The following is a 70,937-nucleotide window of genomic DNA, read 5'->3' as shown; positions in this document are numbered from 1 at the left end:
AACCTGGACCTTGCAGGAGAGATTGAGCTGGAGCCCTTAGGACCTGGGTGGGACTGCAAAGCTACATTGGTTTGCTGGTCTGTGAAACCCCCAGCAACACCAAACCCACTGCACAGAGGAGGACCCAGGTTCACGAGCACAGGAGGAAGCACAGTCATCTTTTGGAAGCTTTGGAGGATTTAACATTTAGCTGTGTGTGCGGGCTACAGTAAGCGCTCAAATCAGCGAAAGACGATATTAGTAAAGGTCACTAATAGAGGTTGTTTTCATTTTGTTCGATCTCAGAGGTGATGTCTAGATTTTCTTGATTTTTCCAAAGTGCCATTTTTCTTTTCCTTGCTCTTTTCATTGGCCCGTGTGTGTGTGTGTGTGTGTGTGTGTGTGTGTGTGCTTGCACGCCCCTCCCTGTGGGCGTGTGTGCAGTGCTGTTACATGGCTCTTTGAGAGGTCTTCTACTCCTTCTGCTCTCCAAATTCTCCTTTCAGTTCTTCTTAACTAAAATGTAACATAAGAACCTTCAAGGGACAAAAAAAATAATTCAAGACAGAAATATACTCTTGGGAAAATGATCCCTGCTTTTCTCTGCCATGGCTTCCATGTAATAAAATAGCCAGTTCCAGATGCGGCCGTGTAATTACAGAAGGTCTGCTCCAGAAGGGGTATCCTGAAGCAAAGCACTTCATGGCTATCCGTTTCAGTCGGATGCTTATTTCCTTGGAGTTTAACCTGCATTTTTTTCATCATAAGTTTGAGAACCTCTTTTATTTGTTCTTTTTAGTTATACATGACAGTAGAATGTATTTTCACATATTATACATACATGAAGTGTAACTTCCCGTTCTTGGGGCTGCACATGATGTGGAGTTACTCTGGTCATGTATTCCTATATGAACATAGGAAAGTGATGTCCGATTCACTCTACTGTCTTTTCTATTCCCAACCCTCCTTCCCTTCGTTCCTCCTTGTCTAATCCAATGGACTTTTATTCTTCCCCACCCCATCCTCCTTATTGTGTGTTACAGTCCCCACATCAGGAAGCACATCCAGCCTTTGGTTTGAGGGGACTGGCTTATTTCACTTAGCATGATAATCTCCATTTCCATCCATTTACTGGCAAATGCCACAATTTCATTTTTCTTTATGGCGGACTAATATTCCACTGTGTATATATACCACATTTTCTTTATCTATTCATCTGTTGAAGGGCACCGAGTTTAGCTCCATTGCTTAGCTATTGTGAATTGAGCTGCTATAGACATTAATGTGGCTGCATCACTGTAGTATGCTGATTTTAAGTCCTTTGGATATATATTGAGGAGTGGGAGAACTGGGTCAAATGGTGATTTAATTCCTAGTCTTTTGAGGACTTTCTATACTGCTTTCCAGAAAGGTTACACTAATTTGCAGTTGCAACAGCAATGTATTGAGTGTACCCTTTTCCCTACACCCTCACCAACATTTATTGTTACTTGTCCTCTTGATAATTGCCAATCTGACTGGAGTGGGATGAAATCTCCATGTAGTTTTAATTTGCATTTCTATGATTGCTGGAGATGTTGAACCTTTTTTCATATATCTTCCTACCTTTGTATTTCTTCTTTTGAGAAGGGTCTGTTCAGTTCCTTTGCCCATTTATTTATTCAATTATTTAGGGTTTTTTTTTTTTTTTTGCTTTTTGTTGTTGTTTGTTTGTTTGTTTGTTTGTTTTGGTGTTAAGTTTTTTGAGTTCTTTGTATACCCTGGAAATTAAAGCCTGATGACAAAGGTATTTTCTATGATACTCAGTAATAAGAGTATGTAATAGTAGAACCTGATAAACTAATTCTCTAAGAGACCTGGGCTTGCACAAAGCTCCACAATTTGCTGATTGTCTTTAAATTTCTCTCTTGAGTCTCAGGTTTTTATTTGTAAAATGTCTCAATAATAGCTAACACTGATTGTTCAACCTGAATGACTAAGTGCCTTATAGAAGCCAAAGCTCCGAGTATCAGTTTTCTTTCATCCTGGCTGGAGGGGTGAATTCAAATCTGGATCAAATGTGTGCTTCTGACCTAAGGAATCTCTGCGTGCCCAAGTACCCTCCGTAACTCTCCCTGGTGTCAAAGTCAGCAGTGGGGAGTTCCTGGCACAGGCTTGAGGGCCCCCTCGGCCTCTGACCCTTGATCAGCGAAGTGCCGCCACTCCAGGCACACAGAGATCCAACTGTGCCGGAAGGTACAGTTGTGGGTGAGCACAATCTGCAGGCCCTGAATGGGCAGATCACAGAGATGCCCTTGCTTTCTTTTCTATTTTCAGATGAAAAATATGATGGATGTCCCAGCTATCTCAGATTTTAATATCACCCTGGCTCACAGCATTTGATAGTCCACAAATAACCAGGGAACTCTGGGGCTTTTAAGCAGTCTTGGGTTTACACTATGGAGACCAGGAGTGGTCCAAATTTTACTAGAAAAATGAAGGTTGCCGTGAACACTTTCAGTCCCAGTAACAAGCGATAGTGATGAAATTAAAATACAATAATCAAATTATTAAACTCCCATTTGAGTCTCCGTCTCTGTGAGTATAGCACGCTTGGACTGGTGGTGTTAGACCCTGCACAGGACGAATGGATAGGAGCCACAGATTCTGTCTTCCAGAAGCTTGCACATATTTCCAAAGATAAAATCAAAGTTTTCCTAATAATTCCTAATTTTACTAATCACTTGCAAATGCTTTGGAACTGTCATAGGCAGAGGCAATGTGACTTTGCAGATATGACTTTAAGATCTAAGCCAACAATTAAACTTAACACCCAGACCTGACTAGGACTAGTCCACACCAAGAAGAAAAGAGAAGAGGGGACCCTCCCTCCAAGCTGCTCACCACACACTGGCTACCGACTGCTGGGCACAGGCGGGCACAGTGTTAGCAGTCGGGGAAGAGTGACAGATGTCATGAAGTCCATGGGGCCAGACCATGGAGCTCTGCGTTCTAGGGAGGGACTGACCATATCGTCAAGCTGAAGGAGAAGGGCATGGAGCGAGACTACCCCAAAGCCACCACGGAATAACTGAGGGCTTTCGGAGTTCCGCTCAGTCAGCTTTGAAAATGTTGCTTCAGCTGAAACCGTAGGCAGATGAAAGGCGAGTCGTGTGGGAGAACGCCACCCAGTGTGACGATCAAGGGGTCAAGGGCGCCAAGAACTGGGCTGATCACCAAAAGGTCATTTGACTAATGGTGAGGTTCCCTACTCCCTTTCCGCGGGTGGCTATAGAATAGTTTGCAGATCGCAACTGGACATGTCTTAAGTTGGTCTCAACGTGCTAGCAGCTAGGAAATCCTCCCCAGGAAGTCAGAGGAGTCTAGAGTCTCAGAAACTCGTTTATGAGACTTGGGTTCTCGAAAATAAAATATAGACTAAAAGGACAATATGGTTCCATGAATAACTTTCACTACAAGTAGCTACTGAGAGTCTACCACGTGTGAGGGATGGTTCTGGGCATTGGAGATGTTGACTTGATAATAGACAAAAATCTCTGCATAGCATTCCAATACCTGTAGACGGGTCATCCCTCCTCAATGGGGAACCCGAGGAAGGCATCCTGGGTGTCTTGGTCAGGGATCAAACATCATAGGGTGACCTTCCACAAACCCGAGGTGGGTGAGGTTGCTGCTGGCGTGACTCAGGGTACTGGGTCACAGAAGACTCTTGGTATCATTATTTTAGCACGCTCTAAAATAATGATACAAATATATGCCTTGCCAAGTTCAAGGAACCCAGAAATAGTGCCTTCATTACAGAGTAAAGTTGAGAGTGAAATAGCCACCTATTATCATCATCGAGCATTATTACTGTACATTAATTATACGGCTATACTTTGATGTGAGTGGCAGTGCAGTAGGCTTTTACACACCAGCATCTCCATGAATACATGAGCCATGTGCTGTCACCCTGATGGTGACGGGCTTAGAGAAACGATGAGAAGGACAGGGTGGTGGTCCGGGTCAACTCTTGGAGAACATTTTGAAAACCACTGAGGTTGCTGGAGCGGGATTCAAACTTCAGAGGGTTAATACGACATGATTGTCGATGAAGGAAGTTAGACCTTGATTCTTCGCCTGTGGACATTGTGGACATTCTCCAGGACGGAGGGGAAGGGAAGAGGAAGGGGGGACCCTGCCTGCTGCTGTGAGGGCCTGGAAGAGGGGAGAGGCTGGGGCCTCGTGTTGTGGTGGAGATGTTGCTGCTCGCTGAGAGCCTGGCCCGTCAGCCACGGTCACTAAAGCAGTCAGAGGATCTGGCACAGGAAGGTGGCAGACACAGTCGGGAGCTTGCTCGTCTGAAGGTATGTTTTTTCAGTGGATCAGAACGAGGAGTTCATCACTGATACTAGATACCCGGAGGGGAGTGGGAGGGCGGAGGGGTGAGGGGAAGATGTGACTCTGTTCTGCAGGAAGGTGGGGCTCAGGGAAACGTGGATGCTTTCTCCTGGAGCCTTCTCATCCACGTCGGGGGGCGGGTATCTGATCAGACTGCATCTCACACGCTGTCACCGTGAGGACTTCAGTCTCCACTGTGTAAGCCACTTGGCTCTCTCTGAAGCCAATGGACTCCTTCCTCCAAGCTGTAGGGAAACCGAATTAACCTGAAAGTGAGAAATAGCGTCCACTCTCTGACGAAATTGAGAGTTAGACATATGCTATGAATTTTCTTTTGTTGTTCATTATCATACTTAATTTACATACTGATCCTGTGTAGAAATCACTATTGTTCCCACTTTACAATGAGGCCACCAAAACTCTAGGAATACTAATTCGTTTAATGTCCTTAGCTAAGGAATGCAATTACTGGACTTAAAGGGTGAAAATTTACACTCTGCTAATGCTGGGTCTGCCGCTCCCCAGGAATAAGATCATCCCTTCACGTAACAGCCTGACTCAGTTTTTTAAAAAAACTTCTTGTTGCATTTATTACATGAGATTTACTATGCATGCTAATTAATAGATTCATGATATTCCATTTGCAAAATGGAGACTATGATAGTGATAAAATGCCCTTGATTTTTCATAATCATTTTATCTTTCATTTTTTTCAAGTGAAAGTTTTTGTTTATAATAGAGGAACTCTAAGAAAAGGAGTGGGGGGGGGGGTGAGTAAAAACATGGAACCGAACACCTTAATATTAAAAAAGACTGTAGACATCCAACATGACAACAATCCCAACTTATAAATAAGGCATCAGGGCCCAAAGAAATCAGTAACTTGCCAAAGGAAGCTGAATTACTTACAGGAGAACACAGAGCTCCTGGTTTTGAATGTGGTGTTCTTTTCAGTGCACTTAAAATGTAATTAGTAGGCTGAGATTGACTTCTGAGCCTACCAAGAGAATTACAGGTTGACCCCAACTAATGTGGCTTTGAACTACTGCAGAATATTTCTTTAAAGTCAGACAGAAATATCTAATTTTTAACCCCATGTTAGATGTGCACTTGGCAAATATTTCCTCTATCCTGTAGCTTCTCTCTCCAGTCTGGTGATTACTTCCTTCGCTGTGCAGAGTTTTTGGATTGACATCATCCCATTAGTCTTTATTTGCTTCTGTTTTAAGGTCTTATCTAAAAAGACCTAAACATTTTGGAATATCCCCCATTTTCTTCTAGTAGTTTCAGGTCTTACAAGTTATGTCTTTTTTTTTAGTTAATTTTTTTTTAGTTGAGAGGGTCTAGTTTCATTCTCTACATACAGATGTGCATCTGCACAGAGGTACAGGCATTCACTTCCCGGCTTTCTGTTCTGTTGCCTTGGTCCACCTACATAAAATGGTCCACCTATTTTATGCCAATGCTAGGCTGTTACCATTGTTGTAGCTTTCTGGTATATTTTGAAGTCAGGTAGTGCAATGCCTCCTGCTTTATTTATTTTTTTTATTTTTATGATTGCTTTGGCTATTCTTTTTTTGTTTCCATATGAATTTTTGAATTATTTATTCTAGTCTGGGAACACTGTCTTGGGTGTTTTGATAGGGAACACACTGAATCTGTAGGTCAATTTGGGCAATGTGGGACTTTTCTCGTGATTGATTCTTCCTAACATAAATACGGGAGGTCTTTCTACTTCTAAAAAATTTCTCTTTAATTTCTTTCAACAATGCTTATAGTTTTCACTATAGAACTGAGAGACCTAAGCAATCTCATTCTACTTGGGACTTCATTTTGCTCTGAAACTTAACCTCTGACCTACTGTAGTCCTAAAGTCAGGAAAATACTACAGAAAACCTCTGTGGAAACAGTTCTTGGAAAAGCCCAGATGGTGATCACCTAAGATAGGCCAAGATATCTACATATCTGAAATTCCAGATGGCCCCCACCTAGGTGTGGTGACCAGTATCTAAACTAGAAGCCCTGCAGATTGGCACCTACCCGCCTTGCGACACCCTCAGGATTTAAACCAATCAATTTTAAGGGCGTCAACCCCTTGAACTAACCAATAATTCTTTCCAGATTCTTTCCTGCCACTTGATACACTAATCATGTTTTAGAGTGGTATTTGATTTTCCCGCAGTGTGTGATGATTTGCTAAGAGATGCTATGATGTATGTGGGCGGGGGGGGTCCCTGCCTTCTCCAAAGAATGTATAAAACTGCTGCAAACCCTGGGCTCGGGCCTCTCAGCATCACCAGTTGCTGTGTGTGCTCGGAGGACGAGCTAGCTCGCAATAAACACCTCTTTGCTGTTCACATCTATCTTGGTCTCTGGTGGTCTTTTGGGGGTCCCGAATTCGAGCATAACAGAACTCTTTCACGTCTTTGGTTAAATTTATTCCCAGGTACTTTTTTGAGAGCTATTATAAATAAAATTGCCTTCTTGATTTTTATTCTAGTATTTCTGTGGGAAGACTTCACCATTACTGTTAGAATTTGCAGAAGGTATTTTTTCCTTCATTTGTTTCCCTCTCTTCATTCACTTAAACACATTGCAGCTCTTCTTCATGTTTCTCTACAAAGGTGGTTGGTAGGAAGATAGCTTTTTGGGTCTATGAAGTGGGCTGCTTTGCATTAGAACACATTCTTTGTCTCTTGTTCTTCCTGAACCTCCACCACTGTGAACCCATCCATTGACCCATCCAATAAGCCTGCAAGAAATATGTGCAAACACTTTGGAAAGCAGTATGGAGATTCTTCTAAAAACTAGGAATGGAACCATGATATGACCCAGCTACTCGACTCCTCAGTGCATACCCAAAGGGCTTAAAATGTGATGCAGTCACATCAATGTTTACAGCAGCACAATTCACAATAGCTAAGCTATGGAGTCAACATAGGTGCCCTCAACAGGTGAATGGATGAAGAAAATGTGGCACATATAGACACAATGGAGTGTTACTCAGCCATAAAGAAGAATGCTTCATGGCATTTGCTGGTAAATGGATGGATCTGGAGACTATCATGCTAAGTGAAATAAGTCAATTCTCAAAAGTCAAAGGTTGAATGTTTTCTCTGATTTGCAGAAGCTAATCCAAAATAAGGGTGCTGATTTAAAAAAAAAAAAAAAGAAGAAGAAGAAAGGTAAGATTAGATGAGTGGACAAAGAGGAAGGAAAGGAAGGGAGGAGGAATGGGATAGGGAAAGACAGTGGAATGACTCTGACCTGTGTACATATATGAATATACCACAGTGAATCTCAACATCATGTACAGCCCCAAGACACTAATTTGTAAAAAGTAACCATAAGTAAATGACAGAAAGATCAGTAGAGAGAAGGGGAACAGGGGGTGGGAGGAAGGGAGGGGAAGGGGAAATACTGGGAACTGAGTTAGAACAAATTCTATTCCATACTTTTATAATTATGCCATACTCTATTCTATTGTCATGCAGAACTAAGAAGAATGAATAAACAAGGGAAAGAAAAGAAGGTTTCAAGAGCTTGCTCTTCAAGTTGCCAGCTAGGAGAGTGGAGTGGGGTGAGGAACAGAGAGGAGAAAGCTGAGGAGGGCAGGCCTGAAGAGGTATCTGGGTGGTGAGAGAGCGAGGAAGAAAGAGGGCAGAATCTGGGCAAAGCAGGAAGCCTCCTGGACACGTGCTGTTGACGATTCTGTAAAGGGTGGTTCACACCAATGGCAATGAGGATCCGCACAAGTCAAAGTCTCCCTCCTGGTGGACACCAGGATAGGAGTCCACTGAGCACCTTCTGGGAGAGGTAGCTTTGCTAATTCACAGCAGGGGGGTGGAGTGGGGCTGAGCGGATGGGAAGGGAACAAAACACTCTCAGAGTTGCTTAATCTTCTCTGATATCTGCTTTTGTCTGACATTTAGACTCCAGGGAGTTCCTTTGATATGGAAATCTGTTTCAGGGTTCATTGTTTTATTTAAAAAGCTTTGTATGCTTTAGGGAGCCCATTAATTTAAATACAGAAAGCAGGGACCTGAGAATGAGAATAAATTAAAGACTTTTATAAAATGTTTTTCACCATCCCAGGCCAATGACCCAGTGGAGTTCAGAATTGAGGGATAATGTTTTTTCAAAAGATTGATCATGCAGCGATTGCGAGAAGGAAGAGTTCTCTGCCTTGTTCAATGAAGAGATGTTCTGATATGTAACTTAAAAGAATATGGAGCTAGGCAGAACTTTTCTGATTCTCACTTATTATGTGGCTCAAATAAGTTACAGAACTTTTTTGTGAATTCTGTTAAAGTTATGATTCGCTAAAGAGTTGACCATAACTTGCTCAATGATGTCATGAGCCAGTATTAAGATGCCATGGCCAGTATTCTAAAAATTGATTAATTCTGTTTTCCACGGTTTGAGTGTAATAAGGGAGAACTCAAATGTATTTCCCATCACACAAATTAAAATGTTCAGCTGTCACTGTGCATGAAGTTGCTAATTTCTAAGGAGGTTTGTTTAGTGAAGGGACAGATACCTGGGTAGGCCCATTGGCCATCAGCTGTCTCTTCAACTGAGCTGAAAGATGGTCAAAAATTCTGCTGGCAGAAATGATCATTGGGTTAAAGTGGTTTCATTGGTATATTCTAAACTTCTGGGAAGAGGGGATATAATCAGATAATAATCATGATGAAAATTAGTTTAGTAATCCTTTTCCTTAATTCATAGCAAGTGTCTAGATGCAAGACCCTGGGAGCTTCCTGGTGGTGCAATACCCAAACACAGGGGTTTCCTGGAGCTTGGGTTTTCTAGAGTAGACAAATGCTCAAATAATTGGACAAATCAGTGGTTTACAACCAACTCAAGCTGTCAGAAGGAAAAGTATCTTGTTTCACAAAGAAATATGGCTGTAGACTTGGGGGTTAGGGAGGACTTTCTTGAGATAGTGACCCTAGAACTGAGAACTGAAGGATGGGGAGTTAATTTGGCCACAAGAAGGAGAGGGAAAGGCTACAGGTAGAGACAAATGTGTCCGGTGTCCCTTTAATGGAAGAAAGGGTTGAATTTTAGAGTAAATATGGACATCCAGGGAGGCTGGAGCTCAGACAGAGAAAGAAAGAATAATAACAGTTGAAGACAGAGGAAAGTACCCACACTGAAGATTCATATTTAAATACTCCTTAAAATATTCAATATTCATCAACTTTTAATATGCAGGAGGCATTGCTTTTAAGGATGCACATAAATTACTTCATTTATTCTTTACAACCGCTACAAATTAGATACTATTGTTTTCCTCATTTGGAGAAGAAAAAAATCTTAGGTGCAGAAAAATAGGATATTGTCTAAAATCTAGAGGTAGGAAGGTTAAGTGCTAGGAATTGAACCCAGGTGAAGGGGCTCTGAGTGGGTACTTTTATCTACTTTATAATTTCCTCATAATTAAAATAATAAGATTTTATTTTGATTAAGTGCTTTCTCCATACCAGATATCTTTCCAAGTTCGAAAATGTATTAATGTCTTTACTGAATAAAAATCTATTGGTAACCTCTTGTTCCAGGCACTGATGATTTGGTGGTAAACAAAACACAAAACAGACACCATATTGTCCGCGCAAAGTTTATATTTTAAGGAGTGGGGGGGTTTGGGGAGGAAGGGGGAAAGTGCTGAGGAGTGATATTGTGTGCATATCTGAGTATCTAACAATAAGTTCCATCAGTATGTGCAACTATAGGGCACCAATAAAAATGTGGGAAGAAAAACAATAAAATAATGCAAAAAAAGCAAAAATAAATAAAAAAATAAATAAGTAAATGTACATTTCTGATGGTGACTAACGCCAAGCAACAAAGGGCCCGGCAGTGCCAGCATGGCCGACATGGAAAGGTCTATTTGGCACAATGTGCTTGGAGTAGACCTCAGTTATGAGATGATGTTTGCACGGAGACCTGAAAGGAGAGAGGAAGCAAAACACGTGACTATCTTCAAGGAGAGCGTCCCTGGCAGAAGGTACAGCAAGCCAAGACCCTTGAAGCGGAATGTGCCTGGCATGCTCCATAAATACGCATGGGCACACAGTAACTGGCTCCGAGTGGAGAGGGAGGGGGATGGTAAGATGTGAAGCCAGAGAACATCAAGATAAACCATGTAGGTCCTGGAGGCGATCACAGGACCGTGGCTAGCATTCTGAGAGGGGAAGCCATTGAAAGGGTCAGGACAGAAGAATCACATACGTGGTGCATCTGGAAGAGGCACAGAGAACACATGGCGAGGGACCAAGAGTAAAACTGTGAGATAAGTGAAGAGGTGATTTCAATCAACTAGGGTAGAGATGAAGGTGTCTTGGATCAGCACAGCAGAAGTTCAGTGTGGGAGGTGGTGAGAACCTTGATGTCATTTCAGGATGGAAGCAACTAGATTTGCTGACGAGGGTGCTGCCAACTGTCAGGAAAAGGAGGGATCAAGGATGATTCCTGAATAACCAAGTATGGAGTTGCAATATCCCAGATAGGAAAGTCTGTGAAAAGACCAGGTTTGGAGGATGAGAGCAGGGTTCAGACTTTGTGCTTCTGTTTGAGATCTCGACTAGACCTTCAAGTGAAGAGGTTCTGAGTCTGAAATTCAGAGACCAGGTTAGATGCAGAATTTGGAGGTCATCCTTTTATACCTGAATGTCTAAAGCCAAAAGATGGGAAGAGAACCACCTCCTTTGGTGAGAGAGAAAAGTTTCAAGACTTGAGCCCTGGGAATCTGGAGCATTTAGACACTGCCATGAGGAGGCAGGAAATAAGCATGGAAGAGAGGCACTGCCTACAAGGAGCTAAGCTCTTTCCAAAAGATAGAAATGGGGTAGGAGACGTGGTGCTCACCTGTAATCTCAGCTAATTAGGAGGCTGAGATAGGAGAATCACAAATTCCAGGCCAGCCAAGGAGAATAAGTGAGACATAAAATAAAATAAAATGAAGTAAAATAAAATAAAGGGCTGGGTACACAGCTCAGTGGCAGAGCACTTGCCTCAGATGTGCACAGCCCTGGGCTCAAACCCCAGCTCCTCAAACACAAAGAAAAAAAAGATACAAATATCAATTCTGTCAAATCCTGCTAAAAGGTAAAGTGAGTGAGTATTGAGAATGGACCACCAAATTTTGCATGGCTCAGATCACTGGTAACATCCACAAGATATGCTTTGTTGAGTAAGATAAACTGTTTGACAGGGACTGGAGACCAACTGTGGGCTCATTCATTGAGAAGTTTAATAACTGTTAAAAGAAGCCAAGAATGGGTAATAGCTGGGTAAAAGGGAGAGTGACATTAAAAAAATAAATAATTTTATTAAAGGATAGAAAAATGATCACAGTGATGTATGCATATATTAATTGAAATACGGATGAGTCAGGGAATAACCATTGATTTGGGGGTGGAGGAAGCAATAGAACTGAATACTTTAGTGGTGCATAAACCATCAAATAAGGGATGGCACATCCATAGAAAACAGGAGGCACACAGACCATCAGGGCACAGGTATTGATTGACAGCAAGGTGTAGATGGTAATGGAGAAAGTGAGAGCTCTTCTGATGGCTTGTTTCTCAGTGAACGAGCAAGGCAACTAGATAAGAGCAAAGAAGAGAAGATTTAGAGATTTGAGGACAGAAGAAAGAGTGTTAAATAGCCAACTGAAAGAGGGGAAAGTGAATGAACCAGGAAATAGAAGATTGCTTGTCGCACAGATTAATTTACTTCTCATATCAGCCCCATGAGATAAATATTATTATGCCCATTTTATAAAGGAGAGAACAGAAGTATAGAAATATTTCACATCTTGCCTGAAACCACAAACTTAGTGACAGACAATACAACTTTGGGAACTTTAAAGTCTACTGGGTCTATTGACAAATTCTAGTCTAAAACTATTGAAGCATTTTTTTAAAATACATTTTTTTTGTTATAGATGACACAATATCTTTATTTTATTTATTTTTATGTGGTGCTGAGAATCTAACCAGTGCCTCACGCATGTGACACAAGCACTCTATCACTGAGCCACAACCCCAGCCCTACTGAAACATTTTTACCAGGGACTTGACATAATCAAGCTGGAATTTTGAGAAGATCTCACTTGCTAGACTTTGGCCCAAGAGAGTCCATGGTAACAGACTAGGACAAAGGCAGAAAAGGTAGAGAGAAGCAGATGGGATCTTTTTTATAGGCCAAATAAACATTCTTAGTTAAGGAAGGATTGTGAGAGGTTCAAAGATGGTAATGACTTTGAGAATTGTCATGCTAAATGGATGGGGGATCAGTAGCTGAGACAGAGACCCAGTGGTGGTGGGGGGGGTAGAACTTTAAGTCCTGCTCATGTGGAGCTTGTGTCTCCCTAATGAAAAAGTTGAGTAGAAAGTTGGCTGTGAAGGTTTGTTGCTTAGATGGCTGGAAACATAAAATCTGAGGAATAGAGCAGAAAGATAACCAAACCACATCTGAACATGAGATGGTTTTGGAATGAGCATAATTAGAGGAAAAGAAGGTATAGGATAATCCTGGAGGAACTCCAAAACTTAAAGGCTAGATAGAATGGGTATGTTTACCAGTTGCCAGAAAACTAGGAAAAAGGTAAGAAGTCTGTTATGTCAAAGGAGCAAAATATAATATTTTAAGGGGTAGTATAAGGACAAGTATCATGAGAAATTAAAATGCCCATTGGATATAGACATGATATATCCACTAGAGACATTAAGCCACTCATTCAGATAATAATAAAGGTAGATGCCATCCTGAAATGTATCAGTATGAGTTGGATATAAGAAAAGTGCCTCAAGTGGGGCATGGTGGTGCAAACTATAATCCCAGCAGTTTGGGAGGCTGAGGCAGGAGGATCATGAGTTAAAGCCAGCCTCCGCAAAAATGAGGGGCTAAGCAACTCAGTGAGACCCTGTCTGTAAATAAAATACAAAATAGGGCTGGGGATGTGGCTCAGTGGTCAAGTGCCCTTGAGTTCAATCCCCAGTACTGCCTCTACCAAAAAAAAAAAAGTGCCTCAAACAGTCCTGGTAAGACATAATATCAGGATTGAGAATTAAGGGTAAGATTTTTCCAAAAGGGGAGTCTCAAGCTTGTTTAAATCTCAAAAGGACACTTGCAGTTGGCATGGATTGCTTCAGTTGGTGGGAATACTGGGGAGACATTGCGAGTTGCAGGAGGGACAGAATCCTAAATGCAGACCAAGGGCTGGTTCTGGCAGGGAAAGATCTCCTCTAACACCTCAGAGAAGCCAGACCTTATAAAGAGCTTCACCCCAGTCCTTTGTACACTTGGCTATCTGTATATTCTTTTTTGTATTAATTTGAAACCACGCTATATTGAAAGGCAATTCACACCTTTTGTTATATATTTTGCATTCACGTCTAGAGTTTCTGTCTTCTATGTGATTTATGACATATATAATTTTCAATGTTTTTATCTTATTTAGTAAATGTCCCCTTATGGCTTTTACCTGTGGTCATCAACATGGCCGGGACTTCACCTTCTTCAACCAAACTAGATATCATCCTTCAATATTTTCTTTTTCCCAAAACATTTCTGATCTTTTCACTTTTGAAGTTTTAGTAGATCTAGAATCATATTCTGTTAGGCATGAAGTAGGAATCTATGCCAAGCCACCTCCACCACCACCTCAGGGGTTCTTTAATTAGCACACGCCGTCCAGCCCTCAGGTTTTGGCCTCAAGCATTCTAGCAAGTTGTGCAACTTGGTCAGGAACACTTCCTTGTGCCAGATCAAAACTGCCCATCTAGCTGTTAGGCTCTGCATCCTTGCGGTAGACCAAGGACGAGGAGCAGGGCACGGCTCTTCTCCGGTGCCGGTGCCCCTCTTCCACCAGGACCGTTCAGAATGCTCCCCAGGTCTATATTTTTGATGATTTTACTCATTTCTCAGGTCAAAGGTATGTCTCACTCTTTTTGTCAGGGTTTTCTGGTTGTGCTACGAGGCAATATCTCTTTAGCCACAAAGTTTAAACTGTAAATAATAAGAACATTAGCTATGCACAGGTGATTTTGCTGAGAACCCTCAGTGTAGGGCTTGGACTAGGTTATGGCTAATCCTGAGATTTGATGATTCTATGAAATTCCACATCACTCTTAAGCACTCTGACCCTTAGTGGACATTCACCAAATGCCTACAATAGCACGGGACTGTGCTAGCCATTAGTCACATTGTACATTAGAATGTTTAAATTCAATAATATCATTTCCACTTTACAGACAAGGGACATGCGAGTAGTGTTTACGAATCAGAGAGCTACTCATGATCACACAGCTGTTAAACTGGTAAAAACTTGATTTGAATCAGAGCATGTTCCAAAACGTGCATGCCCTCTCCTCTTTATAGCTTTTTAAGGTCCCAGATCACCTCACAGGTGAATATCAATGTGATAGGACCTGAGCAGAGAAGATTGTGTTTATTCTGACGTGGGGCTACCTACAGTTCACTAGCAAGTGGAAGCCTTACCCTTCACTATGGGAGTTAAGACCTCAAGTGTAAATGTTCCTCAGACAAAATTTGGTAATTTACATAGCAACAGGACCTTCCAGTTCAGACTTTGATAAGAGGCAGAACCAGAGACAGGTCTGAGGAGACTATCGTGACAAAGATGGGCAGTACAGAACAGGGTGAAACTATGGAAGAAGACGAGGGCCATTTGTGTCTTAGACCCCTTTCCAATTTTACTTATATTTTCCTAGTTTGTAAATATCCGTCTCAATGTTGTTGTGTATAAAATGAGAAAAATGCACTTTCAGTCTCTGTGTGGATGAATGTTAATATCAGCTGGATTTCCCCTCTCATGTTTTTTTTTTTTTCCCTGAAAAAGTGATCCTTGGAGCAGATCTGTACCAACTAGTCCATGTGAAACGGCTTTCTCTGATGCAGAAGCGAGACCTTGACTATGCCCATGATCATCATGACGTGCCGGTATGAGTGTCATTCAGTAAACACAGTTTGTTGCTTTCACAGGAATATGGAAAGCTTCTTCTGGGTCCAGCCAGAAGCACATAGAAAGAGAGGAGTCTCAGTTCCTGGGAGGACTCCCATTCAGCTCACAGCCTGTGCTCAGGGGGGCACAACCCCTCAATGGGTTAGGAAACAAACATCAGGTTTTAGGGGGCGCCATTAAGCGAGGTGTTCCAGCCACACTTCTCCAAGTTGGTCTAGAGCCACCTCACTTGTTCTGAGCTGGTGCCCATGGAATGTCATCCTGAGAATTTATTTTGTTTTCCCTGAGACCTAGCATGCAGGTTTATTTGCCTTACAGCCAATATATTCTGAAAGAGAATTGGACAATTTTCTTAGGAACAAAAAGTCCTTCTTGCCCTGTACTTAGAAGGATGTTTGTGCAAGTCTTGAACTTTAAAAATATTTAAAATATTATTGTCAAAAGAAATGAATATTTATCATGGAAAATGGATAATAATAGGGAGCAAGATTCACAATTAGTTTCTTTTCGATCCCATTGTTATGAAAAGTCTTAGATGAATGTTCTTGACGTGTATCATTAAACACTTGCAGTTTGCATTTTAGGTTTTAAATTTGGTGCAGGGAAAATACGGACAGGCATTTCAGTCCCACAACTATCCCAAGGCATTGAATTGTTTCTCTCCACCACTGCAGCAGCCTGTTTCCCAGGCTCTCACTTATTAGATTTCTCAGTCAAAGGAAGATACTTTTCAACTTTCCAAACTGTCCCATTGATACCTCTGTCTCAGGGCTTGAGACAAAAAGTAACTCTCCCTCCAATCTCATTTGGTAATGATGTCTATTTTTCTCCAATAATTATCTTTTATAAGTATTTTTTCTCTTGATTTCCAACTCCCTTTTCACCTTCCCATCATTCGTACTGGTCAAAGGCTGGTATCCAATCAAGGATGCACAACCAGTATTGTACCACAGTGGGCTCTCCTGGAAACTATTGTCTTAAGCCTTTAATATTGATATTAAAATTTCCATTAGGAATATATAGCCTGAATACAGGTGGAAAAGATATAAGATGAGCCTGGAGCATTTTGAGGTATAGAAAGTGCCCAAACAAATGAACAACCCCCTTTCCCCCCCCCAAAAAAAAACCCCACACACAAAGCTCCAAACTCACATGGATGAACTCAGGAAATCACTTAAAAAACTCTCAAGGGCCAAAGCTAGAATAATTTGAACAAATAAATAATATGGCCTTGTACTATAACCTGAAGAATAGACTAAGATCCATGAGCCCATACAGACATAAATAAATCAAGGTGGAAGAATAGGCAAATCTCTCATCTACAAGAATTAAATAATTTATGTAGACATTTCTGTTTCCAGGCGGTGGAGCAGGAGTCCCCAGCCCTCAAGCGTGGGCTGGGCTGTGCATTATGATTTCCTTACAAAGAGTACAGTGTGGAGGGAAAGAAAAGAGTCACTTCACAGAGGGGAGAGGTAGCAAACGCCACCTCAGGCGGGTGATGAAGGCCAGCCTCATGAATGCAAAGTCCTCCTCAGAGCAAAGGACTCTGGATGTGACAAAATGGCACTTTCTCTTGTGGCTTTCACCCTCATATCCATGACTACAGTCTAACCATAAGGGAAAAAAAACATCAAAAAAAAAAATTGAGAGGCATTCTACAAAGTACCTGTTGAGTATACCTCAAAACTGTCAGTCATTGAAAATTAGGAAAATCTGAGGGTTGGGGAGGCTGAGGAGACATGACAAATAAACAGTGTGGTGCCTGGAAAGGGATTCTGGAAGAGCAAAATGCCATTATGTAAAAACTAAGAGAATCCGAATAAGTGTGGATTTTAAAATAATAAAAACATATCAATCCTGGTTCATCAGTTGTGACAGAAATACCACAGTAATGTAGGATGTTAGAGTAGGGAAACCTTAGTGCAGAATATATCTGAGTATGAGGTAATGTCTTCCCAAGTATTTATAAGTCTCAAAAAAAAAACACCTAAAATGAAAATCCCATTAATTTCTTAATTAATAAAATTTCACATTCAAATATTCAAATAATACAAAAAGCCCCACTGTCCCATCATATGCTCACACACATGCATATATGTTGAAATATGTAACTGGACCATTCTGGATGGAGCACATTGCTTCTTGCCTGCCCGCCTGTGAATTCCATGTCTTTATTATAAGTCCTTTTTTTTTTTTTTTTTTTTGGTTAAACTTGCAATCTAAAAAGCCTGAACTGTGCACACCTCACTTCCAACAAATACAAAACTAAGGCCCCCCACACCTCAAACCGTCCCTCATCAGATCCTCACCTGGTCAAGACAGAGTTAAACAGAATACCCCAAACCCTGGGCTCCTTCCTGACCCCTCTAGTTTGCCTACCCTGACAATCAATGACTGGTGCATCTGGAGTCTAGCAGGTGCATACCTTTGGGGTTACTTACTCCTCTTTACTCCCCTGCCAAGGCACCTGCTCTGCACCAGCCGCCTTCCAGGAGCTTCCCCTCCTCAGTGCTGATTTCTCAGACCCATGGAATTCCATGCTGGCCTTTGCTTGTCTGCTCTTAGGAGAAGTCTCAGGGCTTCACCTCTGTGGGCTGTTCTTGCTCATCTTCTTCCTGTACCTCTCCCTCCCACTTGTGCTAAACGTGTCCTTGATTTTTCTAGCAACCTTGAACTTCTCCCTCCATGTTCCTCCAACTCGCCGGGTTCCTTCCTACCTCAGGACCTTCACAGATGCTGTTTCTTGCCTGTGATGCTGGAATACTGCTTGTGGTTCTCCTGTTACGATGTTAATCACACCTGATTCTGTGGCTATCTGGTCACCTTCTTTGCCAATCTAGAGCTTCTGTGAGGCCAGCGGCCTCCACCTTGTACACCACTCTGTCTTCATTATTATCACTGTAGTTGAAGCTGCAACTGTCAGATAAATGGACATTGAGCTCAAAGAAATTTGTACAGTGAAGACCAACAACTTAAATTATGAGAAATTATTATCAATCATAATAAAATAAAATATTACCAAAGAAAATGGTAAATGGACATGAAGCAGAAATTCATATTTAAAAAAACTACAAATAATGAAAGACACAAAAGAAAATCACCAATGCCAATGGCTATCAAATAGAACATCACAACAAGTTATACTGTTTAAAAAAATTTATTAGTAGTAATATCCATGACTGGAAAGTTGCCTACTATCTGTTACTGGTAAGCAGTAACATACCAGTAATAGATATGACTGCTGCAAATAATCACATGAAACCAGTATTAATTTTGGGTGAAGTTCTACATTTAGATTTCCTTTCTTTAGGATATTTATCAGTATTTATCAAAAGCCCTACATTTTTTCCAAGTTGTCAACAATGCAACTCTAAGTACAGTGAACATTCCCAAACAAAGTTCTGATAATTGATACAGATTAAATAAATGATGTATGATGTTTCACTCACATTGGCGGGGGGGGCAGCTTAAAAGACACTCCTGCAAGAGAACATCTGTAAGGGAATGGTCATGATTTCTTAATTGAAAATGGAAACTATAAAACAGCATGTACAAAACTGCTAAAAACAAAACCAGAGAACAGAAGATCTGTGTGTTTTGGAGGCACGCTGTATGAACATACAGGAATTTGTGTATGGCTGGATGAGGGGAGAGTATTTATTGTATTTTATTATTATTTCATTTCTAGAGAAAAATGTCCTTTGAGAATTTTAATTAAGAATAACTTGGGTGAAATCTTCCTTCTAATACTAGCTCTCTTTAAGTCAAGCATGCCCAGTGTTTGCTCCCTGTAAGGACAGCTAGGAACTGGGGATAGGTGACTATTCCTACCCCACACCACCCACTAGCAGCAGGCTCCTGACCAGCTTGTGTGGAAGTCACATGACAGATCTTTTTTTTTTTTTTTTCAGGAAGCCTATGAAGAAGAATTGTTGTATGAAATAAAACTCAATAGAAAAACCTTAATCCTTCACCTTCTAAGATCGAGGTAAGTTCTAGTGTGATTCCATCACTTACAGATTTAGTCATCTCTGATATCCCAGTTTTTCTAAAACTGCCAGTAAAGTTAATTCTTCAAGTCACTGATATCTCTGTATTATGTGAATTCTTCCTCTTCAGATATGAATTCATTGCCTGTCAACAACTTAGAGACAGCTATCGACACTCTTCTGTGGTTTCTAAATAACTTTTTGTTTGGGGCACTTGGAGTTCCTGAGCTTCATATAGACACTTTAGGAAAAGAGTTGACACACTAGTGCTTTTTGAATCAGTAAAACAAAAGAATTTTGAAACCCATGGTTTTGAAATTGACTTCTAAGTTGTTTAAAATAGATATAGAACCAAGTGTTTTGGAGAGTAAGCTAAGAACTGGGAAGAATTTGAAATCTCTTCTTGAGTCCTTCCCTTTGCTGTTAATTTTCACAGTTTTTCTCTGAACCCTTCCTACATGGGATAGCTGTATCTCAGAGACCTAAACCATAAAAGCCCAGGTTGTTGTCAATTGTTCAGTCACTTGGAATGGTGCCACTATTAGAGAATGGAGACTCAGGTCTGTTAGCTAAACAAACAAACAAAAAATACAGAAAAACGTCCTTCCCATCCTAAATCTCCCACTAGACAAACATGCAGAAAATGCAAGCCTAATAGCATGATCATATTGATAATATTTTCAGATTGCATATTCTCCACATGAAGGAGTGATTAAGTGATTTCTGTGTATTTTTTATTAAAGTTATTTCTTGAGTCTTACAATATCTATATGAAGTAAGTACATTAAAACAATAGCTTATCATATATACAGCATTGAATCCCACTATTAGGTATTATTATAACACACCAATAAAAATATGGAAAAATAATAGCTTACCCAGGGTCATAATGAAGGGGGCTTTATGTTTCTGATTAAAATTTAGAGTCACATTATCAATTGACTGAAGGTCATTCAGATTCTCTATTTCCCTTTGTGTCAGTTTTAAACTAAAACTTTCATGGAATATGGGTTTTGCCTAAGTTGCCACACTTGATGCATAATGTTTCATAAGATTCTCTTGCTCTTTTTTTAATGTCTATAGTATCTTCAGTGATAATCTCCTTTTTTTCTGATTTCAGTAATTTGAGTGTTTTTTCCTCCAAGAGAGTTTATCAATTATTGAAAGTGTTAAATATTAAGTAATTAATATGACATTACTTTATAGATATGCCATTGATGTGAACTATTAAGAAGTTTGTTCCAAGTGTTTTGTTTGCATTCATCTAAACATCAATACTGGGATTTACACTGATTGATTGTACCTGTTAAACTATGCTTGCATTCCTGAGATAAAATTTTATTTGCCTATTATTCATTATTTTAAATTATATTGTGGTATTCAACTTACAACTTGTTCATGGTGTTTGAAATGTGTTGAAGTTGACATTAGATGACATTGGTCAAAATTAGTAGGATCCCAGCACTGTGGAGCTTGCCTGTAATTCCAGTAGCTGGGTGGGCTGAATCAGAAGAATCTCAGATTTGATGTCAACCTGGGAAAATTAGGATACCCTCTCTCAAAAAAAAAAAAAAAAATTTAAAAAGAGAGCTGGGGATGTGGCTTTGACCAGTAAAGCACCCCAGGGTTTAATCCACAGTTTAATCTATTCATTTTAATAAATAAAATGAGTTGGATAGTGTTCTCTTATCTTACATTTTCTAAAGATAATATTCTTTTAAAATATTTGATAGTACTCACAAGTTTTTCACATAATATTTGTTACCTGATATTATGTGTAGATTTCCTGTTTACTATTTACATAATACACTATTTTTCATTCACTTTTCACTATGCTTTTGTCTTTACATTTAAAATGTGCATTTTGTAAGATGGCAGTTAGTCAGCTCTTGATATTTAATGAATTCTGTCAAAAACCTCTGATTTTTAATTGGGATGTTTAGTCCATTCATGCTGCATGTTGTCATCGGTAGGGTCAGATTTTAAGTTTTGTTTGTTTTGCTAATATTTGATCATGGTCTGGAGGCCGCTCATCACATGGTTGCCTTTATCATTTAGGGTTTTAGAGTGAATCATCCTCATTTCCTCTCTGTTCTCTTTTTTAGGGAGTTCCTGTCCTCAAATTACAGTGAGACCTTCTACACCTTGAAAAAAAAATTGCTGGTCCATCATCCTCTAATCACGGTACCTTACAGAACCTTTCCCCGTCACTTTTCTGAAACTAATATTTCCTGATGTGATTTCGAAACTCAATTCAAGCCTTACCAATTGCTCCAAAAAGCGCCATGTCAGCACCAAACCCTGAATTGATTCATCTCACCGAATGAGGCCCGAATAGAAAACAGGCACCTTTCTCTAACAAATGATCCCCATAATGTGTCTCTCTTTAATAAACGGACTTTTCTAGAGTCAATATTGTGCTAAGCCTGGAGGAAGGGCAAAGCAGGACCCCAAAGAAGACTAGAGCATCCTAGTGGGATCTACTTAAGCTAGTGATGGTGGTCTCTTCTGATTTTCCATATGAGACTTTGTTTTAACCCCTATTATTCTCATGGATATAGATTATAGTTTTTTACTTCACTTTCCTTCCAGAACATACTGTCTGCCACCCTCTAGCCAAGAACGATAGAAGTCCTTCTTACTAAAATTATGTTTTAAAAAACTTATTTCCTCTAATTGAAGCAAATGCCAACCTCTGGGAGATCTCAGTCATCATATCGTCCTAAGACACAGAACCAGAGGAAAACTGGGTGACGTTCTTTTATGCAGGGGCTGGTGGTCATCCTGTGAGGGTGTGAGGTCCCCAGAAGGCCTCTGCCATCCACAGGCAGGAGCTGAACAAGTGGAAATGGTGGGAAGAGTGGCACCGGACAGGCTCACCATGAGCAAACCACCATGAGGAGCTGGGGGCTGCCAGCAGGATTGAAGCAGAGAGGCCGGGAAGAAGGGCATGAGGGGTACTGGGAGGAAGGCAGGGTCTTATCATAGGAAGCATCAAGAGCTTGGCTTGATTTCATAGGCAGCTGGGGAAATTGTGATATTAACACAGAGGGTCAGCATGGCAAAGATTTTAGGATGAATTGAGGGAATGATATTTATATGGAAAAGGGTTACTTATCTGAAACTGGTGTCATCACCTCGCAGAATATTGAATGTGTGAGGAAAGAATCCGTAGCTGGTTTTACACAAAGTCATGATGTAATTAAGGTACAAGATCTCTAAAGCAGACTCAAATGTTTCCAAGTGAAAGAGTGTAATTCAGAATGCACAGGAAAATGTGGAACCTAGGAATGAAATACTAACGTGTCTGAAAAGAAAATAATGAGAGAGTAATATTTACACAATATTGATGTTCATACTTACATTAATACACTCTTCTTCTACGTTAGGAGCACTGCTTTTATCAAGGATCCATTATACATGAATTTGATTCTGCAGCCAGCATCAGCACGTGTAAAGGCCTAAGGTAAGCAGAGTATCTTCCTCTTTCTCCCCCCGACCTTTTTTTTTTTTTTTTTTTTTTTGGTTTCTTTTGGTTCTAGGGATTGAACCTAGCAGTGCTCTATCCCTGAGCTACACCCCAACCCTTTTTATTTTTTATTTTGAGACTGGGTCTCATTAAGTTGCTACAGGGCTCACTAAGTTGCTCAGGCTGGACTCAAACTTGTGATCCTCCTGCCTCAGCTTCCCAAGTCACTACAGGCATGCACCACCCCTCACAGCTTCCTATTTCTTTTATAACTTTTCCTATAAATGTTTAAAGACACCTGTTTTGCTTATTTCTTTTTACTAACTCTCTAAATAGAAAATATAATGGATAAAGGGCTATAGTATAATTTTAGCAGTGAATGTGAGCTCCTGTGATTTATGTTCATTTTGACAAAAAGATGTCTAACACACACCCTTAGCAAGAAGAGATTTGCAACATATGACCAGAGGATTCAGAGCTGGGGGTGGAGGGTCCTGGAAATCTTTTAGTTTGTGCTCTTATGTTAGAGAACAGGACACTACATCAGAGACTTGCTCCTGAACATTCGCTAGAGTAGAACTGAATCCAAAGTCCAATTCTCTTGAATGCTAATTCTGAGTCCCCACTATACCATGGCACTTTAGTGAATTAGCATTTTATTCAATCAGGCTGTGTTTATGATCTCTTTTTGTGTGTGGGGGGGGGAGTGGGTATTGGGAATTGAACTCAGGGGCACTTGAACACTGAGCCACATCCCCAGCCCTATTTTGTATTTTATTTAGAGACAGGGTCTCACTGAGCTGCTTAGCATCTCACTTTTGCTGAGGCTGATTTTGAATTCTTGATCCTTTTGCCTCAGCCTTCCAAGCCTCTGGGATTACGGGTGGGCACCACCACGCCCAGCTGTCTATGATCTCTAAAGAGTAAAATGTCAGAGGTAATTCTCTATAGATCTTGGACTCAAGGACAAAGAAAAATTCAAGGAAAAGAAGGAAGATGAGGGGTCATAGAGGGTAGAACAAGGAGCTTTTCTTTGAGTCGTCCCCCATGTTCCAGCCTTTGTAAGAAGGAGAACCCCTTTAATGACAAAATTTCCCCAAAGCAGTTTTGTATCTTCATATATTTATTCTGCACCTAGTGCACAGACAAGAGAATGAACAAAATTTCTGCAAAACCTGAAGCCACCAGGGTGGGAATTATTAGTGTACCTAGAAATTGGATTGTCAAACTTCTGAAAATCCATGTCAACTGACTTTTAGAAAATGTTCTTAATTCTACCAAAGCCCACATGCTATCTTGCTTCTTTACCACCAGAAAACCTGGCTCCCTGTTCATGAGGTCTTGACTGTGTAGTTTCCCATTCTTCAAAAGAAAAAGTCAATAAAATAGAATAGGATAGTTATGGATCTTGAATGTATATGGTGTTCCAATTCCCACAGGGGATTCTTCAGAGTTCGTGATCAAAGGTATCTCATTGAACCAGTGAAATACTCAGACGAGGGGGAGCATTTGGTGTTCAAATACAATGCCAAGGGGCCGTATGCTACCAATTTTACTTGTGCGGAGCTCAATTTTACCAAGAATGCTGCTCCAACAGACACTTCACACAAGGGAAACTACAAGATGGAAGTGAGTGCTGTGTTTAAGTCCTCTTACCCCAGGGGAAACACACCCATTCCCCACGATTCCTGTAGGCTCTGGAGATTGTGAGTCAAGCTAGTGAGCACATCACAATCTTTTCATCAGTATCAAGAAAGGGAATGTCTACAGCCCTCTATATGGAAGACAGAAATTTTCAGTGTCTTGAAACTTGTCTTAGTTAATGTCTTTCTCCTTGCCTCCCCTGCCACCTGGGGGACTGTCGGTGACAAGCCCTATTCTCCCTTCCCTCAGGCCAGATGTTCTGATGGTGAAGGATAACTAAGAACAATAACAGGTCTGTTTCTGATGGGATGGTGGCAGAGTCCTTGGGTTTCAGACTTATATATAACTAGTTGTGCAGAAAACGAGTTCTTATCCCCCAAAGAACCAGTTGATATGAACTTGAAAGCTCCATGTTTGTTTATCATCTTCTCATGTCCAAGGTCCAGTGTCTGAAACTTACTGGACGACGAACAAGTGTCTCCTGATAGAATCACTCAGGGAAGAGACAATTCCTTAGCTCATGGAAGAATGACTGACTTAAATCTCTGAACAAGTCCCTTTCATTTGTCCTCAGAGAACATGCCCACTCCTCCTTTACGCTGAAATCATAGAAGAACTTCCTGGTATTGGTGTTTTCTAGAAATAAGAGACCTAGATTTAGCAATATTCATCTGTTTCCTTGGAATTGAGACCACTGCCAATTAGGAGTTTGGGAGGCAGGAAAAATTTAGGAGGGACATGGTCAGTTCTGTCATTCAGTCTGGTTGGAGCTCTCACTATATATATATTCATGGGTGCTTCCTACATGAACTTGCTTATGAACCATTTAATCTGTACATGGAAGAAAAAGAAAAGGAACCTTAAGTATTAAACATGGGATTCATGATTATATTATAACTCTTGTCTAACCTTAAAGACTAAACAAAGGGTAGTCAAATATGGAATGTTGCTTCAGGATTATTAGATATACTCATTTAATTCATCTTCCAGTGTCAGCAAGATTAATTTTCTTATCTTAAAAATGTTAGCTTTTCAGAAATTCACTGTTAAGGGTAAAAATGTTAACATGCTTCATTGAATTGTTCATCAATTTCCAGAGCGTCCATGAACAAAAGTATATGGAGCTGTTCGTTGTTGCTGATGATTTCGTGGTAAGTTTCCAGAGGAACGTTGTCGCTTTTCATTCATCCTCATGAAACCGCGGATGTGATGGAGCCCAGAGTAGTGGTGTTCTAATCAGAGTGCTATTCTGGTCTCAAACTTCTGTTTTTAACTTCTTCAAAATACATGCATATAAGAGATGATTTAGGTCTTTTGATATTGCAGGGGACTAATCCAAACTAGAACCTTCCTCCCCACTGTGAACATATGGAGATGCTGAGCAGCATATGAAAAGTTGCAGACTTGGCAACACTCTGTTGTTGATCTCAAAAGAAAACACTGAACATTTCCAGATACTAAAAATTAAGAGGAAAATCCCCATCAGAAAAGGAAGTAAAACCCAAAGCCTTGATGACCCGTGACATAGAGAAGACAGTTGTAATGAGTGAGGAATTAACCTCCTTACAAGCAAAAGTCTGGCCTTTGGAAAAGAATCCTCCACATAAGTCTCGGAGCTAGAAAGGGCTGCCCCATCCCTGAAAAATAAACTAGAAAAGCTCCACTGAAACCGTAAAAGATAAAGGAAGTTTGGTTTGCCCGTAGGCATGGGAAGGGAAAATATCACCCAAGAGAAACCAGAAATTCTAAGCCTGCACCATGCACAGAGAGGGCTCATGGTGGTTGGTGATTTTGTTTTGTTTTGTTTTTCTTCAGCTGCAGACATACCACACAAAGCTTTCAGCATAAAAACTAACTAGATATCTATCTGGTAAATAACTTGAGCTGAAGTAAAAAATGTCCTATAAAGACACTTTAATAATCCAAGATGAAATGAATCCCAGGAGGCAGGGTCAGCCAGCATAGTGAAGAGGAGACTAAGACTACCAAGAACTATCAGTTATCCAGTGATACCTTCATATCATTCTTCATCACGAAAGTATAGGTTTACAGTTATCAGAGAATAAAGAAAGTGAATGGAATAGAAATTACAAAAAAAGAATTAGATGAGATGGTAAAAAATGGCCAGCTTCCTTGCAAAACTATTCCACATTGATAAAAGGAAAATGCATATATCCTTGAATGAATGAAACAGCAGATTAGACACAGGTGAAGAGAGAATCAGTACACTGGAGGATGGAGGTGACAGGGAAACAACCACTTATGGAGCACAGACAAGTACAGTTGAAAACTATGAGAAAATAGGAGATATTAATGCAGAATAAAAGATTGCAGAGACTGAGTGTGGATTTCTGGATGACAGACACTCTTTGAGAGGCAATTCTTGAAAATGTTCCAGAAATAAATAGGGCTAAATAAACCAGATAACAATGTAGAAAAATTACAGAATAGTGAATATGAGGGGGAAACTGTAACAAAATAAACACCTTAAATATTAAATAGAACAAAGAGAGGGAGTTGCACACTATTTAAGCAAAAGAAGAAGACTAAAGTTTTTTTTTCTTTATAACAGCTCATGATGGATGAAGCATTTTATTGAGCTTTTATGAAGCTCCTACTATGAAAGCATGTTGATATGATGTTTTTATTTCCAGTACCGCAGGAATGGTCAACCTCACTATAAACTAAGGAACCGAATTTGGGGGATGGTCAATTTTGTCAACATGGTAAGTTTTGCTGTAGTTTAAGTCAAGCTGAACATACAAAGAACATTCTGGGGTCTGTCTCCATTGGATCTAAACCATAACATTGGGTCTAGCATAGTTAATGTTCAAGAGTAGTCCCTTGATACAGTGGGAGTCCACATCACAAAAATTCATCAAGTAAAATGACTGACAAAAATCTGTTGAAAAAATTGTAGCAAAAAATGACACTCTGAGTTTTTGGTTTTCTACATCAATAACATTTAATATTCAAATAAGTTTTAATATTTATCTCTAACAAAATTGATAAAGCAATGTACAAAAAGTTTGAAAGCCAATCACATGTAAACTGAATCTCACGTGTTATATGACCTTGTATGAAAAAAGTCTCTTCAAGCTAAAACGTATTGCCCATGGTTTGGCGTAGAAAGTATGGAAACTATTTCAGCAAAATCTATTAAGATGACTGCTTTTTGTAGATTTTAATGAATTATAACTCAAACAAATTGTGAATTGTACACATCTCTCTTTACTGCCTCTTCAGACACCTCAGCCCTATTACCAGGATAGTAAAGAACTATGGGAAGATGCTGGAAGGAATAGCTAGTGGCTGTTCATTCATCAGTTGAGGAAACCTTAACTTAGTTATAGTTTTTGACTGCTATGAAAACAACTACTGCAAACATTTGAATGTATTAGTGCGGGTGAACATAGAATTTTATGCAGATAGCTAAGAGGTGGGAATGCTGGGTTATATGTCATGTGTATGCTTCCTTAATTGTTTCCCATGGATTTATATTTTATTTTTAATTTTCATTCAGTTGAAAATGTTTGATGTTCCTTATGGATTCTTTTTGTTTCAGTGCTTATAGCCAGGATGTTGCTTCATTTGTTAATATTAAATATTAATAAATAATAATAAATAATATTCATTTATCAATATTAAGTCAGGTACACCCACAGAAACCTTCTTTGGTTTAATTGCCCTGATTTGGGAATTCAGATTACATCTGCAAAATCCTTTTACCTTTGTCATATTGTAGCCTGATCATAGTAGTGAAACATTCACAGTCCCACCGACATTTAAGGCAATGGGGTGTTTATGTCAGAAGACAGGAGTCCTTGGGGCCCCATTAATATTCTGAAACCACTTCCATCTTTTCCACTAGAGCCTTTACATATTCCTGGTGATAAAGTTAAATTCCCATCCATTTCAACACGCAGGTCATCTGTGTGTCCAGTTCTGTCAACTCTTTGCTCTTGAACAGTGGGTGGGATTTCCTCACCTTCTAGTGTATTCTTCAGTGTTCCATTGGATAGTGGGCACGATGTGAAGACAGGTAAAAATAAGGAAATAGTCTTTACACCTATTCATGATGCACTTCTTCTTCACTAGGTCCTTCACTATTCAGTGGAATCCATCTTGTTAGAAATCCTTTTGTTGCTACTCTTAATTGCAGTGCACCAACATTTCAAATCCCACTGGCTCACCTTGTGCTTAGCCTGGGGCCGGGGTTGTTGGAAGGTGTTGGTCCATGTTCTTGCTCCCTGTTCACTTTGCACAATGGTGGCCAGTACCCAGATCTCTCCTCAGGCTCCCTGCTGTTCTTCAGTGGTGATCTGTTGATGGATACTTGATGCTGCAAGCCAGGGTGTGGCCTCAGAGCATTCTCTTATCCTGTTCTGTCTTCACCCTTAGAAAAGCACCGTGCAAGGGTCACTGGGTGGGCAGTTCTAATGACCACTCTCCTCCTCACAGACGGGAGACCTCAGCTGGGCTCAGGACATTTCCTGCTCTCCTCCAAGGGCAGAAGGTTTTTCTATTCACCCTTTCTTCAGTTACATCAGCCTTCGTCCTTTGTTCTAGGCATTAAAAAAAAAAAAATGCTGTGGTTCCCTCGAAGCTTAAGGCTTTTGCTCCTTGGGAGAAAGAGTCTGATAGATTTGGTTAAATTTTGCAAAGTAGCAGCTGCTGGTACCCTTCAGGCCTCTTCCTCTGAGGGTGTCTCCATTCTCCCTCCTGGCCCTTTCTCTTTTTAAAAAAAATTTTAAATTAATTAATTAATCAATTTTAATTAGGTACATATGACAGCAGAGTGTATTTTGACTCATTGTACACGACTGCAGCACAACTTTTCATTTCTCTGGTTGTACATGATGTAGCATGGCATCATATGTGCAGTCGCACATGTACCTAGGCTAATGATGTCCATCTCATTGCACCATCTTTCCTGCCCCCATGGCCCCTCCCCAACTCCTCCTCCCCTTTGCCCCATCAAAGTTCCTCAATTTTTTCGCATGATATTCTCCAACCCCATTCATTTACCTGTAAATGCCATAATTTTATCCTCTTTTAATGTCGAGTAATATTCCATTGTGTATCTATACCACAATTTCTTGATCCATTCATCTATCGAAGGGCATCTAGATTGGTTCTATAGTTTAGCTATTGTGAATTGAGCTGCTATAAACATTGATGTGGCTGTGTCCCTGTAGTATGCTGATTTTAAGTTCTTTGGGTATAGACCAAGGAGTGGGATAGCTGGGTCAAATGGTGACTCCATTCCAAGTTTTCTAAGGAATCTCCACACTGCTTTGCAGATTGGTTGCACCAATTCACAGTCGCATCAGCAGTGTGTGAGTGTGACTCCTGTGAACACCCAGAGGAGGCCTGTGGAGAGTCTGTTCATGGTTGTGGAGTCCCTTGTGTCTCTGTCCATATTCTGTCCCCTGCTGGTACCTTAGCAGTTCCATAAAAACGCTTGTGAATTACTCTTACCTGCTCATAAGGTACTCGGCCTCTTTTCCCCTCACATTCTGCCATCGGTCCTTGAAGGAGACTGTCTTGCCCTGGGTTCCAGCCTCGATGTAGGCCCTGTTACCTCAGCTCTGTGATGATTTCAAGAAAAATGTATTACTTTTAAGTCCTCAGGGTAGAAGCAACATTCTTTCCGGCATTGTACTTCTCAGGCAGGAGAACTCCTTCCACATCTTAACTGTGGCTATAAATTGAGAATCCTCCCCATGACTCTTTATAATTGGTAGGAATTATCATGGATCTGGCATTGACCCCAATTCAAGACTTTAATTCTCTCCTTGGTATTTGACCTTACAATTAAGCATACACACAAAATTATTGCTGAATTCTTATTAAAGTTTTACATTTTATATATGAGGCAGGGGTAGGGGTCACATATTATGTTACGAATAAATCCAGGAGTCTTAAAAGCCCTTGAGCTTTCCTATCATATCACTTCTTTTTTTTTGTAGGGGGGAGTGTGTACCAGGGATTGAACCCAGGGGCAATTAACCACTGAGCCACATCCCCATCCCTTTTTATTTTTTACTTGTGACAGGATCTTGCTAAGTTGCTTAGGGACTCTCTAAATTACTGAGGCTGGCTTTGAACTTGGGATCCTCTTGCTTCAGCCTCCTGAGCCACTGGGGTTACAGGAGGTTACCGGGGTGACATCACCCCACCCAACTTCCACCATTTCACTTCTGACCATTATTATCTCATAGGATCTCTCTCATTTTGTCTTTCTTCATGCCTTCACCTCTTTTATCTCAGAAGTTCCAAGGTTCTTTCTAGATCATGAAGAGTAATTCAACTTTCTAGAACTTCCAAATATTATTTTAAACCCACCCAGACATCTAAGAGAGAAAACAGGCTTTTCTGTCCTCACCCAACAGGATGCACCTTGGAGGACGAGTGTTTCCCACCTGCCCCTGCGTGCAGTTTTATGACACTAAGCACCCCTGGGAAGGGAGACCCTCCACAAAGCTCAGATTAGAAGATTCCCCCTCTGCAGGACCCAGGTCAAAACATTCATCCCACAGCAAAGAGGAAAATTGGGGAATCACAGGCACGAGTGTCAAATTTGAGGTCATGACTAGATGTCTAAGCTCATGTGAGTTTAAAAGAAGCCTCGTTCTCATGGTTATCGTCATGGAGACATGAAATTCAGCGTATTCATATCCTACAGGTTAAGAAAAGCAGAAAATCATGCAGGGTCATTGTCATCGTCATGATATGACTGAAGTGTTTTAATGACTAGTTCCAGTAACACTGCATGAGTGACCTTTCTATTTAGGTTTTTTATTTACTGTTCCTCGTTCATCTTTCAATCTCTCCTTCAACTGGTGCTGTGAACCCGTGGTCCTGGAAGATCAGGCTGATAGAACACATGTTCCTTTTTCTGAAAAATCTCCATAATAATTGCCTCTCTGCGTCATCTTTTGTCCTGCCATGAGACATCTGTCAGCTCGGTGTTTACAAAGCAGTTTGGAAGAGGGGCGTCAGGGCTCAGGGTCTGTGACTATTTCTGCATGCTTTGAGAAATCCCCAATATGGTTTCTCAGACAAAAAAGAGGTAGTTATAAAAATCAAGCATGAAGATCAAGCATGTCCCAGCTAAGTTTCTGAATACCAATACCGACATTCAGACCTGCTGCAGAGCCAATCCTGGGCCTAAAGTACAGAAAGAAACAGGAGTGCTCATACCACCCTGTGCCATTTGTACTGACCATACGTTTTCAGGGGATGTATACCTTAGAACTTACTAACCTCTTTCTTCTAGATTCATTTTGAGAACAGCGCCTGTGAGGCTTATGATAGTTCAAGGAAAATCAGACCTTGTTGGTCAAGATTCTTTGTTGAGAATGGAAATTTCCCCAGTATCTTGAACAATCAAATATTCATTCTGTTTCAATGTATCAATTTGTAAAATGAGAGTTGACTTATTTTCTTAGGTATCTAACAAGTTTACAATGCTTTTTTTTTAAAGTATAAAGGAATACAGTTGATGAAGGATTCTTGTAGCAATTTGAATATGTGAAAAATGATTTCTTCTTTGAACAGATTTATAAAACCTTGAATATTCATGTAACGTTGGCTGGCATTGAAATGTGGACAGCTGGAGACAAAATAGAAATAGATTCAAACATTGAAACTACCTTAATGCGTTTTTCAGTTTGGCAAGAAACAATCCTTAGAAAAAGGGAGAATTTTGATCATGTTCTGTTACTAAGGTATGTGACCCTTCTTTTCCTACCTACTATAGGTAAATCATTTAAGAAAAAATAATCAACAAAGAAATCTTTTAGATTAATTGACTTTGGGTAAGATGAAGGGAAAAATACCATTTCTTGCTATATAGAAAATTTCTAAGCAGATTCTTTAATAATCCTTATTTTTGATATTGATTAATACTACAGAAGAAAAATCTGGTATATTTCCTGGACAGAGTTGAAAATATCATAGCATATTAGGTGAGTAAATTGCTTTGAGAATCTGTGTATATTAGTTACAAAAATCCAGCACCAACTCCTTCACCCTCTCATGCTTTGCAAACCCAGTATTACATCAAAACATACCCTTCTGGAAAACTCCTTGGTCTCTGGACACTTCTCATCAAAGGGCGGGCATCCAGCCAGTGGCCATTCTGCAAAACCATCTTCTGAACTATATAAATTGACAGACAAATAATCTGATACGTTAAACCAGCCACAGCTTCAATATTTCTAAGTAGAAGTTTGCATTCCTCTAGACTACTCAGTCATAAATTCCCTTTATGACGGAGCCACATTTTGTCATTACTGTTATTCAAAATACCTAGTGTGATACTTATCCCAGAGGGAAATGATAAGGAGTTATGAAATGGAACTTAATGCAACCTTATGTTTAGCTTAGTACTGATATACTAAGAAATGTTAAATTGTGAGAAAAATGATTTGAAGTGATGTCATCTTTCAGCACATCTTCGGATGGCCCTACAGTTACAATATTCGAACAGTACCCATTTTACCTTACTTTATCTAACTGTAAAGTCAGTATTTCTCTAAAGTTCTGCAAACAGCCTGCTGATCTTCTTTCTGGTGTTATTCAGATATTAGCTTGCAGGCTGAATTCAGAAACACAAAGCTTCTAGAGCCTGCAAGGAGGAGCCAGGTCTAGTTCTTTGGTAGATTGATGGGCATGAGTCAGACCTCCAAGGTAATATCATGCTCGGTGTTCATACTTGGATGGTCCATAGCATATAGATCCAGGGGTATGGCTGTGCCTGGCTTGGGCTTGCATATTCATGCACTATTGTGCCCCAAATTGTGAAAGTTGAAAAATAGTAAAATATCACCATAAACTTCATAGTGGGCAAGAGAAGTCCCTTAGCTCCCTGTTTGTACATGTATTTAAAAATAATTAATAAATAAGTCCAGAAATACTTAAATGGCGATAAGCAAGTAAACTTTTACTTTCACAGAATTTCTTGTTTCTCCAGTAGCCTCTCATATCAACAGGAAGTGTGTAGAAGGGGGACTTAGCATGTTGGGTTTCTCGTGTTTCTTCCTTTCTACCTTCTCATAGATTTAGAGGTGGCCGGTCTATGTGGCATTGTCACAGTGTCACTTTTCTCTCAGGGACCATGAGAGAGGTCAGTCTCTATAGGGTTCTTCTGTGGCGCTTCATCTCCATTCATGGAATTCTCCCAAGATCTCCAGAGTTCAGGAAGGCCAGAATTCTAAGGTCCTCCAAGATGCCCAAGTACTGATATTTGGAATGGAGGTGCAGAAGCATTTCATTAGTACAGAAAGAAACGGTGCATCTACTTGACCAAAAAAATTAAAGTCCCCAGGGGTCACCTCACGTAGCCACATTCCTTGGATTTGATCCTGTGATAGTCTAAGTGTTGTCTTCCAACCCATGGTAGCTCTCTTTAATTTTCCCACTTTAAAAACTGTTCCTAAATAAAATTGAGGCAGAATTCATATAATATACACATCTGACATTATTTCTTAAGCAATTCAGGAATAGAATGCTTTTTTGGAGGGTGGGGACCGGGGTAACCAGGGATTGAACTCAGGGACACTCAGCCACTCAGTGTCCCTGAGTTCAATCCCTGGTTACCCCTTTGTATTTTGTATTTTATTTAGAGGCAGGGTCTCCATGAGTTGCTTAGCACCTTGCTGTGGCTGAGGCTGGCTTTGAACTCTTGATCCTCCTGCCTCAGCCTCCCAAACTGCTGGGATTACAGGCATGCGCCACTGTGCCCAGCTAGGAATAGATCTCTTTTTACATGACTGCTCTTCTAAATGTTTGATTATATCTACCAAATCCTTTCTGAGTTTCATGGTTGATTGAAAGTTTTAAGATTTTTCAATCACAGCTAATTGTCCAAGGTGCTACGTGAGTTCGCCACATTATATTTCTCTCCATGAACTGTTTTAAATTTAACTCATTAATTTATTTTTATTTTTTGTAATTTAAGTGGTTTTGTCCATAACTGAATGCACAGTAGAGTCAAGAAAGACTCTGACCTTATTGTCTTTTTTATTGAAAATAACCTATTTTTTAAAATAACAATTTCAACCTAAAATTGGCTTTTTCAATGCCTCTCATATACCGCATGCTTCAAATGAGCTCAGTATCAACTAAGGTCAAACTCAATGCCAGAACTACAGAAATAAGAGGGCTCATTCATGTGTAAAGGCCTGAACATTGTGCTGGTTCAGTGCAATTTGCTCTTTGTTTTAATTACAAATTTAGATTGAAGAATGTCTTTGTCTCTTGTTTGCAGTGGGAAGTGGCTCTATACACACGAGCAAGGAATTTCTTATCCAGGGGGCATGTGCCAGCCCTACCATTCCTGCAGTGTCGTGAAGGTGGGCTGTGTTTTATCTATGTTATGTTACCTAATCAAAATGTTCAGCTTACATTTCTGTAATGTTCCGTGTCCCCTTGAAAGAGACACGTGTACATTTGTCATATATTCCCACCAAGACATGACATGATGAGACTCATACTTCCTTTATTAAATGAGAAAAGAAATGTTTTATTAAAAGAAAAAAAAACCTATTAATGAATGATAAGGGTGATAATGAAGTGGAGTTCAGAGTTCGAAGGACCATCATGTGCAGGTTAACATACAGTGATTAGTAAAGCTCGTCGGCATGTTAAATGCCATTCTTTACAAAGACAGGAAACGTTCACAAAACTGGATGGCTGATTCAGCAAGTGAGGATAGTTGATCCTGCGTGACAAGGAAGCGCATGGAGCACTTAATGTCATACGATGACAGTCTTGCCTTGCATGTTCAGGAGGCACAAGACCTCTGAACCATGTCTCCCTCATTTATCTGATCTTTTCCCAAGTCTCAAAGAGTCTAGTCAGTGATGTTCACGTGACTTCCCCCCCTCCCAGAGATTATCACAAACTTGAGGTTTTGTTTCATTTCCTGCATTCCTCTACCTCCTTATTGCTGTGCCCATGATGGTCTTTAGACCTCAAACTTCGAAGCTAATACTCATTAAAAAGGCTATATGATGGATTTATATGTATAATGAAGTAATTCATAACTACATGGTTAGGTGTGATGCCTGTAGATTTGCCTTTGGTATTTCAGTCCTGTGAATATTACATGAGGCGCTGATGGAGAATGTTACTCTTTCAACTACATTTTTACAAATCCAGGAACATTTAAAATTCCATATGAATAAAATGAGCAAATTTAAGTTGCTCTATTAGCTTTATCATAAAATGATAGCCTAGCTCTCTTGGGAAGTTATTTTTTTCACTAATACAGGGATTAAAACATGAACTAGAACTATGAGCCTAGGTGACGGACAGTTCTGCCACGTGGAGTCTATACTTCTGACTTTCAGGTTTTCCTTATAACACAATCTCCATCTGCAATGTTGCATAGCAATTATTGAACAATGAAAGACTATCAATGAAAAACAAGAACATCACATTTGTTTTTATTTGTATCCTTTTAAAAAATCTGGTATAGAGCAGATGAGCATAACATTTAGTTTATTGTATAGGACACTTGTCGTAGTCCATGCAGGCCGCTGGAGATGGCAAACCCCACAAACAGGCTGGCTAATAAACACGGAAATGTATTTCTCACGTTTCTGGAAGACGAGACACCCAAGATCAAGGCACCAGCAGATATGGTATCCAGTGAGGGTCCACTTTCTGCCTCAGAATTGGCACTTTCTCTCTGTGTTGTCACACGGTGGAAAGGACAAGAGGACCCTCCTGAGCCTCATTCCCGAGGACTCTGCTGCATGACCTAGTCGCCTCCAACCTCTGGGGTGCCATCTTTTTAAAGTATGGGTTTTGGAGGGACACACACATTAGGCCATAATGATATCAGTCAATAGTTCCTAGTTCTTTGTCAAAACGGTGTGTAAATCCATTAGTGAATATTACTGTGCCTTCCCCCACACACACATATAAAAAAAAGAATGCCAAAATTTAGAGCTAGAGATACTTAAAAACTCACTTTCCCAGATTTTTTATATATATATATAATTAAAGAAACTGGGGCAGAGGGGAGGGAAGTAATTAAGTCCAAGTTCTCTCAAAGACGTGCTCATTGACTAGTAGCTAGAAATCAGGTTTTCCAACAACCATTTCAAATTGCTATGTTCTATTCAGGGTGCTTTCTGTTGGAAATGTCTAATGAACATTTTTTTCCCCATCAGGATCTCTTACCTGACATAAACACAATTGCCAGCAGAATAGCCCATCAGTTGGGGCATAACCTTGGCTTGCAACATGACGAGTTCCCGTGCACCTGTTCCTTGGGAAAATGTGTGATGGATACTAGTGGAAGGTGAGGCTCAAATAATGTAGAGAACACATTTAAATATTTTGAGAGTAGTTTGGGGTTAATTCCATCACTTTAGGAATACACACACACACACACACACACACACACACACACACATATATATATTACACTGAAAAAATATATATATATGGCTTTTCGGTGTAATTTTCTTGGAAATCTTTCAAAACCATGCACAGGGAAGAATTTCCCTTTTGGAGTTAAATCTAATCAACTGAGATTCTTTCTAGTGGTACATTAGAAAATAAATGTGACATTTTATGGCACATTGCAAACATATGTGATGGTCAACTGGTACCAATCTCTACCAAGGTCTTAGTGGAGAAATAGTTCCACACACCTTGGTTTGCTTTCCCTGCTAAAAACTAGAGATTCCTCCTTTACATCTTTCCTCAGGTGTCATTCTCAGCAAAGCCCTTCCTGGCCAACTGCTTCGACTTTTAGTCCTTCTTCATCACATTCATGGCTGGCATTTACACCCTCTTCCTTATGGTTTTATTTAGTTTTCCCTTTTGTACTTACCACTGTCTAAGGCATTCTACCCTTTGCATATTTAGCTCATTTTCTAGGTTACTCCTGAACTAAATTCAAACTCTGTGAAGTCAGGGGTTTTGACTGGTTTGGTCACTGTTTCATTACTGTTGTCTAGAGAAGTCCCACACACATGTTAAGATCACCTTAAATAGTCACAGAAAGAATGTCCAGCATCCCTTCATTATTCTTGGATCACTTTGTGGTTCTTTGTGGTTAGGTGTTCTAGAGCCCCTTCATAGTAATGCATGGTGTACAATAAAAAAGCATTAAAATGATCAGCCACTCCATGCATTGGTTAAATGATGTGAAATGGCTAAAGCACCCAAGCACAGTGGCGGGCATGGTGCAAGAATTCAGTAACTGATCATCTAATTTTACATCATTATCTGGACATTTAGCAACATTTGCAGGGTCCTGACATCCCCATCTCATGTAATCAAGATTCTAGAAATCCTTCTGTGTTCTATCATTGTGTCAATATTACTGTCACAGGAATCAGACAAAAGGAAGATAGAATGGAGGTGAATTTCAGCTTTAAAGAGAATGTGTTAGACTCCAAAGGATGCATATGATATTTTTAAACAGTTTGTTTCAATAAACATTTAGAGGAAACTACTCTGCACCAGGCTCTGTATTAACTAGTGGTTATTTTATTTTTAATGAATGTGATGTAGCCTTGAGAAGTTTCTAATCTTTCAGGGATGTTAACATGAATATACAGTTATTATAAAATTGTTTCAAGGACAAATTAGAGGGACTATGGGAGCATCACATACAACCAGTCCAAACGGTGGCTTCAGGTAGGATTTGCTTTGGAGGAAATATATAGCCAAGTACTTTCTAGCAATGTTTCAAGAAGGCATTTTTTGGTAATAATGATCCCAATTCCTGCTCTGCTCTCAAACTTAACATTTATATGGATTTGTTCTAAATTCTTTGTAAAACTTTCACAGGTGCTGTACCACAATGATATGACAAATCTTTATTTTTACCCTACCGTATTTCTAGCATTCCTGCACTAAAATTCAGTAAATGCAACCAGAACGCGTATCAGCAATTCCTGAAGGATCATAACCCAACATGCATGCTCAATATCCCATTTCCTGTCTCGTCAAATGATTTTCCATCTTGTGGAAACAAGAAGGTGGATGAGGGAGAAGAGTGTGATTGTGGCCCTTTTGAGGTAATTTGCAATTGATGATGACCTGAAATTACCAAGTTTATGCTCAGCTAGAATCTAGATAGGGGTGTAGCCCAATCACATCAACCATCATCTTCCTTGTCCAGCTCTGGACTCTGCCTTTTCCGTTTTTCATTTGGATACAAGATGTTGGGGCGCCTCATTTCAAGGGTACTTGGCAGATCATGCATCGTGCATAGTGGTCTTGCTAGAGTACACAGCATTACCATTGTCTGCTTTATGTGTTAATTGGCTTGTCTGTAAGAAGGACCTGAAGGTATCATCAGGTATGACCTCGCATGCACAGTAGGACATTACGTCCTACAAGATCTCACAGAGTCAATCGGGTTTTATTCAGGGCCTTAGGAGGTTCATCTGTATCACAGCTGGACAGCTCCCCTTATTAGGACACTTTCTTAATAGAGCAGAAAACTTCAAACCTTTCATGTTTTATTTAAGTCTGGAGCATTTAGAAAAAAAAGCCTTTGAGCAAATTTTAAAGTAATTCTTAATCTGCTTTTCCCAAGATAGAAACTATTTTCTTCAGAAGCACATCCAATAAGTGTATGTCCTAGACTCAAATTATCAAGTGCCTATAAACCACTGCAGGGTGTTGTTAAGGTGTGGAGTCTGGTTTAGCAGGTCTGCAGAGGGGCTGAGCTCTGCAAACTTACTGAGCTGCAAGCTTCTGCCCTTGAGCTGGGCTGAGGACTACTTTTACACTGTCTATCCTCAAGGACCGCAGCCAACAGACCCCTTAATCAGAGTGGAGATAGTGACCTGTCTAGAGACATGAACTAAATCTTATAGTGGCTCATATTAAAGGTGAAGAGGCTCTTAATTTTGGAAACGGATCCTCTTGCCCATGCACATTCTTTGGATGAGTCTTCAGCTTCACCCTACACAAGAGGCACTTCACCTGATCAGATGCAGTCAATTTCCTTTGCATTTGGTCTGATCAGTCAGGGTCCAGGTGATTGTCCTGCTGCTGTTTCATAGTGATCTGTTTTTTTTAAAAAAAAGAAAAAAATAAATAAAAGAAAAGAAAGGAAGGAAGGAAGGTCAGCCTGAACTGAAATACTTGGCATCTTGAGAAAAAGGTAAGATCAGAGCTTTAGAAATTATACTACTCACATCAAACTCTAGCATGAGGCAATGGTAGGACCCTTTGAGGAAGAGGGTCCCTGGGAGAATGGCAGGTCACAGACTTGACACTCTGAGAGTCCACAACCTGTGCAGTGTGAACAGCTAGGAGGAAAGGAAATGTGATGAAGTCCAAGCAGCAGCTCTAAACCTTTCTTCACTGCCACAAGTGACTAAGGATTACGCGTCTGTGCGGTGCACACAGAGTCACACAGAAGCACAACCAATGCTCTCTTTCACCCAGGAACCAGATCACAACCAGCCTCTGACATTTCACTTTGGTTTTTGCCAGGAGTGCACTAACCCTTGCTGTGATGCACACAAGTGTATACTGAAGCCAGGATTCACTTGTTCAGAAGGACCCTGCTGCGAATCCTGTCAGGTAAAATCCTGTGCTGGGGGAGACAGTGTTTGTTTCTGTTTCCACTTTAAGTCTATGTAGGACCAAAGAGCTCTCCAGCCAGGGATGACTGTCCTCATCACCATTTGTAGGCTGGGCCTTGCTAATTCCCCCCAGGGCTTGTTCAGGAAGGCTCAGATGGGGAGCATCGCAGAGTGCTAGGGTCTGGGGAGGGACAAGCGAGTAAGCAGACACGGGTGTTTTAGGAGTGAAATCACTTGCCCAACACTATTGTTACTCCTCTGTAAATCATTTTCAAGCTCTTTAACCTCAGCTGGGAGGAAAACTGGTATTCCAACAGCAGGGAACTATAAAAGGAAGGGATTATCCTGGGATTGCAAAAGAGTAGTGGCTAGTGGTTAGAAAAAGTCTTAGGGAAGAGGACCAGAAATCCACATGGTTCTGCCTAAGGATTTATTGACACTTTTTCAGCTCCATTGAAAAGAAATTTGTCACAATAAAAAGAAAATTGCCTTTCTCGCACCTGCAAGGGGCTTCAGAATCAGCACAAATGAATGCAGATTGAACAGCTGATGAGAGAATCGGGATGTGCTGTCCTCCAGCTGCGAGAGCCAGACTATTCCAATTCATATGCAGGGGTCTGAGTTGATCTACTGGAGCAAGAGAGGAAGAAATGACAAGAGAACTCCTGCCAGTTTCTCCATTTTATGTCCATTCCAACTGTACCCAGGGGGAGTCTAACATCAGATTTCAAAATCACTATTTCGTGATGCTTAAAATTACATAAAAATCGAGGCCTCTTTAAATTACAATAATGCTCTGTGGGATGAAGAAGGAAGTTAGGTTCCACGCTTAAAGGCATTTTTGCACATGAGAGTCTCTGTTTTTCTTCAACAGATAAAAAAGGCGGGGTCCACATGCAGACCGGCAAAAGATGAATGTGATTACCCAGAAGTATGTACTGGCCACTCACCTGAGTGTCCAAAGGACCAATTCCAAGTCAATGGTTTTCCTTGCAAGAATTCCGAAGGCTACTGCTTCATGGGGGAATGTCCCACTCGCAACAATCAGTGCTTGGAATTGTTCAGTGACGGTAAGAGACAATCACAGTGAAGGCTGACAAGGAGAATAGTCTTGTCAGCTCCCTGTCACTGTCCTGTAGGTCTTGGGGGCAAGATTGGAGATAATGTCGCCTAGCATCTCTTTAGCTATTACCTCCATTATTAGCTGACCTTACCTCCAGTATTATGGACCTGCTCAGTATTGAGCTGGTGCGCATTCACTACTGTTTGTATCTCTGTCCTCTTCCTAGAATATTCTCCTGACTCAGTACAACAGTTTTTGAATGACTTATTTATTTCATTCTCCTGCACCATGACACTATAGGACATGATACTGAAAGTGCAGTTGCATTAGAAAATAAAGTTTTATGATTCACTAACATTCATGCCTTCATAATTTTACTTTCATCGTATCATTTTGTATCCCAGGAGCAAAAGAGAGCCACAGTATCTGCTACAAGATGAATAAGAAAGGAAATAAATTTGGTTATTGCAAAAGCAAGGACAACACATTTGTTCCCTGTAAGGAGAAGTAAGTGTCCTGTGGTGGTGGTGGTGGTGGTGGGAGCAGAAGTGCTTCATAACAGTGTTTTGAAAACTCAGGAAGACTGCTGTTCTGACAGCTGTTAATCTCCTGTGCTCAGAGATCAGGAAGAGAGCGGGCGGAAGAGAGAGTGTGCACCGTTGCTGGTGTGGGCTGGTATTCATATACCCCATCTACTGCCTGACAGTCATGGATTACACGGAGGAAAGACAAACGGGGCTGGAGGGAGATTAAGATTATCAGGAAGGAAAGGGAACCAAAGCATGCTGCCCCAGAAAGGGAATGGGGCAAACCGGACGGAGAGGAGGAAGGAAGTGAAGGCAAGGAGGAGGAAGTTGAAATTAGGAGGGTGGGAGAATTTGAATAATTTATTTATTTCATCCTCCTGCACCACGACACTATAGGGCATGATACTGAAAGTGCAGTTGCATTAGAACATAAGGTTTTTCGATTCACCAATAGTCATGCCTTTCTAATTTTACTTTTATGTGGATAGGGACCTGCCCCTTTCCCTTCCCCTCCCTTGCTGTCTCATGGCTGATGTGTTCAATGCAAGAAAGAATAAGAAGGCAACTTCTTCCTGCTCCTTAAAGTCATGCTAATGCAAATCGCTACTAAGGAATAGTCTTCTGTAAACTTGAATGAGTTCTGATTTCTGAGGATCACAGAGGAATGTTAAAAATGCTTTTTGACACACTGTATCTACTCATTTCAGTTCCCAGGGTCAGGGCTTAGCTGTCTAAGGGCTTTCTCAGCTTGTCTTGGTCCCTCTGCCCTGCTGGTGTGCCTACAGTGACCGGGCCACTTGGCTGACAGCCTAATCTCTGAAGCTCTGTTTTTGCTCCCAAGTTTGAGAATAACCCCCACCCCTTCTCTTCAGAGATGTCAGATGTGGGAAGATATACTGTACCGGGGGACGGAAGTCATCTCTTCCTGGAGAAGACAAGATCTATCACATTAAGGCTGCAAAGCAGAACATTACTGTCAAATGTAAAACCATCTTTCTATACCACAATTCTGAGGATATTGGCCTGGTGAATACAGGAACAAAATGTGGAGATGGAATGGTAAGATTAAAACCCTTTGTTTATGAAAACATCTTTGATTAACTGCTCAAAAACATCACTGGGACCTGTAATTGGTTCCGGAGGGCCTTATATATGGGAAAGCAGGCAATTTGTTTTCATTATTGAGGAACAGAATAGCAATAATACAGTAATACTCTTTTATTTAATTTTAGTTATACTAAATTGTATGATATTGTTATAAATATGCTTAATTATATTTCAGTAGACATCTAATGAAATTAGACATAAGATTTTTCTAATTAACATAACCATAAATAGGCATGCATTCATTTACTTGATTTGTCCAACCATGCTTACTGGTGAAGCCTAGGTTGTCAGTAACTATGCTGGACACAGATGGTTTAAAGATGAGTGTATTTGAAATTTTTATGCATTCACTTAAACAGATCATTGCAATTTAACAAAAGTGCTTTCCTAGTATTGGGATCAGCAGTATGTACTTGGATCTAAAAAGAAGTAGCTAGTTACTCACAGAACACATGTGGCATCTTGAATTTCAGCTTTGGCTTGATGAACATTTAAAAGAATTTTTTTATTTATTCTTTTTAGTTATCCATGAGAGTAGAATGTATTTTGACATATTATATGTATATGGAGTATCATTTCCCATTCTTGTGGTTGTACATGATGTGGAGTTTGACTGGTGGTGTATTCATATGTGAACATAGGAAAGTGATGTCCAATTCATTCTAATGTCTTTCCCATTCCCATCCTCCCTCCGTTCCCTTCATTTCCCTTTGTCTAATCCAATGAACTTCTATTCTTCCTTCCCCCAACCTTATTTGTGTGTTAGCATTAGCCTTTGGTTTCGGGGATGTTGGCTCATTTCACTTAGCATGATAGTCTCCGGTTCCATCCATTGACCAGCAAATGCCATAATTTCATTCTTCTTTATGGCTGAGTACTATTTAATTGTATATATGTATGTATGTATGTATGTGTGTATACACACACACACACACACACACACACACACTACATTTTCTTTATCCATTCATGTGTTGAATAGATTAGGATGAACATCTTTTAACTCAGAGAAAATGGGACATTTTATTTATTTATTATGTATTTATTATTTATCTTCCCACCTTTGACATTACTTTGAATTGATACTTAATAATTGTACATGTCTGTTGGATGCAACATCACATTTTGATACATGGGTGCAACATGTGACGATGAAACCTCAGTAGTTTGTTATCTGTCACTTCAAATGTAATTTCTTTGTGTTAGAGACATTCAAAATCTTTGTTCTGTTTTGAAATATACAGTGAATTGCTGTGAACTGTAGTCACCATACTGTACCATAGAACACAAGAGCTTATTACTCCTAACTGTAAACTTGTGCCCATCAGCCAAACTCTTCCTGTCCCCTTCCTCTTCCCTCCCTCCCCAGCCTATGGTAACCACAGTTCTCCTTGTTACTTTCATAAGTAACATTTTTAACATGAGATCAACATTTTTTATCTTCCACATATGAATGAGAACAGGCAGAATTTAATCTCTTTCTCTACCAGGCCTGTTTCATTTAGTACAATATCTCCCTGTTTATCTGTGCTGACATAGATGGCAGGATTTCATTCTTTCTTATGGCCAAGTAATATTCCATTGGTGTATACATAAAACATTTTTTATCCATTTATCTGTTGATGAACACTTAGCTTGAGTCCATATCTTGGTATCATGCAGGGGCTCTGACCCAGAAAAGAGATTTGGGGTGGGGCAGGTGCAAGAAGATGCAAGACATAGTTGGGATAGTAGATACGCTTTATTCATTGGTGGTCACAGCCTCCAGCCTCCAGCCTCAGCTTCAGCCCCCAGCCAGTTCCATTTTAGTCCCATTAGCCCATTTACCCTGGAGTCTTTCCCGTCGGCCTCTTTTCTATGCAGGCCAAATGAAGAAGGCACACTGCCAACAGGTTACATAAGGGGCTGCATGCTCTCAGGTTAATGTTCATGACCTTGAGTCTACACACTGAATCAATGTTTCTGGCCTCAACTAAACATAACATGGCTGGTTCTCTGCCCTGGCTACACACATAAAAACATAACATAGCCCACTGGAAGTCTTGGGGAGGGAGCCTAACTACAGCCATTTGAGGCCTGCCACTATACTTGGCTATTAGATAATGTAATAATTACAGTTCTGTAATAAACATGGGAATGCAGAAAAGTCTTTAGGAAGAAATGCCTACATAATATGCAAAGGTGAAAGTTTACAGCAGAATCAGAAAATTGATCATTTCAACGTGGCTTGAGCTTCAGGTACAATGGCCAAAGAAACAGCTGAACAAATAAAATGAGACCAAATTGGAAAGAGTTTATCATACCACGGTGAAAATGCTAGAATCTGTGCTGTACACAATAGCCAGCTCATCCAGAATATGTGGAAAGCACAGAATACTTTTTTTAAAAAAAAATCAACTATTTTAAATTAAATAGTTTCTCTCCAGGGCCTGCTTCCTGTCCCTCTTGACACCATTGCCCACAAATGCTACAGTGGCATTTGCAAAAGGTAAAGGAGAAATAAAAATTGGACAGCAAAAATTCAGGATGGAAAGAAAGAGAGAGCACAAAAATGTAATGATTTAATGGTGACTGACCCAGTCCACGTGTTTTAGCTGTCCTGTTTCCTGCTAAAGCAAGTCAATAAATATCAAAATGGTGAAAATTAAGGTAGGTGTATCAAACCCCCAAACCAGAAAAGTTAAGAAATTCAATGAGATAAAGTGCATAAGAAGCATCAAGTCAAAGAAAATGCCAATTTTCAGTTCACTTCAGATTTGCAAAATCCGCTGAGGTGTGAAGCCAATATCTGGCATCCCTTTTACCAAGGGCAGCAGGGACTGAGACAGGGACGCTCAATCCTGCAAGTGCACTGTGTCCATGCCACCAGAGTCCTGTCCCTTCATGAGAAGATGAGGACAAGTCATCAGTCCTGCTCTTGACAGTTCTTCACCAGCTCATGATGGCAGATTCATTGCCCAACAAATGCCAATCTATGGAGACATCACAGTGACATCAAAGAGCTTTTCCTATCATCCCCCGCCACCCCAACACTGGAATACAGCCTTTAAGCCCAGTGAACTTCAAATGCAGAAAAAAAACCTTTGCATTCTCTTTGTATTTATTTTTACTGGCAAATTTTAATTTGGTGCAGGAAGATGGGGAAAACATGACATGTTTCCAGGGTCTTTTCCTTCATTACAGGACAGTACCAGGAACATAGAAAAGGAAACAAAAAGAAAAGAGGGAAGAGAGAGAGAAAAAAAGAAGGAGGAAGTTAATTAGTCCATTCTCTGGCACAGAAGAGCTAAGGCGAAACTGTCTTCATAGTTGTCTCCGTATTAGACCCACAGGAAGGACAAAATCAAAACAGCACAGATCTCAGTATCTTCAGTTGGGCTTGAAGTACTTAAGATAGCTCTGCCTGCGTTTTAAGCACTCGGTCCCCAGGCTGCGTCAGGAGGTACACAGACAGGCAAAGAGAGCAAGTGGCGGGAGACACAGAAGAATTCCAAAGCTTGGACAGAGGAAGCCCATCTGAGAAGGCAGAGATGATAGCTGCCCCCCCCCCCCCCCCCGCCGTCACCACCCCCCACTGTGAAAGAGCTATTCGTTGAAGTTGAAAAGAAGTTCTTAAAAAGCTGAATGTTCATAGTTTCATTTTACAGAAGTTTTATGCTAATAGTTGAAATAAGCAAAGGGTCCAGAGATTGTCCTTCTCCCACCAGAGTGGTACATTTGTTACAAGTGAGAAATCCAGATGAACACATAATTATCACCCCGTATCCTTACTAGAGTTCACTCTAACGAAGGTGAAAATGCTGTACATTCTATGGATTTCAATGACTTAGTGATGACATGTAACCATTATGGTCTCATACAGTAGTAGTTTTGCTGTCCTGAAAAAATCCCCTGTGCTCTGCCTGTTCACAACTCCTTCTCTCCCTGCTTCTGGAAACCCCAGATCTCTTTTCTTGTTCCCACGTTTTGTCTTTCCATAATGCCACACAGCTGGTATCATGCAGTATGTAGCCCCTTCTCCTACTTAGTAATAATCAGTCAAGTTTCCTCCATGTCCTCTCGTGGTCCTGCCTTTTCCCTTAGCTTGCCAGGCCCACATAACACACCTCTGTTTGGAAGTCCCACAGTCTACTCATTGACCCCTAACTCAAGAACACCCTGGCTCTCCCCAGATCTGGGCCCTTGGGAACAAAGCTGCTAAGACCGTCCATGCACAGACCTCTGTGTGGTGCAGGCCTTCACGTCTCCAGGGTAAACACCAAGGAGAGCAACTGTGGGGTCATATGGCAAGAGCGTGTGCAGTCTGGCTAGAGAATACCAAGTGGCCAACCAAGAGGCTGCATGGCTGCATTCCCAGCAGAAGGAGAGGCACCCTCATGAGTAAGAAAACATAGACTACATACAGACATCACTGATGTTCTGAGGGGAAAAATAGGAAAGCATTCTAGTCAGCTGGGAAATAAATTTAAATTAAAAAGTTAAAAATAGGGAAATAGGATATTTAAAAAATAATTACAAACAAAAAAGTCTGTTCAATTGAGAAAATCCTAGTTAATTATTCTTAACATATTTAGTATGAGTTAAAATATGCAGTCCATATAATTATTTTTTGAAATCTAGAATCTCAATTTATTCAAACTATTCAACATATGATTAACTGAGACTGATAAAATGCTCCACCAATAAACATGGTTTAAAAGTTTAGATCCTTGCAGAAGAAATCAGAAGAAACTCAATGGAAAAATAAGAAATCATTGTAAGTATAATTGTGGTATTTTTTGGCAAGTTAACATTCAAAGAATAAGGATGTAAACATTTTAATAATTAATGAGCTCATATATAACAATACTTGCATATCTAATGCTTTCATCAATCATTGATACAGGATTGTTCCATCCACCAAAGATTCTACATGTGGAATTTCACAACAGAAGACCATCATACCAATTGCAACTAAATCACATATAGTGGGATATATAATCTCCCATGTGATCATGAGAGGTTCCAATATCACATATATTGTAAGTCATTCTAATTTGTGTTTGCTACTTCACGTCCAGGTATGCAGCAACGGAGAATGTGTGAACACTGAAAAGGCCTACAATTCAACCAACTGCCCCTCTCAATGCGAAGAAGAAAATTCGGTAAGAGCGGATTATTTCTTAAGCTAATGTCTTATCAGCCAGCTATTTACATAAGCCTTGTTCTTGAGCTTGTGTGTGAGTGTGCTGTTTTTTTAAAAATCAAATACATATTTGGGATCCATTTTTTAATGGATTATAATTAATCCAAAGAGCCAAACCAGGTATTATTACATACAGATATTGCTAGTATTATGAGTAAATGCATTATTATCAGATGGGTAATCTAGAAATCCAGTAACTTATATACATGTGAAGTTTAAACCTGAGGTTTAAAATCTGACCTATCACAATGTCACATAGTTAAATGACTCCATTGTCAGGATTAGCCTAAAGCTTTTGAGAAAAACAGCCAAAAATTATTTAAAATTCAACTCTGTTTAATTCTAGCACGTTATGTAACACTGTTTTCCTAAACCCAGGTAATCAAATCACTTATGAACATTTATTTGAATATCCATCCCATACTTTCAATATTGTATATTTTATGTGGATATAAAACGTACATATGAACTGTCATGCAGCCACTTGGTAGGCAGTTTGGTATTCTCTAACCAGGCTGAACATGCTCTGCCATATGACTAGCAGTTGTTCCTCTTGGTGTGTTGGGTGTGTGTGTATGTGTATACACATGTATATCCACTTAGATGTTTAATAACATTCAAATAAACTTAGGAGATGAGTAGTATTCCTGTGCCCTTTGTTATAAGTGGAACTAGGCACACTGATGTGTTTTAGGGAAAGCCGGAAAGCCTAGATTTAACTCCGAATGTATGACTCCTGGGTCTCTTTTACCATTACATGGTGCTCTTTAATGGACTTAACCCTCTGCTACCACTTTTTCCCCATGTCAGCATGATCTCATTATTTCTAAGTTTAGGATCTGCTCTTTGACCACAATGGGTCTAACTCTAGCAGAATGCTTTCTGGAAAGATATGGCATGCTGTCCTGTTCACCTGTCTGAATATGTTGATATAATTCTTTTGTGCAAAGATGTTCTACAAAGGTGTTTGCTAGTTGTATTATATTTGCTTACTTTTGTGCAACATTGATTTTAGTATTCAGTTTAATTCATAGATCAGTAAGTGTGTGTGCATGAGTGTGTTGGATGCAGAATTAGTCTGAACCAAAATGAGGTTCAAAACATAACTTATGCCAGTCATTTGGTAAAATTATGATTTTCCAGGTGGATAGCAATGAACTTGAGTGCCAGTGTGAGGAAGGACAGATTCTCACCGACTGGGAAGAAACCTTGAACATCACCAGTGAGCATCCTAGAACATAATCTCTTACATACACCAAAAGCTGCGTAGTGAAAAAGCTGTTTCCTTATTTTCCATATTTGCTAGATATTTATTATCTTCTACTGGATTTGTATGTTTTTTTTTTATTTTGTATGCTTGGGAACCCAAATGGAATTTATTACAGTCACCCTTTAGAATTAATAAGCCCTCTTCTAGCTAATCTGACTCAGTTCTTCTGAAAACCCCAACACAACAAAGCCTTTGCTGTAGTCAGTTAATAACTAAAGACCAAAACTCTTCTTACCATTGTGGTTCTCTTAAATGTGGTGGAATCTTAGGTTGGGTGTCCATTGGCAATACAGATGACGATTTGTGTAATGTTTTGGCTTCTTATTCTGTATAAAGTGCCTGGGGGAAGGGGAATGATAAAGTCCCTCAGGAAGGAAGAAGTTGGGTTTCTAACTGCTCCATTAAACGTTAATACTTCCTCGCCCTAAGGTCCACGCCCTGATCAAAACCCGTGTTTCTTGACGTTGCAGATATCACCATCATGGTCATTGTGCTTGTCCTGGTGATTATTGGTGCTGGAATTGTCATGTTATTTATTCGTTACCAAAAATGTATTAAGTCGAAGCAAGTTCAGAGGTACGTCTACAATTTTTGTGAGAAAGGGACCGTCAACAAGAGTATATAAGCCTTGTGGTCTCGTGAGATACTCAGCTATCTCATGTCCGTATGTTTATCCCAGTGGTCCCCAAGCTTTGCTGCACACTGAAATCATCTAGGGGTCTTGGAAAAATTACTGATGTTGATTCCTTCCCAATATATTGTGATTTAATTGTTTTACAGGGCAATCCAAGCATAGCATTTAAATTTTTTTTTCTAGATGATTTAATATTTACAGCAGTCTTATCCCATGGCTGTGCCAATGTTCAATTTCCCTCCTGACAGCCCACCTGGAGATACACGGGGAGTGGAGAACAAAGGATACTTTGGTGATGAGCAGCAGATGAGGACTGAGTCGGTCTTGCCGGACATCCACCCCCTGCATGTAAGGCACTTTCACCTGCAGTAGTTAATGAACTGAGAAGCGGAGCTGACCCTAAGCTAAGTGAGGCGAGGCAGGCAAGGAAGCTATGTAACAAGGTCCCATACAGTGAGGCTGTCTGTCTGCATGTGCAGAGAACAGCAACCAAGCCACCATTTCCAAGCAGAATAAGCTAACTAAATATAATGTTTATTTTGTGTTCTAATCATGAACATAAATTATATTCTAAGTCAAAAAACGAATCTCAATAAACTTAGAAGAATCAAAGTCATGCAAAAGATGTCCTCAAATAAAATATTAGAAATCAGTTATAAAAAGATATTGAAAAAATTCCTAATTAGAAATTAGATAACAAATCCTAAAGAGGTCATGCATCAACCAAAAGATAATTAGAAAATATATTAAATTAGATGAATATTAAACACTTATCAAAATATGTGGGGAACACTGAAATTAGTCATTAGAAGAAAATTTATAGCTCTAAAGGCTTATGTTATAAAAGAAGAAAGATGACAGATTAATGACCTAAGCCTTTATTTTAAGAAACTGGAAATAGGAAAGCAAATAAGCCCGTCAAATGAACAGAACAAGAGACTTCAGATAAGTCACCAATGAAATAGAAAACAGAAAAATAACAAAGAAAATCAATAAAATCAAGAGGTTTTTTTTAAATGTTTTTTCAGTTGTAGATGAGCACAATACCTTTATTTTATTTATTTATTTTTATGTGGTGCTGAGGATCAAACCCAGTGCCTCACATGTGGTAGGCAAGCGCTTTGCCACTGAGCCACAACCCCAGCCCCCTAAGAGTTGTTTTTGGGAAGATTAATAATTTTTATAAACCTCCAGCCACACTGTTTAGAAAAAAAGAAAAGCCAGCACCGATTATCAATATCAGGAATCAGAATCAGGAGATTCTATATGTTTTAAATTAATAATTATAAAAGATGATGAAAAAGCATTATTTTAGTATATTTACAGACGTAATGAAATTTTAAAAAGTTCTGAAAGATACAAATTACCAAACCTTATGAAGAAAGAGATAATCTAAATATTCTTATATCTAATAAGAAAATTGAATCTGCAGTAAAACCGAAGACATGGTCCTCTACAGAAAAGTTTTGTGGAATCTCAATAACAGTGAATTTAGTAAGATTTCAAGATCCACAATTAGTGTACAAAAAATTATTGTGATTCCATAGATGAGCAAGAAACAATTCCAAAAACAAAGTGAAATAACAAAATAGCATAAAAATACAAAAAAAAATTAAGGTTGAAATGAACAAATGATGTGCAAGAAAAGCTATAAAACATTAACAAGAAAAATAATTTAGTGCCAAAATAAATAGAGTGAAATACATGATCATGGATCAGAGCACTCACTGTTGTTGGGCTGTCAGTTGTCCCATATTGATCTATAGTTTGAAAACAGTCCAATCAAAATATCAACAGCATATTTTTGTAAAACTAATTAATGAATTAACAGAATAACATGATAGGAAAATCATTAAACATAGCCTGAGATCCAGTAATTTCTGACATGAAATTACCCAACAGAAATTTATACCTCAGAGAGCATTTACAGCATTCTTCCAACAGCATAGTTTGCAAAAGTTTAAAAAGAGAAGACATCCCAAAGGTCTACCAACAGTGAAAGGAATCCAAAATTGCAATACATGCATCAATGGGCCACTACAGGGAAAGGATGGTAGTTGATTGACTGATGTATAACTCTTGAATAGATCTCTCAACCAGATTCTGAAGCTAAAGAATCCAAGTCCAAAAGCAAACTGTTAGATGAGAGATGATATCAAGCTCAAAAACTGGCAAAGCAAACCTGTGGGTATTTGAAGTCAGCATAGCGGTTACCATAGGGGAGAGAGGATCTGCAGGGGGGGATTTTAATTTTGTAATTTTCGAGCTACGTGGGGGCTGGTCACAGAGATGTTTCATTTGTGCAAATTCATCTACCTTTACACTTAGTATTTGTGCCTTTGTTTGTGTATACTTATACAAAAGCAGAACATCTGTTAAAATACCAGCCTTAGCAATGCATAAAACCTGGGAAAGAAGCTGTCAAATCCCGCAGAAGTTCCTGCAAGTAGCGGCTTGTTTCACGCCCATAACAGCTGTGTTTTCCAGTGTGTTTGGCTCACTGAAAGCATCATGTGGACAGATTAAGAAGCTATGTGGTCATTCCCTTTTTAAAAACATCAATAACTGATGTAAAAAGCAACATCCTTCCAAAGATCACATTGATGAAACAGTGAAAAGCATCTTGAAGGAGGAAAAGCCTCAAACCTTGGGGCTGACTATCAACCAACTGTTGATGGATGTGAAAGCCAGTGAGAACACGACACCAGTACTTTAGAACTGCTGTCCGGTCCTGGTTGCTGTTGCTCTGTATACACAGATCCAGATGCTTTGGAAGCTTTTTCCAGATGCAACGCACCTATAAGCCCTGTATCTTTATTGAAGAACACGCTCCTCTTAACCCCTGTGAGCGCACAAGCCACATTTTGGCAGACATGCTTCTGTTGAACTTCTGTTGAAGCCAGCCTGAGATTCAAGCAAAGCATAATCTGGGGTACCTGAACAGGTGACCCCGTGATGCATAGCTATAGAAGCCAGCCTGAGATTTCAAGCAAAGCAGAATCTGGGGGCATATTTGTTACATTTCAAGACTGCAGAGACCTAAAAGAGTTTTGGGGTTAAATGAAAGGCACTGAGAAGAGAAGCTTGATAAATATTTGTTGAAAAATTAAGATAAATTCAATTTACTACTAAGGATGCACTGATGATAGACAGGTTTTACCACAGAGTTTGGGCCATCAGATCTCACATTCAGGGCATTTATGGTACTTGAAAAAATTATTTGAATGATGATGATTTAACTCATCTCGTTTGACACCTTAGCTCCCCATTAAAGGCCAGTCCTCTGCAAAATTGTGCTTGGGGGAAGGGATCTTTGGTGTGACTTCCTTGTTGCATTACTGAGGCTTGATTTCCCCCTCTGGCATCCAGTGCCTCTCCCAGGTTTTGTCTCCTGGGCCACACCTTCTGGTTGTTTTAGTGTCTCCTGGGAACTTAACAGAAAGCACTTTGCAGAGGGTAGCCTCAGTCAAGCCCCACTGTATTTATTCATTTATTTTATTTTTTAATGTTTTTGGTACTGGGTATTGAAGCCAAGAGCATTTAACCCATTGAGCTGCATTCCAAACTCTTATTTTTATTTTTTAAATTTTGAGTCAGGGTCTCTCTAGGTTGCTGAAGCTGGCTTTGAACCTGTGATCCTCCTTCCTCAGCCTCCCAAGTTGCTGTATAGGCATACACCACCAAGCCCATCACCCACCTTTTTAAATAGGAAGTTCTGGAGATTCCAAAAGACCGTCAGGTGCTAAGGAATGTATCTGACTGTGGAGCCTCAGGATGCAGACCTACTAAGATCAGAGACTAGCAGACCCACCTGGTGCCATACACAGCATGTAAGGAAAGTCACTCTTATGTGTGTCTTGGCTTTGTAGACAGGTCTTGGGCTCTTGGATGCAAGACAACCGTCCAGGGAAGAATAGTGTTTCCCTGGCTTTCAGTATTCCTACATTTACTCGGGATTTATCCCAGGGATGGCCGTGGGCTTGGGAAATGGTCCTGCTTGCGTGAGTACTAATTGCAGGGAAATGGTCTCTCTTTTCTCTAGCGGAGAACTGCAGAAACCTTGGCGAGCTTCCCATCCAGTTTCTCAAGTCCCCATTACATCACCCTGGTATGTCCCTGCCCTTTCTGTTGGGTGTGGTGGCCTGTGTCCATTGCATTCATCATTTTGATGCCAGATAATCGTCTGTTGGATCTTTGAAAAGGCCAGTCTCAGGGCTTTCCAATTCAGGGTGGAACAGGTCAGTCTGGTACAGAGGCAAACTTCTCAGCCACATAGGGATGAGGGCCAGGAGAGGAGCTGGTGAACCCTGGGCAGCCCTGTCTTTGTTTAACATGTTGGCATTCAGATCATCACGAATTCTTGTCAACTGATTTTGACCATATTAACATATTGTTTATTGTGATTATTGATTTTGTTTTTATCCCTTAAATTCTGCTCCTGAGAGGAAAGCCTTGCTCACCTCCCCCCTAGTCCTGGGACAAAACACAGTGAGGGTTTTCAATGAGGCCTTGGCCAGCCTGAGGGCTTTAGAAAGCTTCTTTAACCAAAGTGGTAAAAAAAAAAAAAAAAAAAAAAAAAAAAAAACTTTGTAAAATCTCAGAGAATCACCCAAACTGCTAGCTTGTACATGCAAAGTTGTTAGCTGAACACCTCTCAGAACTGGGCCTGAACACATCAAGATTCTCAAATCTGTATTTCAAAATGAGCAATGCTCCTTCAGGTTTCTTTACGGATTGATGACTGCGATCAGAATATTTTTCAGTCTGTGGTTTCACAGGATCCTCAGACCATGCCAAAGGGTCTCAGAGGGGGCTAGACAGTATTTCTGGAGCCAAAGGGCAAATACCCTTGAATATGTCCAAATACCCGTGGAGCCAGAGCAGGCCTGTCTTTGAAGTAGGTTTGACTGGGATTCTAGTGGCTAAAGTTTCTGAATGAAGGCTCTAACTTAAAAAAAAAAAAGTTTGAGGATCTCCTTTATTTTTATTTGTTCTTTCTAGTTATGCATGACAGTGTAACATTTATACTCCATGTATGTTGGTAATACCTTACGTACATGGAGTATAACTTCCCATTGCTGTGGTTGTACAAGATGTGGAAGACACCTGTCGTGTATTCCTATGTGATCATGGGAAAGTGATGTCCGATTCATTCTACTCTATTCCCCATTCCCATACCCTCACCTTTTCCCCTCATTCCCTTTTGTCTAATCCAATGAGCTCTTATTCTTCCCTCCCTGCCCCTTATTGTGAGCATCTGCATATCAGAGAGAACATTTGGCCTTTGTTTGGGGGAGGATTGGCTTTTTTCACTTAGCATGATAGTCTCCAGTTTCATCCATTTCTCAGCAAGCAAATGCCACAATTTAATTCTTCTATACGGCTGAGTAACATTCCATTGTGTGTGTGCACCACATTTTATTTATCCTCTCCTCTGTGGAAGGGCTCCTAGGTTGGTTATTGTGAATTGAGCTGCTATAAACATGGATAGGGCTGCATCACTGTAGTATGCAGATTTTAAGTCCTCTGGATATTTTAAGTCCTTAGGAGTGGGGTAACTGGTTCAAATGGTAGTTCCATTGCTAGTTTTCTCAGGAATCTCCATACTGCTTTCCAGAGTGCTTGCATAATCTGCAGTCCCACCAGCAATGTATGAGTGTACCTTTTCCCATATCCTCGCCAACATGTAACATTACTTGTATTCTTGATAATTGTCATTCTGACTGGAGTGAGATGAAATCTCAGTGTAGTTTTAATTTGTATTTCTTTAATTGCTAGAATGTTGAACATTTTTTATTTGTTTGTTGGCCAATCATATTTTTCTTCTTTGAAGTGTCTATTCAGTTCTTTTGCCCATTTATTGACTGAGATATTTGGTTTCTGGTGTTAAGTTTCTTGAGTTTTTTATATATCCTGGAGATTAATGCTCTGCCCAAAGTGCAGGTGGCAAATATTTTCTCCTGTTCTGTAGGCTTTCTGTTCAAGTTTTTAATTGTTTTTGTTTTGTTTTGTTTTGTTTTACTATGAAGATTTTTAGTTTGATTCCATCCCATTTATTGATTCTTGATTTTACTTCCTGAATAGTTGGTTCCTAAGCCAACATGATGGAAAGTTGGGCCTAAATTTTCTTCCAGTAGGCACGAGGTTTCTATCTAAGGCCAACATCTTGATCCACTTTGAGTTTTATGCAGGGTGAGAGATAGGGGTTCAATTTCATTCTGCTACATATGGATTTCTAGTTTTCCCAGCACCATTTGTTGAAGAGGCTATATTTTCTCTAATGTGTGTTTATGGTGTCTTTGTCTAGTGTGAGATAACTGTATTTATGAGGCTTTATCTCTGTGTCTTCTATTCTGTTCCACTGGTCTACATGGCTGTTTTTATACCAATACCATTTCATTTTGGTTACCGTAGCTCTGTAGAATAATTTAAGATCTGGTATTATGATGCCTCTTGCTTTACTTTTCTCACTGAAGAGAAAAGTAGATATTCTGGGCCTCTTATTTTTCCAAATTAATTTCAAGATTGCTTTTTCTATTTCTGTGAAGAACGTCACTGGAATTTTAGTAGGAAATGCATTAATCTGTGTAGCACTTTTAGTAGTGTGGCCACTTTGACAATATTAATTCTGCCTATCCACGCACATGGGGGAAAATCTCTTACCTAACATATTCTAGGAGAAAGCTGCAAGTTTTTACAAGGACTAATGGTTCCAATAAGACTTTATCTAACTAGTACTATCCACTCCCTCTCCATTCTATAGCAATTTACAAACTGTCTTAGATTTTTCATGGAGCAAGAGGAAGTGTTCTGTATGTGTGTGTATATGCTCATATGTGTGTGTGCCTGTGTGCTCATATCTGGTGCAGTTCCTGACACAACGTAATTTATTGATTACAGAAATCTACAAATAAAGACCCCAAAGGAGTTGCAGATTCCAATCAAAGTGCCAAAGTGGTAGGTTCCTTTAATGGAGCACCTCCCCTTTTATTTTTCAAATGCTGGGATTCTTTTGTGCTTTTTATCTACTTTGGATTAGGGAGGCCCTCTGAACTTACCAAAAGAACAGGATGGTTCTTTTCACCAGTATGCTGAAATTTCTAATGTAGAATTCTGCCAAGCATATTTTGTCCAAGGCTATTAAACTTGACCACAGAAGCAAGCTAAAATTCAAGAGTGCCAGGGTCTTGACATATATTACAAATAACAACAACAATGTTTCTCTCTCAGACTCTTGTTGGCCAGAGTGTACATACCTACAGGTTCTCCAAGTACATTAAGGAATAATAAGAGAAAAGGCATGTGGTTCTGATGATTGCTTGACTAAAGTTTTTTTTTTTTTTTTTTTCTTACTAAATAAAATATTGGCTGTAGGTGAAGGGTGATTGCACATTTGAATTACTATGTCTGTTTTGGAAAAATTTGTGAAAAAAAGTATGATTTTGGTCAAAGAGAGAGGAAATGACTCTTGTTTGAGAACTGTTTTCCTCCACACAGTTTTTCTTAGAAGGAATTCCGCCCAATACAGAAACCCTGTCCCTGCTGAGAGAGATACAGCAGAACATTTTCTAATGATCCTTTCACTCCACAATGACAGGTCTGTAGCCTAGAGAGAAGAGTGGAGATGGTCCATAGGGCAAGCAAACTGTTTGACATCTTGCACTGGAGAACACATTGTTTTCTTTCTTTTCTTGATTGGCTTGTTCATTTTACAAGTGAACAGTTAGCCATGGCTAAGGAGTTCTAAAATAAGTGTGAATCAATGTAGTACGACAGAATCCAGGAAGGCTATCCTAGTTAGTAGATAGAAATGAGTAACTGAAGTACGTGCCTGTGGATCTCCTGGAAAGCAACTTATCTCTGACCATCTGTTTCTGTTTAGACCTTGAAACTTGACATCCAGAATGGCTGCGCAAGCCTGGGCGGAGGATCCGGAATATAAGATCTTCACCACCACCCCTCCATATTTGTTAAAAGTATTTCAGTACTTTTTCAGATGTTCTTTATCAACACAGAAAACGTTTTAAGAGAATTTCTTTCTGTTAAAATTTACTTGTAGAATTCACAACGTACAGCATAGGCATATGCTACAGAAAAAAAAAATGTCTATGGCTTTTTGAATGCTCTTTAGCTTAATATGAAAAGGAGAGTCTCTGAGCTCCAGCATTAGCCTGCAAAATGTCAATCTGGTTATTTTTTAAAAGGCCAAAACTTGGAGGATGCTAAATTACAATCCTCAGTCTAAGAAGCAAAATCGCTCATAAGTGGTTAGTTCTTTGGGGGCGTGAAAGTACTTTAATTAGAACTGGTGTCCTGACGTCCTTATCACTAAATCTGATGTAAACTGTGGCTTGTAGAAATGCCTAGGAGGGCATGGCAGGGTGGCTGGTTCCAATAGTTAATTAAGTGAAGGAGGCAGAAGAATAGTTACCTTGACTGCAGGATAGTCCTCAAAAATCACAGGCTGGCAACCGAGGACACGGAAGGCTCCTGGCAGTTCTAAGTTTGTAGGTTTGCCTTTCTAGGATTCCTAAGAGGCTGATGGACAAATTGAGAGGAAACAGCATTTCAGAAAATTAGCTCCAGCCAGCTGGGAGGACATGTCCAGACCACCTGGGAGGGGCCTTCGAGGTCCTTGAGATGACACACGGGCACCCAGGGTGCAGTTTCTGTACCTGATCTGCAGATGCCAGTCAGTGTTTCAGGGTGCATGCCTCGAATTGGGTTCTCCTCCGTTCTCAACTTTCTCTTTGTGAGCTGTTTGACCTATTGCAGTTGTTTTGTTCATTTGCTAAAATAAAGATCTCAAGTGCGAAGTGAAACTTTTCTGACTCAGTGAAACAAGGCCATGGGTGAGGATGGCTGCCGGCTGTCCTTGGCCGGTCTCTTGCTGAGCGGACTGGCTTATTTCTCCATCGGGAACTACAGTGACTCAGCACTTGGACCCTGTCAGCTTTCTACGTGCTTTTATTGTCCTCATCAGAACCTCCACTTAAAAAGGAATTTCCATGCATGTGTTCTGAGAGCAAGATGCCAATTTAAATATTTTGTATAAATTTTGGGAGGGAAAAACTCTGTATCAGATGCATAGCAGCCTCATTAAAGCCCACAGTGATCCTCTGACGTGCACATTTAAGGGACAGCCATGTCTTCACCTTCTCCTGAACATCACCAATGCAGATGGGCAGTAATTTTGGGAATATCTTCCGCCCTCCATGAAAGGATCACCTTCCTAATTTTTTTTTTTTTTTTACTGTTCCCTTATGTCTTCTAGGAAACTAAATGACCGTTGTCTACTCTTCTAACTCGGGCTCCACATTCAACTAACTACTAAATTCTGATTCCATTTCCCCTCAAATGTCTTCTTCTTTCTCTAATAATGTCTGGTACCCTGTGAGTCATCCTGCCCCACTGCTTCCTGACTAGAGAATCTTTCTAGATTTCCATCTGCTTCCCTTTTCTTCAGATAAGGGGCCTTCTGACAGGGCAGCCCCTTTTTGATTTTAGGTCATGTTCCCGAGCTTTGCCATCCTGCTCAGCCCAGGCCTCAGGGGCTTTACCAGGCTCCTTTCAAATACTGCCTCTGCTACCTGCTTGATTTCTGAGGAGTCCTCTCCTTCCAGGACTTTGGAGAGATTAGGGAGCAGCTCTTCCAGCTTCTCCTTACTAGTTGTCCAGCTAAGACAGAGAAGTCCTGCCCCTGGTTGTGGAAGCCAGTCATGACGTCATAGCAATATGCATCAGGGGTCCTGCTCCATCCTTTGGGATGAGGGTGTGTAAAGACTTGGAATTAAGTTATTCTGCTGACCAGATCCCATAGTCAAGGGCTGAAGATCTCCATAACCTCCACACCAGCCCCAGGGGGCTCTACTGGATGTCACCTACATACTACAGTCCTATATCCAGCCCCAGGATGAGAGCCCTGCAGCCCAGGCCTGCTCTCCAGATGCACCCCTGACCTGATGCTCTCTGGCTCTTGTCACCTCTGGGGAATTGAATTCTCTCCTTGAACCCAGAGTTGCTGATAGGAATACTGCTATGCATGGCCTAATCCACTCGACCTGTGGCCTAAGACCCTAAGCCTCACACCTGCCCTTGTGGAATTTTTGCTGCCCTGCCCCACTCATGGACTTAGAATCCTTCCTGCTGCTAGAACCTGGCTAAACCAAGCTGGTTCTCTTCTGGGATGCTGGGTCTGGGGCTGTAGTGAGTCATGGCTTCTGCGTCTGGAGCAGAGGCAGAATGATCAGGAAATGAAGAAAGCTTAAACGTGGGGCCCAGCAGGTTTTAACCTGTTGGCCTCTCCAGCATCTTTTAACTAATAATCTTTTTAAAGCACTACATCTTTTTTTTTTCTCCAATGTTCTTCAGTGGGACAGATTTGAGTTGAGGAGGAGGAAACCAAATATTTTGTAAGCAAAAGTGACAAAGCTTATAAGAAACAAATGGAATTGGGTGTGGTGGCACACAGTAATCCCAATGATTTAGGAGGCTGAAGCAGGAGGATTGAAAGTTCAAGACCAGCCTCAAAACTTTAGTGAGCCCCTGGGAAACTTAGTGAGACTGTATCTCAAAACAAACAAAAAGGACTAGGGGTGTAGTACAGGATAAAGCACCCCTGGGTTCAGTCATCCCTATTACAAAAAAAGGGGGAGGGGGACAAAGATTCATCTCTGCTAGCTTGAGTTAACCCTAAGGTGAGGAGTGGATGGCCAGAGATGGAATTGAGAGACAGTGTCCTAAATCAAAGCTCCCAGCTCTCCATGTACTCCTGGGTTGCATGTGCATGGGGTTGGGGACCCAAGAGAGGAGCACAAAAGATAAAATCCATGAGAGATCTGAAAACCAGCTACACCATCCCAAAGAAGTTCCACACGCTCCTGGGGTTTAAGCAAAACATCTGCCCAAATCACTTACCACTATACAGAGCAGGTCCAAGGGCAACTCAAAGAAGATAAAATATGAACATGAGAATCAAAACCTGAGCAGGCATATCAATGGCTACACACTTCAGGAAGGGGATTCCTATAGGGGGACATGAGAGGCAATAGATTTTGCAGTGTAAGTCAGGCAAGTCACTTAAAAAAAAAAAAAAGAAAAATCAGAATCCATTTTTGGTAAATGATTAAATGCTGTTCTGCCGACCTTGACACAATCTCAACTATATTTTGACATAAGTTTTGCCGGGAATGCAGCGCTGGTGATCCAAAAAGAAATGAAGACCTTCGCCTCCCCATGGTGATCACTGACCCTCACGGTACAGCATCCTGCATTCTCTCATCTCAATCATCTCAGACAGCCACTCTACCTTTTTCTCAAGGCATCTGTCTTGACAATGATTATAGAATTCAAAAACTCACATCGGCTATGCTAAATTTGGAAAGTTACATTCCAAAGAAAGGTATTAATTTCCTTAATACCATGCAAATGTCTGTGTCCCTGACCGCCCGTCAACGAAGTTCACAGACCCACCACCAGGTGGCCACATCGCTAACTAAATTTCAGGTTAACTGCAAAAATGCTCAATGATTCTCTCCCTTTTCCAGACATGGCTGAGCCTTCACAACCTTGACTTCAAATAAACTTACTAAGAAATTTGCTAAACTGAATTATTGATTATTGAGGATGAAAATATGGGTGGATTTGACTAGAAACCGCTTCCTTCTCTGCCAGGAGTGTGGGTCAAATAAACAACAGGGACCACATGCTTCAATGAAAGGGGGTTGGGGGGCGTTAGCTGCCCTGACACCTTTGAATAGAGGTTTTAAATGGGAGAAGCAAATGCTCTTTACTCTCGGCTCTCAAGTCCAATCTTCTTAATGTTGGAAAGCCAACAGACCCAAATAGCCTAATCTCTTGAAACCAAACTGGAGCTCTGGTTTTTGTTTGTTGGTTTTTTGGTTGTTTGTTTGGTTGGTTGGTTTTGCTTTGTTTTCACTGTATCATTTGTTGATTTATCTTTTTCAAAGGCCAGCAAGTTGACATGGCCTACTGCTGCCATGTGGTGGAAACCTGAAGATCCCTCCCATCCCTCCCCAGCAAGGTGTAATGGATAGTAAATGTCAGGGAAAGGCAGCCGACCCCATGAATTATCTGACTTTGTGGTGGACCCTGGATGACAATCGATGCCCACCTATCAATCATTGCCAAAGAATGAGAAATATCGATGAGGTCCCCAGGCTTATTGGAAGCTTCCTGATCACTTTCTAACTGAAGGCCAGCTTTTAGATAACTCAAGGGCCTTTATCTAAGGAAGTGGCTGTCTTGTGGGCTTGACAGACTCCATTAACATCTTCCTACAGGAAAAGCTGTAATCATGAGCTACATGTAATGGATATTGATTGCTAAGAAAAGATATATATAACTTTAACCCCCCAGGGTTTCCAGGGGCTAAAGGTATAGAAAGGGGGTCTTGAGGATTACAGGAAAGCCATCTGGTCAGATACTGTATCAGAGCCGTTGGGAATCTTACATAAGTGAACGCAGAAGGCAGGGCATCATGACTTGCTGTAGCCACCTAAGGACAAACACAACTTACCGAGCGTACACTGTTGTCTAAACTCTTCCTTTATATTATTTCATTTAACTTAAAAACAGATCTATGAACTAACTACTATTATTATTCTCATTTTGCAGCTTGAGAAAATGAAGGTCAATGATTTGCCAAGAGAGAGAGAGAGAGAGAGAGAGAGAACTGATTAAGCCTTGTAGTCAGAATCTCAAACCAGGAAGTCTGCCTGCCAAGGTGGTGCCTTTAATTACTATGTGCTGTCGGTGTAAGCACAGTTTTGATAGGCAAGAAGAATTCGCAAAAACAACCACCCCCACTGCCACCGTCACCACCTCATTTAGACGTGTGCAAGTGAAATTAATGTATCTCTCCCCCACTTTCCATCTACCAAGCTTCTCAGCTCTCGCAGCCACAGTCACAGTGCTGTATGGGTTCACAGAGTGAGGAAGAGAAAGCAAAAACAGACAGCTGTCACCACAACTGAGGTGCCAACCCCAACTGAGGTGCTGTTATAGAAGATGGAGTGCATTTGTGAAGGGACGTGAGACTCTCAAAATCCACTCACTCCCTGGCAGGCACTTTTCCATCCTGAAATCCTGTTTTACAGAGGCCTCAGGTTCTGAAGGATGCTTTTCCAATGGACAGGCATCACCCTGGGTGGTGCCTTGATTCTGCTCTGTGTGCCTGGGCAGACCTGTCTCTGCCCCACTGCGTGGTGACAGGAAGGCAACAGAAAATTAATGCTCAGCAGCCAGTGGATCAGGGGACATCAGGTGCCAGTAAAGAGAGTCCTCCGATAGAACCTTCTTCCTTGCTTTCACAAAATAAAAGATGTAGCCTATGAGTGGTCACTTTGGACACCTAGGGAAAAGGAAAGCATCTTTATAGCACATTGGTGGCCCTGGGACCCACTAAGTCATTTCACATCTGTGAAATATGCAGAGCTCTATAGCAAGGATTATTCTAGAGAGGAGGAGACTAGGGATAAGAGGTTCTCAAACACACAGCAGGTAAAAGGAATAGCAGAAATCTGAATGGACCAAGGCCCTGATTTTAACCATTTCCCACTCCAGTTTTGAGCTGACCCATGTAACTGCAGAGTCACAGGGAACACCTGAGAGACCTGAGTCCATATGGGAACAGGCAGCTTTGATCTTAAAACTGTCTGGCCAGCAGAGAACACTTAGTGGCTCTCTCTGACCCTAGTCCACGCTTTCCCCTTAAAGCAGCAAGTTATCAATTCTATTTTTCCATCTTCTCCAGGTTCATCAAAGCCATGACTAGAGGGGAGAAAAATTTAAAAGGTCAATTGTCATTCTTAATTGGACTCAAGAGAGAAATCACTGCTCACATTTTGGAAAAATATGAATGATCTGAGACACGTCTCCAAGTGTTAAAAACAATGCTCATCCATATTTCAGCTATTTTATCTCACATAATCAGCATCAGCCTCTTGTTATTAAAGTTTATGTCAATAAGCCAAGAATGGGGAATAACAATTTGAGTAACGACCTGAGCTTCCAGGTTATTCTCTCTTCTCCCAGGATCCCCCGACTCTGCAAGTTCACCAGAAAAGCGAGAAAGTGGCTCTGGACTAATTTGATTTTCTCTGAAGTGTCTCTGATGCTCTCTCTGCAGAAGGACATAGCGGGTTCCAGATAGCATTACCTGCTTCAGTTCTGGGGTGGGCTGAGAGGAGGAAGGGATGATCTCATAAGCAACCCACGGAGCAAAATCTTATGACTTGACACCCAGGCGCTGCCACGCAATTCAGAAGAGCAATAAATCAATTTCTTCCGTCTTGTTAAAGCTGCCCTGGTGGTTTGACAGGTTTCGGTGCTGAAAATATCACCAGCTGGACACTGGGACACTCAATATCCCACCTTCAGAAATGAATTATCAGGTGCAAACCCAACCAGATGCTGCCCTGGAGTTCACTTCCGTCTTCAAGCGGGAGAACACGGAGGCTCAGAAGCACAAGGGCAGAACCAAATAACAGCATCTCCCGTGTCGCAAAACAGCCACGGATAACTTCTCCAGGAGCAGCTCTGGGGTCTCTTCTAAAAAGAAACTAACAAAAGTAGGGACAAAAGCCAAGAAGACTTGTAGATTTCAGAGGGGGAAAAAATGGTATGAAAATTTTAAAAAAATAATAATGACACCATTTAGGTTCTGTTGACTTATTCATTTAAGACGGAATACTTGTTGTATTTGGGTGTTGTTCTAGGGACAGGAGAATATACACAGGTGCATAAAGCTCCACCCTAGAAACCCAAGCCCCTCCTGGGAAAGCAAACAGGCTTCTAAAGAGAGGGACACAAAATGATGTGAGTGAAGGATATGGAAAACGACATCTCGCAGGATAGAGAAAGGACCACCCCCAACACTGTCTGACAGGGAGGAAGAGGGAGGAGGATGACAATCATTAATCCTCTTCCAATAAAACCTGTCCCAGTAACAATGGGTGGGAGGGGAGGGGAGCAAACTTTCATCCCCTCCTGATTCGATCCCCAACATTTCCACCAAAAGCAGATCTCCATCCTTCCCAGCCACAATGGGTCCTGAAGGGAAGAGCTGGATACGGAAACCCTGGGCCCTGGACTTTCACCCTTTCCCGTTGCCGATGAGTCCCGGAAGGAGAAAAGCCAATGGTGAAGCTCTGGGTGACAATGGGTCCCAGAGGAGGAAGATAAGCAGTGGTGCCAGCTGAGTTCTGAACTTTTATGTCTTCCTAGTAACAATGAGTTTCAGACTTCTTACAACTTTTTTCCTGACTGCCCAAACCAACCACTCTGCTCCAGTCCTCAGTGATTAATTCACTCTCATTGTAACCTGTAAAACTCAGAGCCCTTCTGTAACAGGCCACCATCTTTCTACCCAGAAAGTGAGCCCCCCAGTGCCTGAGACTGATGGACTTCCCAGTGGAGTAAAGGAAAACTTGCTGGTCCATTTGTCTGCTCCTGGGTCATTCATGCTCACAGCGAGGAATGGCACAGAGAAGGTGCGTGCAATGGCCCAGAGGACAGGGAAGGAGGCATACACTGCTTATTGGGATGGAGAAGGCTTCACATCGGCAGATTCTTATCAGGGTCTTCCCAAGTGCCCAAGGTTCCTAAGCCAAGACTCGGCATTCCCAGGAGAGGGAGTGGATCTGAACGTTCAGGAATCTGGTAGACTCGCTTGTGGTGGGTAGTTTGGTACCACAGAGGGCGTGAAAGCAGACTGAAGGTGGGCTGTGTGGCTATTCTATGCTGAGGTTGTAGTAAAGGCAGTGGACTTACTAAATGACTTAAATGAGAGCAACGTGGTCAAACTTTGAGGTTTAAGGGGGAAAGGAACTCAATTTTGAAGGGTGGATTAGAAGATACCAAACCTTCCAGAGACCAGGGGAGGTAGACACATAGAAGAAGATGGTTCCAAGCGGATCTTTCCTGATTGGATCAGGGGCAAGGATGAGGAGGGAGAGGTGGCTTGTCTTCTGGGTTTTTGATTTACATGGGTTACACTGGTTACCAATAAATTAAATGGGAAAGGGGAAGAAAGTTTGAAGTGAAATGGAGACTAACTCTGAGGTATTTTTAAACTGAATTTTATGTAAATAAATAGAATGAACAAATATAATAATAAAGTACATCATGACATATGACTCATATACATTTTTCCTCCAAAAAAATAAGACCTCTTAAAAATATATGCTCCATTTTACTCAGTTACTATGTTAACAGCTGACTACCTAAAACCCTGGGCCAAGATCACAGGCATAGCACAGACTGAATTTATCAAATACTATTTTAAATTTAAAAGAAATGTATTCCTTTTAGAAGTAATGAAAATAAAGCCCAATGAAGTTAAGTAACTCATGGAAAATAACCAAGATGTTGATAATTCTAGATATGGTACCCAATTTCCCTAGCTTCTCAGGCAGGGTATGGTCCCTGCTCATCCTCAGACTAGAGTAGAGTATAAGGATACTCCAGAAATTCATCCCCAACTCAAAAGATTCCATAACTCTTCCAGTAAGCTCTACTGTAACTGACAGGTGAGCCCCAATAAAATCCTTCAAAGGAGAAAGGCATCCTGTTTGAAAAGACAGAGTGACACTTTTATTCAATTCTATCCAACACAATCTTCTTTGTCTCCCTTCCTGGGAACATTAAATCCAATACTAATCTTTAATATCTTTTGTGCCTCTACCTAAAGTTTTGAATGCATTTAATATTATCATAATAACTGTTGGGCTAGTCTGCCTTTGTTTGTTCTGAGACAATTTGGTTACATTTTCTCTTGCCAAAGGTCCATACCTTCCTGCTTGTCTACATGCCTGGTCATTTTTCATTAGATGTCACACTTTGTGAATGACACTCTTGTTGGCACTGGACATTTTTGTATTCCTATAAATGGTTTTGAACTTGGTTCTGAGAAACAGCGACATTTTGTGGGGAAACAATTTGATCCTCTGGGGCCTTGCTGTCAGAGGATGGATAGGGCTGGAGCAGGTTTAGTTCAGAGCTGTTTATCCTCCTACAGAGGCAAGACCCTTCTCAGTACTCCATTGGGTGCCCCAGAAATCATGAGGCTCCCCATCTTGCTTTGGGGAGCAGACACTATTCACTCCCGGGAACCAGGCACATTTCCCTGTAAGCCTTTGACGTGTTCTGTTCCCAGTCCTAGGTGGTTTCCCCACATGTATACACTGACCAGTCCACATCGCAGGTTCCACGTCTGCAGCTCTGTCTTCTCAGGTGCTGTTTCCTGTGAAATACATCTTCAGTCTCCTACCTGGCTCCTGGTTCCTTCTTCTTGGGGACTCCATGGGGTTATGCCTGGGTTCTTCTCCTTGGTGCTGTAGCCTGGAAACCCTCCAGGGAGTGAGTTGGGGAAGCCATAGTTCAGCTCCTCATTCACAGTATCTGGGATCACCGACCTTCATCGTCCTTCACGTTTTCTTCCATTCTCTACGTCCTGTGTGATTTTGCAATTGTTCCAAGTGTGAGGGTAAATCTGGCCTCTGTCATTTAAACTACTGCCTGGTTGGGGACACAAGAGGAATGAAGCCAAATTGTAACGTCACTCTGTCAAATGGTAAACTAGAAAGCTGAAGATATACCTTAAAAAAATTATGGTGACTTTTTTTTTTTTTTAAACCCTGAATTTTAAAACTTCATGCTGCTCTGGTACACAAGCAAAGGGAATCCTCAGAGTCCTGGAACAATGAGAAACATGAGCCCAGACATGTGAGGAAACAGCACTCATTTTTTCACAATTCTAATTTTTTCACAATGCTGTTCTCATGAACATGAGGCCACCTTTTAGAAATTGCAAAATAAAATTGGAATTAAGCCATCAAGAACAAGAATCCATAGAAAAGTAAATAGTAGCTGTGTTAAGATTCACAAATATAATCAAATTGGAATTAAAAGGTGCAAAATATAAAATAAGGGCATTTCTTACATTCAAAGAGTCACAAGATGACCACAAAGTGTAAATAATAAACAAAAATGACCTGTATAATTAAAAATAGATACAATGTCTTAAGCAAGTTATTGGAGGATATGCACCAAGGTTTAAGAGATTAAAAAAGAAAATATTTGAAAAACAAGGATTCAACATAGTAGAAAAGCAAAGAGTAGAAAAGCAAAGGAAATTCTCCCGATATGGGTGGAGGGAGACCCAAGGTGACCATCACTGAGGGTGCTCTGGGGAGGCTACTTGTATCGCAGCAGGAGGATGTGGAAGTCTGGAAGAGGTTTCTCCAAGAGGAGATAAACCAAAAGGGAATTGTTGGGTACAAAGTGGTCCCTGCTGTTCTGAGATGCAGTTTCTACTCCCAAGGGAGTGGTGGTTCTCAACAGGGGTGACTTTGCCCCTCACAACCATTTGGTGATGTCTGGAGACATTTTGGGTTTTGCAACTGGATGACAAGGGACACTGCTGGGATCTAGCAGGATGACATCAGAGATGCTGCTGAACATCCGACAATGCACAGGACCACTTCTAGGCCTGCACCCTTCCCGTGAATCATCATCAGACCCAAGCATCAACGGTGCCAAGATGGAAGACTGGAGAGTTTGAAACAAAAATTGTAAATGGTTAACTTCAAGAAAAAAGAATGCATGTGGAAATAGATGTAAATCACATGTGGTATGCAGTTCAAATATGAGCGATATTTAAAGCAACTGCTATAACTTATTTAAAGGTGGTGAGATAAAAGATGAAAAAAGAATCTTTTTCTTAGTTGGAAAACAGTATGTATTCTTTAAACTTAAAATGCACCAATGAAAGTTTAAACAACTTATTTAGAAATATGGAGATGGCTGGTATAGAAACAACGAAAACTGTTGAATGTGTAGAATGTAACAGTGGGAACCAGGAATGGGAGAGTATGGGGCACAGGTTCCTGCATTACAAACCCTTTAACATTATTTGATATTTAAAACTATATGTAATTGGTATTAAAATAATAAGACCCAGCAAACTAATTAAAAATTAGAGTCTGTTCAGGTAAATGGGTAACTTGGACAATTTTGATGACAATTTACCATCTCTATTCCCCAGGTGAAACACCAAAAGATGCAGTTTTTCCTAATCTTCATCATAGTTTTTCCAATTATTTTAAGTTGGTTTCCCCTAATGGAAAATTGAGACTGGGAAGGTTGAGGGGGGATGCTTTGTCCCCTTGTCATTGCTTCATAGTGCCAGAATGCCAGCGTCAACTTGTGATGGGTTCAGGATGAGCCAAGAGGATAGGCATAAGGTGCCCTTAAAACTGGACAGAGGGAGCATCAAGAGCCCACATACTGAAATCAATGGAAACTGAAGAGCTAGGCAATTTGGAGAGAATCAGCTATAATCTGTACATTCTTTTTCCTTGAAGTTAACCCATTTACAATTTTTGTTTCAGACTCTCCAGTTTTCCATCTTGGCACTGTTGATACTTGGGTCTGATGATGATTTGATGGGAAGGGTGCAGGGCCTAGAGGTGGCCCTGTGCATTGTCAGATGTTTAGAAGCATCTCTGATGTCATCCTGCTAGATCCTAGCAGTATCCCTTGTCATCCAGTTGCAACAACCCCAAAATGTCTCCAGAGGTCACCAAATGGTTGTGAGGGGTAAAGTCAATGTCTGCCATTAGGTTTGTATAAAATTTTCACATATTTATTTGCATGTGTGAATGCATCCAGTTATAGGGGATAGGATAAAAAAATAACTTAAATCAATCATGTGGTAAGAGGGCTCAGAAGTTAAACAAATATACATACACAGCACACAGTTTGCACAAAGGGAACTCTTACTTTGAACTCATGGCCTCTATAAGCCATCCAACTAAACTGAACAGATTAGATGAGCAGTCTACAGTGTTTAGAGCAAAAACATCATTTGTGCAACGATGAGATGGCATTGCTGGATGATAGCATCACTCGTTATCCATTCACTGGATGAAATATCAGCATCTGGCTTTCAATTAAAGAGTGGAGCAGCCAGGGCTGATTCTTCTGGTAAGGTGAACCTCTTTGCTCTAAGTAGCACTTTTCATTTAAAACTACTAAAGCCAAGGCTTCAATAATAACCCAAGGATTCTTTAAATGATTTACTCTTTTAATTAGATGCAGTGGCTAGAATATCTTGTTCTACATTACAGAACTTGGAGGGTGACAATGCAATTTCCCTTTCTTCACTAACATAATAATTTTTATTAGTCTGGGACTCACAGGATGTCCATATGTTTAAGAGAAATGGTTTTTAGAATAGTTATGTTGCAATAAGAATTTCAAACTCTACTAAGCTAATGATATTAATATTTGCTTCCACTTGGTTAAAAATATTTCCTTTTTCAACTCAACTATCTCAATGATACATATGTTAATGTATTATTTTTTTATCCTTAATCACAAAAGGTACAAAATGGTTCATTATGGTGGTGGCTTCTTTATAAAATATTAGAAGTGGAAGGAGTATGCATTTTGTTTTACTCTTTGTTTGGTTTTGTTTTGTTTATAAAGTCAATGACAGCCAAGGAAATTCTAACCTTTTCAGTGGGTCACCAGAGTGTGGTGGGATAGGCCAAAGGCCCAAAGGTGCACCTTGGTGCTGATGAGTTGGGGTTGGCTTGGGAGGTGAGAAACAGAGGTGTGCTAGGTTGGGATAAATACATGCAGGGAAAAGTAAATAATCCCACGTTAAGTAACTTGCACACAGACTAGAAGCATGAATTGAACTCTCTAGTGAGTGTATGAGTTTGAATACGAAGAGCCTTGAGAAATTATTTTCCTGAATCTAAACATTGATTAGTGTAAGGAAGGGAAAATAAAGGAGGTAGGGAGCTTATTAAATTCCTCTGTATAATTTTACAATTATTCACTGGTTAAACTCAGTGGGGATTAGTTTTTGAAAATGAGTGACACTTGATCTGCTGTTTTCCCTTCTCAGAAAATCCTGTGACCTCTGTGAGGCCCTAGAACAGTCAAAACCACAATAAATGATCTTGTACCCCAAGGGTGTCCCCTGCTCATCCTCCCACACACAGCAGGTGAATCTTTAACCATACCACTGCCATCTTTTTATGGCATTTCTCAGAAGTTTTATGTGGATAAAATAGCCAGAAGCA

General features: G+C 40.5%; 1 protein-coding gene across 1 annotated transcript; it reads left to right on the top strand.

The window, feature by feature from the left end:
* Nucleotides 1-14,253: 14,253 nt before the first annotated feature.
* Adam7 (ADAM metallopeptidase domain 7) lies at nt 14,254-57,973 on the top strand. The gene is made up of 22 exons (XM_076852286.1): nt 14,254-14,304; nt 15,226-15,333; nt 19,270-19,346; nt 21,453-21,531; nt 22,737-22,813; nt 24,256-24,445; nt 25,558-25,611; nt 27,115-27,186; nt 32,024-32,193; nt 34,737-34,821; nt 36,649-36,779; nt 38,337-38,511; nt 39,944-40,033; nt 40,910-41,105; nt 41,503-41,605; nt 42,498-42,684; nt 47,793-47,876; nt 49,061-49,139; nt 49,658-49,763; nt 50,070-50,169; nt 56,722-56,778; nt 57,704-57,973. The coding sequence occupies exons 1-22, from the start codon at nt 14,254-14,256 to the stop codon at nt 57,761-57,763; spliced, it is 2,331 nt and encodes a 776-aa protein (XP_076708401.1). The 3' UTR covers nt 57,764-57,973.
* The last annotated feature ends 12,964 nt before the right edge of the window (nt 57,974-70,937 follow it).

The sequence above is a fragment of the Callospermophilus lateralis genome, chromosome 4 (assembly GCF_048772815.1).
Source record: "Callospermophilus lateralis isolate mCalLat2 chromosome 4, mCalLat2.hap1, whole genome shotgun sequence".
Classification (NCBI taxonomy): domain Eukaryota; kingdom Metazoa; phylum Chordata; class Mammalia; order Rodentia; family Sciuridae; genus Callospermophilus; species Callospermophilus lateralis.
The sequence above is the reverse complement of the archived record's forward strand: the minus strand, read 5'-3'. Positions and strand labels throughout refer to the sequence as shown.

Coding starts and splice junctions, on each gene's coding strand:
- Adam7 (XM_076852286.1), top strand. CDS start 14,254: ATGCTCCCCAGGTCTATATTTTTGATGATTTTACTCATTTCTCAGGTC. Junction 27,187..32,023: donor TGGTCAATTTTGTCAACATG/GTAAGTTTTGCT, acceptor TTCTTTGAACAG/ATTTATAAAACCTTGAATAT. Junction 56,779..57,703: donor CCAATCAAAGTGCCAAAGTG/GTAGGTTCCTTT, acceptor GTTTCTGTTTAG/ACCTTGAAACTTGACATCCA.